We start from the raw sequence: 72,089 nt of genomic DNA on the forward strand, positions 1-72,089 counted from the left end.
GAGGATTGAAGATTTAGTATTGAGGATTGAAGATTGAGAATTGAGGATTGAGGATTGAACATTGAGGACTGAGTGTTGAGGGTTGAGTGATGGGTATTGATGATTGTGGGTAGAGATTTGAAGATTGCAGATTGAGTATTGAGTATTGAAAACTGTGAATTGGGAATATTATACTGAGGATTGAGGATTGACAGCTGATTGTTGAGGACTGAGGGCTGAAGATTGAGGACTCAGGATTGAGGATTCAGAATTGAGTTTTGAGGACTGAGGATTCACGATTGAAGATTGAGTATTGAGGATTGAAGGTTGAGGATTGAGGATTGAGGATGGAGGATTGAGGAGAGAGGACTGAGTGTTGAGGATTGAGTGTTGAGAATTGATGTTTGAGGGTTGATGTTTGATTATTGATTTTTGTGGATTGAGTATTGAACGATGAGAATTCAGGGCATTCTATTGAGTATTGAGAATTGAGGATTGATTGTTGAGTATTGAGGATTGATGGTTGAGGGTTTTGTGTTGAATATTGAGGATTGAGGATTGAGGATTGAGGATTGAGGATTGAGGATTGAGGAATGAAGATTGAGTATTGAGGATTGAAGGTTGAGGATTGAGGGTTGTGGATTGAGGATTGAGGATTGAAGATTGAGGATTGGGGATTGAGGATTGACGATTGAGGATTGAGTATTGACGATCGAGAATTGAGGATTGAGGATTGAAGATTGAGTATTGAGGATTGAAGATTGAGGATTGAGGGTTGAGGATTGAGGATTAACGACTGAGGATTGAGGATGATGGCTGAGGTTTGAGGTTTGATGTTTGAGTATTGAATCCTGAGAATTCAGGATGTTCTATTGAGTACTGAGAATTGAGGATTGATGATTTAGTATTGAGGATACAGGATTGAGGATTGAGGATTGAGTATTGAAGATTGAGTATTGAGGATTGAGGATTGATGATTGAGGATTTAGGATTGAGGATTCAGAATTGAGGTTTGAGGACTGAGGTTTGACGATTGAAGATTGATTATTGAGAATTGAAGATTGAGGATTGAGGATTGAGGATTGAGGATTGAGGATTGAGGATGAGAGCTGTCCGTCGAGGATTGAGGTTTGAGGACTGAGGACTGAGGATTGAGGATTGAGAATTGAGGATTGAGGATTGAGTACTCAAGATTGAGGATTGGGTATTGAGGATTGAAGGATGAGGCTTGAGGATTGAGGATGGAGGATTGAGGAGAGAGGACTGAGTGTTGAGGATTGAGTGTTGAGAATTGATGATTGAGGGTTGATGTTTGATTATTGATTTTTGTGGATTGAGTATTGAACGATGAGAATTCAGGGCATTCTATTGAGTATTGAGAATTGAGGATTGATAGTTGAGTATTGAGGATTGATGGTTGAGGGTTTTGTGTTGAATATTGAGGATTGAGGATTGAGCATTGAGGATTGAGGATTGAGGATTGAGGAATGAAGATTGAGTATTGAGGATTGAAGGTTGAGGATTGAGGGTTGTGGATTGAGGATTGAGGATTGAAGATTGAGGATTGGGGATTGAGGATTGACGATTGAGGATTGAGTATTGACGATCGAGAATTGAGGATTGAGGATTGAAGATTGAGTATTGAGGATTGAAGATTGAGGATTGAGGGTTGAGGATTGAGGATTAACGACTGAGGATTGAGGATGATGGCTGAGGTTTGAGGTTTGATGTTTGAGTATTGAATCCTCAGAATTCAGGATGTTCTATTAAGTACTGAGAATTGAGGGTTGATGATTTAGTATTGAGGATACAGGATTGAGGATTGAGGATTGAGTATTGAAGATTGAGTATTGAGGATTGAGGATTGATGATTGAGGATTTAGGATTGAGGATTCAGAATTGAGGTTTGAGGACTGAGGTTTGAGGATTGAAGATTGATTATTGAGAATTGAAGATTGAGGATTGAGGATTGAGGATTGAGGATTGAGGATTGAGGATGAGAGCTGTCCGTCGAGGATTGAGGTTTGAGGACTGAGGACTGAGGATTGAGGATTGAGAATTGAGGATTGAGGATTGAGTACTCAAGATTGAGGATTGGGTATTGAGGATTGAAGGATGAGGCTTGAGGATTGAGGATTGAGGATTGAGGATTGAGGATTGAGGATTGAGGATTGAAGATTGAGGATTGCGTATTGAGGACTGAAGAATGAGGATTGAGGATTGAGGATTGAGGATTGAGGATTGAGGATTGAAAGTTGAGTATTGAGGATTGAAGATTGAGGATTGAGGATTGAGGATTGATGATTGAGGATTGAGGATTGAAGATTGAGGATTGGGTATTGAGGATTGAAGAATGAGGATTGAGGATTGAGGATTGAGGATTGAGGATTGAAAGTTGAGTATTGAGGATTGAAGATTGAGGATTGAGGATTGAGGTTTGAGGATTGAGGATTGAGGATTGAGTATTGAAGGTTGAGGATTGCTGACTGAGGACTGAGAATTGAGGATTGAGGATTGAGGATTGATTATTGAGGATTGAAGATTGAGTGTTGAGGATGAGGTCTGAGGTTTGAGGTTTGAGGTTTGTGTATTGAACCCTGAGAATTCAGGATATTCTATTGAGTATTGAGAATTGAGGGTTGATGGTTGAGTATTGAGGATTCATAATTGAGGATTGAGGATTGAGTACTGAAGATTGAGTATTGAGGATTGAAGATTGAGGATTGAGAATTGACGATTGAGGATTGAGGATAGAGGTTTGAGGATTGACGATGAGGGCTGAGGGTTGAGGATTGAGGTTTGAGGTCTGAGGACTGAGGATTGAGGATTGAGAATTGAGTATTGAGGATTGAGGATTGAAGATTGAGGATTGGTTATTGGGGATTGAAGAATGAGGATTGAGGATTGAGGATTGAGGATTGGGGACTGAGGATTGAAGATTCAGGATTGAGGATTGAGGATTGAAGATTGAGTATTGAGGATTGAATGTTGAGGATTGACGATTGAGGCTTGAGGATTGAGGTTTGAGGATTGACGATGAGGGCTGAGGGTTGAGGATTGAGGTTTGAGGTCTGAGGATTGAGGATTGAGAATTGAGGACTGAGGATTGACGATTGAGTATTGAAGATTGAGGATTGATGACTGAGGATTGAGGATTGATGATTGATGATGGCGGATTGAGTATTGAAAATTGAGTATTGAGGATTGAATATTGAGTATTGAGGATTGAAGATTGAGTGTTGAGGATTGAGGATTGAGAATTGAGAATTGAGGATGAGGACTGAGGGTTGAGGATTGAGGTTTGAGGTACGAGGATTGAGGATTGAGAATTGAGGACAGAGGATTGACGATTGAGTATTGAAGATTGAGGATTGATGACTGAGGATTGAGGATTGAACATTGAGGACTGAGTGTTGAGGGTTGAGTGATGAGAATTGATGTTTGTGGATAGATATTTGAAGATTGCAGATTGAGCATTGAGTATTGAAAACTGTGAATTGATGATATTCTATTGAGGATTGAGAATTGACAACTGATTGTTGAGGACTAATGGCTGAAGATTGAGGATTCAGGATTGAGAATTCAGAATTGAGGATTGAGGACTGAGGACTGAGGATTGAAGATTGAGTATTGAGGATGGAAGACTGGGGATTAAGGATTGAGGATTGGGGATTGAGGATCTAGGATTGAAAATTGATTATTGAGGATTGAAGATTGAGAATTGAGAATTGAGGATAAGGACTGAGGGTTGAGGATTGAGGTTTGAGGAATGAGGATTGAGGATTGAGGATTGAGGATTGAAGATTGAGTATTGATGATTGAAGTTTGAGGATTGAGGATTGAGGGTTGAGGATTGAGGACGAGGACCGACAGTAGAGGATTGTGGTTTGCGGATTGAGGGTTGAGGATTGAGAATTGAGGATGAGGACTGAGGTTTGAGGATTGATGACTGAGGATTGAGGATTGAGGATTGATGATTGCGGATTGAGGATTGAAGATTGAGTATTGAGGATTGAATATTGAGGATTGAGGAATGAGTATTGAGGATTGAAGATTGAGTATTGAGGATTGAAGATTGAGGATTGAGGGTTGAGGATTGAGGATTGAGGATTGAGGATTGAGGATTGAAGATTGAGGATTGGGGACTGAGTGTTGAGGGTTGAGTGATGAGAATTAATGTTTGTGGATAGAGATTTGAAGATTGCAGGTTGAGTATCGAGTATTGAAAACTGTGAATTGAGCATATTCTATTGAGGATTGAGGATTGACAATTGATTGTCGAGGACTGAGGGCTGAAGATTGAGGATTCAGGATTGAGGATTCAGAATTGAGTTTTGTGGACTGAGGATTCACCATTGAAGATTGAGTATTGAGGATTGAAGGTTGAGGATTGAGGATTGAGGATGGAGGATTGAGGAGAGAGGACTGAGTGTTGAGGATTGAGTGTTGAGAATTGATGTTTGAGGGTTGATGTTTGATTATTGATTTTTGTGGATAGAGTATTGAACGATGAGAATTCAGGGTATTCTATTGAGTATTGAGAATTGAGGATTGATTGTTGAGTATTGAGGATTGATGGTTGAGGGTTTTGTGTTGAATATTGAGGATTGAGGATTGAGGATTGAGGATTGAGGATTGAGGATTGAGGAATGAAGATTGAGTATTGAGGATTGAAGGTTGAGGATTGAGGGTTGTGGATTGAGGATTGAGGATTGAAGATTGAGGATTGGGGATTGAGGATTGACGATTGAGGATTGAGTATTGACGATCGAGAATTGAGGATTGAGGATTGAAGATTGAGTATTGAGGATTGAAGATTGAGGATTGAGTGTTGAGGATTGAGGATTAAGGACTGAGGATTGAGGATGATGGCTGAGGTTTGAGGTTTGATGTTTGAGTATTGAATCCTGAGAATTCGGGATGTTCTATTGAGGATTGAGGATTGAGGATTGATGATTAAGGATTGAAGATTGAGTACTGTTGATTGAAGATTGAGGTTTGAGGATTGAGGATTGGGGATTGAGGATTGAAGATTGAGGATTGGGGATTGAGGATTGAGGATGATGGCTGAAGTTTGAGGTTTGATGTTTGAGTATTGAATCCTGAGAATTCGGGATGTTCTATTGAGGATTGAGGATTGAGGCCTGAGGATTGAGGATTGAGGATTGAGCATTGAGGATTGAAGATTGGGGACTGGGGATTGAGGATTGAAGATTGAGGATTAAGGATTGAGGATTGGGGATAGGGGATCTAGGATTGGAGATTGATTATTGAGGATTGAAGATTGAGGGATGAGGGTTGAGGATTGAGAATTGAGAATTGAGGATGAGGACTGAGGGTTGAGGATTGAGGTTTGAGGTACGAGGATCGAGGATTGAGGATTGAGGATTGAGGACTGAGGATTGACGATTGAGTATTGAAGATTGAGGATTGATGACTGAGGATTGAGGATTGATTATTGATGATTGCGCATTGAGTATTGAAAATTGAGTATTCAGGATTGAATATTGAGGATTGTGGATTGAGGATTGAGGTTTGAAGATTGAGTATTGAGGATTGAAGATTGAGGACTGAGGATTGGCGATTGAGGATTGAGGATTGAGGTTTGATAATTGACGATGAGGGCTGAGGGTTGAGGATTGAGGTTTGAGGTCTGAGGACTGAGGATTGAGGATTGAGAATTGAGGATTGAGGATTGAGGATTGAAGATTGAGGATTGGGTATTGGGGATTGAAGAATGAGGATTGAGGATTGAGGATTCAGGATTGAGGACTCAGAATTGAGGTTTGAGGACTGAGGATTCAGGATTGAAGATTGAGTATTGAGGATTGAAGATTGAGTATTGAGGATTGAAAAATTGAGGATTAAGGATTGAGGATTGGGGATTGAGGATCTAGGATTGGAAATTGATTATTGAGGATTGAAGATTGAGGATTGATGATTGAGGATTGAGGATTGAGGATTGAGGATTGAGGATGAGGGCTGAAGGTTGAGGGTTGAGGTTTTAGGACTGAGGACTGAGGACTGAGGATTGAGAATTGAGGATTGAGGATTAAGGATTGAAGATAGAGGATTGGGTATTGAGGATTGAAGAATGAGGATGGAGGATTGAGGATTGATGATTGGGGATTGAAGATTGAGTATTGGGGATTGAAGCTTGAGTATTGATGACTGAAGATTGAGGATTGAGTATTGAGGCTTGAGGGTTGAGGACGAGGACTGACGGTTGAGGATTGAGGTTTGAGGATTGAGGTTTGAGGACTGAGGACTGAGGATAGAGTATTGAGGATGGAGCATTGAGGATTGAAGATTGAGGACTGGGTATTGAGGATTGAAGATTGAGGATTAAGGATTGAGGATTGGGGATTGAGGATATAGGATTGATTACTGATTACTGAGGATTGAAGATTGAGGATTGAGGATTGAGGATTGAGAATTGAGAATTGAGGATAAGGGCTGAGGGTTTAGGATTGAGGTTTGAGGAATGAGGATTGAGTATTGAGGATTGAGGATTGAAGATTGAGTATTGATGATTGAAGATTGAGGATTGAGGATTGAGTGTTGAGGATTGAGGACGAGGACTGACGGTTGAGGATTGTGGTTTGAGGATTGAGGATTGAGGGTTGAGCATTGAGGATGAGGACTGAGGTTTGAGGATTGATGTTTGAGGAATGAGGATTGAGGATTGAGGATTGAGGATTGAGGATTGAGGATTGAGTATTGAAGGTCGAGTATTGATGACTGAGGATTGAGGATTGCGGATTAACGGTTGAGGATTGAGGATTGAGGGTTGAAGGTTGAGGATTGAAGGTTGAGGATTGACGATTGAGGATTGAGCATTGAGGATGATGGCTGAGGTTTGAGGTTTGAGGTTTGAGTATTGAATCCTGAGAATTCAGGATGTTCTATTGAGTATTGAGAATTGAGGATTGATGGTTTAGTATTGAGGATTCAGGATTGAGGATTGAGGATTAAGTATTGAAGATTGAGGATTGATGATTGAGGATTTAGGATTGAGTATTGAGGATTGAAGATTGAGGATTGAAAATTGAGTATTGAGGATTGAAGGTGGAGGACTGAGGAATAAGGGTTGAGGATTGATGATGAGGGCTGAGGGTTGAGGATTGAGGTTTGAGGAGTGAGGACCGACGATTGAGGATTGAGAATTGAGGATTGAGGATTGAGGATTGAAGATTGAGAATTGGGTATTGAGGATTGAACAATGAGGATTGAGGTCTGAGGATTGAGGATTGAGGATTGAATATTGAGTATTGAGGATTGAAGATTGAGGATTGAGGATTGAGGATTGAGGATTGAGGATTGAGGATTGAGGATTGAAGATTGAGGATTGGGGACTGAGTGTAGAGGGTTGAGTGATGAGAATTGATGTTTGTGAATAGAGGGTTCAAGATTGCAGATTGAGTATTGAGTATTGAAAACTGTGATTTGAGGATATTATATTGAGGATTCACGGTTGACAACTGATTGTTGAGGACTGAGGGCTGAAGATTGAGGATTCAGGATTGAGGATTCAGGATTGTGGACGAGGACTGAGGGTTGAGTATTGATGTTTGAAGTCTGAGGATTGAGGATTGAGGATTGAGAATTGGGGATTGGGGATTGAGGATTGAAGATTGAGGATTTGGTATTGAGGATTGAAGAATGAGGATTGAGGATTGTGGATTGAGGATTGAGGATTGAAGATTGAGTATTGAGGATTGAAGATTGACGATTGAGGAAGGTGGATTGAAGATTGAGCATTGAACATTGAGGACTGAGTGTTGAGGGTTCAGTGATGAGAATTGATGTTTGTGGATAGAGGTTTGAAGACTGCAGATTGAGTATTGAGTATTGAAAACTGTGAATTGAGGATATTCTATTGAGGATTGAGGATTGTCAAATGATTGTTGATGACTGAGGGCTGAAGATTGAGGATTCAGGATTGAGGATTCACAATTGAGGTTTGAGGACTGAGGATTGAGGATTGAAGATTGATTATTAAGGATTGAGTATTGAGAATTGAGGATTGAGGACTGAGGATTGAAGATTGAGGATTGGGTATTGGGGATTGAGGATTGAAGATTGAGGATTGGGGATTGAGGATTGACGATTGAGGATTGAGTATTGACGATCGAGAATTAAGGATTGAGGATTGAAGATTGAGTATTGAGGATTGAGGATTGAGGATTGAGGTTTGAGTATTGAGGATTGAGGGTTGAAGGTTGAGTATTGATGATTGAAGATTGAGGATTGGGTATTTAGGGTTGACGAATGATGATTGAGTATTGAGGATTGAGGATTGAGGATTGAGGATTGAGGATTGAGGATTGAGGATTGAGGATTGATGATTGTGTATTGAGGATTGAAGATTGAGGATTGAGGATTGAGGATTGAGGATTGAAGATTGAGGATTGCGGACTGAGTGTTGAGGGTTGAGTGATGAGAATTGATGTTTGTGGATAGTGATTTAAAGATTGCAGATTGAGTATTGAGTACTGAAAACTGTGAATTGATGATATTCTATTGAGGATTGAGAATTGACAACTGATTGTTGAGGACTGAGTGCTGAAGATTGAGGATTCAGGATTGAGGATTCAGGATTGAGGTTTGAGGACTGAGGGTTGAGGATTGAGGATTGAGGATTGAGGATTGACGACTGAGTATTGAAGATTGGGTATTGCGGATTGAACATTGGGGATTGGGTATTGAGGAATGAAGATTGAGGATTGAGGATTGAGGATTGAGGATTGAGGATTGAAAATTGAGTATTGAGGATTGAAGATTGAGGATTGAGGATTGAGGGTTGTGGACTGACGACGAGGACTCAGGGTTGAGTACTGATGTTTGAGGTCTGAGGATTGGGGATTGCTGATTGAGAATTGAGGATTGAGCATTGAGGATTGAAGATTGAGTATTGGGTATTGAGGATAGAAGAATGAGGATTGAGGATTGAGGATTGAGGATTGAGGATTGAGGGTTGAAGATTGAGTATTGGGGATTGAAGATTGAGAATTGAGTATTGAGGATTGAAGATTGAGGATTGAGGATTGAGGATTGAGGATTGAGGATTGAGGTTCGAAGGTTGAGGATTGGGGATTGGGGATTGACGATGGAGTATTGAGGATTGCGGATTGAGGATTGATGATTAAGTATTGAAGATTGAGTACTGTGGATTGAAGATTGAGGTTTGAGGATTGAGGATTGGGGATTGAGGATTGAAGATTGAGGATTGGGGATTGAGGATTGACGATTGAGGATTGAGTATTGAGGATTGAGGATTGATGATTGAGGATTGAGGATTGGGGATAGGGGATCTAGGATTGGAGATTGATTATTGAGGATTGAAGATTGAGGGATGAGGATTGAGGATTGAGAATTGAGAATTGAGGATGAGGACTGAGGGTTGAGGATTGAGGTTTGAGGTACGAGGATTGAGGATTGAGGATTGAGGATTGAGGACTGAGGATTGACGATTGAGTATTGAAGATTGAGGATTGATGACTGAGGATTGAGGATTGAGGATTGGGGATTGAGGATTGAAGATTGAGGATTGGGGATTGAGGATTGATGACTGAGGATTGAGGATTGATGATTGATGATGGCGGATTGAGTATTGAAAATTGAGTATTGAGGATTGAATATTGAGGATTGATGATTGAGGATTGAGGATTGAAGATTGAGTATTGAGGATTGAAGATGAGGACTGAGGGTTGAGGATTGAGGTTTGAGGTACGAGGATTGAGGATTGAGAATTGAGGACAGAGGATTGACGATTGAGTATTGAAGATTGAGGATTGATGACTGAGGATTGAGGATTGATGATTGATGATGGCGGATTGAGTATTGAAAATTGAGTATTGAGGATTGAATATTGAGGATTGATGATTGAGGATTGAGGATTGAAGATTGAGTATTGAGGATTGAAGATGAGGACTGAGGGTTGAGGATTGAGGTTTGAGGTACGAGGATTGAGGATTGAGAATTGAGGACAGAGGATTGACGATTGAGTATTGAAGATTGAGGATTGATGACTGAGGATTGAGGATTGAACATTGAGGACTGAGTGTTGAGGGTTGAGTGATGAGAATTGATGTTTGTGGATAGATATTTGAAGATTGCAGATTGAGCATTGAGTATTGAAAACTGTGAATTGATGATATTCTATTGAGGATTGAGAATTGACAACTGATTGTTGAGGACTGATGGCTGAAGATTGAGGATTCAGGATTGAGAATTCAGAATTGAGGATTGAGGACTGAGGACTGAGGATTGAAGATTGAGTATTGAGGATGGAAGACTGGGGATTAAGGATTGAGGATTGGGGAGTGAGGATCTAGGATTGAAAATTGATTATTGAGGATTGAAGATTGAGAATTGAGAATTGAGGATAAGGACTGAGGGTTGAGGATTGAGGTTTGAGGAATGAGGATTGAGGATTGAGGATTGAGGATTGAAGATTGAGTATTGATGATTGAAGTTTGAGGATTGAGGATTGAGGGTTGAGGATTGAGGACGAGGACCGACAGTAGAGGATTGTGGTTTGCGGATTGAGGGTTGAGGATTGAGAATTGAGGATGAGGACTGAGGTTTGAGGATTGATGACTGAGGATTGAGGATTGAGGATTGATGATTGCGGATTGAGGATTGAAGATTGAGTATTGAGGATTGAATATTGAGGATTGAGGAATGAGTATTGAGGATTGAAGATTGAGTATTGAGGATTGAAGATTGAGGATTGAGGGTTGAGGATTGAGGATTGAGGATTGAGGATTGAGGATTGAAGATTGAGGATTGGGGACTGAGTGTTGAGGGTTGAGTGATGAGAATTAATGTTTGTGGATAGAGATTTGAAGATTGCAGGTTGAGTATCGAGTATTCAAAACTGTGAATTGAGGATATTCTATTGAGGATTGAGGATTGACAATTGATTGTCGAGGACTGAGGGCTGAAGATTGAGGATTCAGGATTGAGGATTCAGAATTGAGGTTTGAGGACTGAGGATTCACCATTGAAGATTGAGTATTGAGGATTGAAGGTTGAGGATTGAGGATTGAGGATGGAGGATTGAGGAGAGAGGACTGAGTGTTGAGGATTGAGTGTTGAGAATTGATGTTTGAGGGTTGATGTTTGATTATTGATTTTTGTGGATTGAGTATTGAACGATGAGAATTCAGGGTATTCTATTGAGTATTGAGAATTGAGGATTGATTGTTGAGTATTGAGGATTGATGGTTGAGGGTTTTGTGTTGAATATTGAGGATTGAGGATTGAGGATTGAGGATTGAGGATTGAGGATTGAGGAATGAAGATTGAGTATTGAGGATTGAAGGTTGAGGATTGAGGGTTGTGGATTGAGGATTGAGGATTGAATATTGAGGATTGGGGATTGAGGATTGACGATTGAGGATTGAGTATTGACGATCGAGAATTGAGGATTGAGGATTGAAGATTGAGTATTGAGGATTGAAGATTGAGGATTGAGTGTTGAGGATTGAGGATTAAGGACTGAGGATTGAGGATGATGGCTGAGGTTTGAGGTTTGATGTTTGAGTATTGAATCCTGAGAATTCGGGATGTTCTATTGAGGATTGAGGATTGAGGATTGATGATTAAGGATTGAAGATTGAGTACTGTTGATTGAAGATTGAGGTTTGAGGATTGAGGATTGGGGATTGAGGATTGAAGATTGAGGATTGGGGATTGAGGATTGAGGATAATGGCTGAAGTTTGAGGTTTGATGTTTGAGTATTGAATCCTGAGAATTCGGGATGTTCTATTGAGGATTGAGGATTGAGGCCTGAGGATTGAGGATTGAGGATTGAGCATTGAGGGTTGAAGATTGGGGACTGGGGATTGAGGATTGAAGATTGAGGATTAAGGATTGAGGATTGGGGATAGGGGATCTAGGATTGGAGATTGATTATTGAGGATTGAAGATTGAGGGATGAGGGTTGAGGATTGAGAATTGAGAATTGAGGATGAGGACTGAGGGTTGAGGATTGAGGTTTGAGGTACGAGGATCGAGGATTGAGGATTGAGGATTGAGGACTGAGGATTGACGATTGAGTATTGAAGATTGAGGATTGATGACTGAGGATTGAGGATTGATTATTGATGATTGCGCATTGAGTATTGAAAATTGAGTATTCAGGATTGAATATTGAGGATTGTGGATTGAGGATTGAGGTTTGAAGATTGAGTATTGAGGATTGAAGATTGAGGAGTGAGGATTGGCGATTGAGGATTGAGGATTGAGGTTTGATAATTGACGATGAGGGCTGAGGGTTGAGGATTGAGGTTTGAGGTCTGAGGACTGAGGATTGAGGATTGAGAATTGAGGATTGAGGATTGAGGATTGAAGATTGAGGATTGGGTATTGGGGATTGAAGAATGAGGATTGAGGATTGAGGATTCAGGATTGAGGACTCAGAATTGAGGTTTGAGGACTGAGGATTCAGGATTGAAGATTGAGTATTGAGGATTGAAGATTGAGTATTGAGGATTGAAAAATTGAGGATTAAGGATTGAGGATTGGGGATTGAGGATCTAGGATTGGAAATTGATTATTGAGGATTGAAGATTGAGGATTGAGGACTGAGGATTGAGAATTGAGAATTGAGGATAAGGACTGAGGGTTGAGGATTGAGGTTTGAGGAATGAGGATTGAGGATTGAGCATTGAGGATTGAAGATTGAGCATTGATGATTGAAGATTGAGGATTGAGTATTGAGGGTTGAGGATTGAGGACGAGGACTGACAGTTGAGGATTGTGGTTTGAGGATTAAGGGTTGAGTACTGAGAATTGAGGATGTGGACTGAGGTTTGAGGATTGAGGTTTGAGGAATGAGGATTGAGGATTGAGGATTGAGGATTGAGGATTGAGGATTGAGGGTTGAGTATTGAAGTTTGAGGATTGATGACTGAGGATTGAGGATTGAGGATTGAAGATTGAGGATTGATGATTGAGGATTGAGGATTGAGGATTGAGGATTGAGGACTGAGGATTGAGGATTAAGGATTGTGGATTGAGGATTGCGGATTGAGGATTGAGGATTGAAGATTGAGGATTGGGTATTGCGAATTGAACGTTGAGGATTGAGGATTGAGGATTGAGGATTGAGGATTGAGGATTGAGGATTGAGAATTGAGGATTGAAGATTGAGGATTGGGGACTGAGTGTTGAGGGTTGAGTTATGAGAATTGATGTTTGTGGATAGAGGTTTAAAGATTGCAGATTGAGTATTGAGTATTGAAAACTGTGAATTGATGATATTCTATTGAGGATTGTGAATTGACAACTGATTGTTGAGGACTTAGGTCTGAAGATTGAGGATTCAGGATTGAGGATTCAGGATTGAGGATTGAGGACTAAGGATTGAGGATTGAGGATTAAGGATTGAGGATTGAGGATTGAGGATTCAGGATTGAGGATTGAAGATTGATGATTGGGTATTGCGAATTGAACGTTGAGGATTGAGGATTGAGGATTGAGAATTGCGGATGATGGCTGAGGTTTGAGGTTTGAGGTCTGAGTATTGAATCCTGAGGATTCAGGATGTTCTATTGAGGATTGAGGATTGAGGATTGATGATTGAGGATTGAAGATTGAGTATTGAGGATTGAAGATTGAGGATTGAGGATTGAGGATTGAGGATTGAGGATTGAAGGTTGAGGATTGGGGATTGAGGATTGACGATTGAGGACTGAGTATTTAGGAATCGGAATTGAGGATTGAGGATTGAAGATTGAGTATTGAGGATTGAAGGTTGAGGATTGAGGGTTGAGGATTGAAGATTGAGGACTTAGTGTTGAGGTTTGAGTGATGGGAATTGATGTTTGTGGATTGAGATTTGAAGATTGAAGAATGGGGATTGAGTTTTGAAAACTGTGAATTGAGGATATTCTAATGAGGATTGAGGATTGACAATTGATTGTTGAGGACTGAGGGCTAAAGATTGAGGATTCAGGATTGAGGATTCGGGATTGAGGTTTGAGGACTGAGCATTGAGTGTTGAGGATTGAGGATTGAGGATTGACGCTTGAGGATTGTGGGTTGAGGATGGAGGATTGAAGACAGAGGACTGAGTGTTGAGGATTGAGTGTTGAGAATTGATGTTTGAGGATTGAGATTTGATTATCGAATATTGTGGATTGAGAATTGAACCATGAGAATTCAGGATACTCTATTGAGTATTGGGAATTGAGGATTGATGGTTGAGTATTGAGGATTGGTGGTTGAGGGTTGTGTGTTGAATATTGAGGATTGAGGATTGAGGATTGAGGATTGAGTATTGAAGATTGAGGATTGAATATTGAGTATTGAAAACTGTGAACTGAGGATATTCTATTGAGGATTGAGGATTGTCAACTGACTGTTGAGGACTGAGGGCTGAAGATTGAGGATTCAGGATTGAGGATTCAGAATTGAGGTTTGAGGACTGAGGATTGAGGATTGAAGGTTGATTATTGAGGATTGAGGATTGAGAATTGAGGATTGCGGATTGAGGATTGAGGATTGAGTATCGAGGGCTGAGGATTGAAGATTGAGGGTTGAGGATTGAGGATTAAAGATTGAGTATTGAGGATTGAAGATTGAGGATTGAGGATTGAGGATTGAGGATTGAGGATTGAGGATGAGGGCTGAGGGTTGAGGATTGAGGTTTAAGCACTGAGGACTGAGGATTGAGGATTGAGAATTGAGGATTGAGGATTGAGGATTGAAGATTGAGCATTGGGTATTTAGGATTGACGAAGGAGGATTGAGGATTGAGGATTGAGGATTGAGGATTGAAGATTGAGTATTGAGGATTGAAGATTGACGATTGAGGATTGTGCATTGAAGATTGAGGATTGAACATTGAGGACTGAGTGTCGAGGGTTGTGTGATGAGAATTGATGTTTGTGGATAGAGGTTTGAAGATTGCAGATTGAGTATTGAGTATTGAAAGCTGTGAATTGAGGATATTCTATTGAGGATTGAGGATTGTCAACTGATTGTTGAGGACTAAGGGCTGAAGGTTAAGGATTCAGGATTGAGGATTCAGGATTGAGGATTGAAGATTGAGGATTCGGGACTGAGTGTTGAGGGTTGAGTGATGAGAATTGATGTTTGTGGATAGTGATTTAAAGATTGCAGATTGAGTATTGCGTATTGAAAACTCTGAACTGAGGATATTCTATTGAGGATTGAGGATTGACAACTGATTGTTGAGGACTGAGTGCTGAAGATTGAGGATTCAGGATTCAGGATTCAGGATTGAGGTTTGAGGACTGAGGGTTGAGGATTGAGTATTGAGGATTGAGGATTGACGTCTGAGTATTGAAGATTGAGGATTGGGTATTGTGGATTGAACATTGAGGATTGGGTATTGAGGAATGAAGATTCAGGATTGAGGATTGAGGATTGAGGATTGAGGATTGAAGATTGAGTATTGAGGATTGAAGATTGAGGATTGAGGATTGAGGGTTGTGGACTGAGGACGAGGACTGAGGGTTGAGTATTGATGTTCGAGGTCTGAGGATTGGGGATTGCTGATTGAGAATTGAGGATTGAGCATTGAGGATTGAAGATTGAGGATTGGGTATTGAGGATTGAAGAATGAGGATTGAGGATTGAGGATTGAGGATTGAGGGTTGAATATTGAGTATAGGGGATTGAAGATTGAGAATTGAGGATTGAGGATTGAGGATTGAGGATTGAGGATTGAAGGTTGAGAATTGGGGATTGGGGATGACGATTGAGTATTGAGGATTGAGGATCGAGAATTGTGGATTGAGGATTGAAGGTTGAGTATTGAGTATTGAAGATTGAGGATTGAATATTGAGGATTGAAGATTGAGGACTGTGCGTTGAGGGTTCAGAGATGAGAATTGATGTTTGTGGATGGAGATTTGAAGATTGGTGATTGAGGACTGAGTATTGAAAACCGAGAATTCAGGATATTCTACTGAGTATTGAGAATTGAGGATTGATGATTGAGTATTGAGGATTGATGGTTGAGGGTTGTGTGCTGTATATTGAGGACTGGCGGATCGAGTATTGAAGATTGAGGACTGAGGACTGTGGATTGAGTATTGAGGATTGAGGATTGAGAATTGAGGATTGGGGATTGAAGATTGAGTATTGATGATTGAATATTGCGGACTGATTATTGAGGGTTGAGGATTGAGGACGAGGTCTGAGGGTTGAGGATTGAGGACTGAGGACTGAGGATTGAGGATTGGGCATTGAGGATTGAAGATTGAGGACTGGGGATTGAGGATTGAAGATTGAGGATTAAGGATTGAGGATTGAGAATTGAGGATTGAGGATTGATGATTAAGTATTGAGGATCGAAGATTGAGGATTGAGGATTGAGGATTGAGGATTGAGGATCGAAGGTTGTGGATTGGGGATTGGGGATTGACGATTGAGTATTGAGGATTGAGGATTGAGAATTGAGGTTTGAGGATTGAATGTTGAGTATTGTGGATTGAAGATTGAGGATTGAGGATTGAGGATTGAAGGTTGAGGACTGAGCGTTGAGGGTTGAGTGATGAGAATTGATGTTTGTGGATAGAGATTTGAAGATTCCAGATTGAGTATTGTGTATTGAAAACTGTGAATTGAGGATATTCTATTGAGGATTGAGGATTGTCACCTGACTGTTGAGGACTGAGGGCTGAAGATTGAGGATTCAGGATTGGGGATTGAGAATTGAGGTTTGAGGACTGAGGAATGAGGATTGAGGATTGAAGGCTGAGTATTGAGGATTGAAGATTGAGGATTGAGGATTGAGGATTGAGGATGAGGGCTGAGGGTTGAGGATTGAGGTTTAAGGACTGAGGACTGAGGATTGAGGATTGAGAATTGAGGATTGAGGATTGGGGATTGAAGATTGAGGATTTGGTATTGAGGATTGAAGAATGAGGATTGAGGATTGAGGATTGAAGATTGAGTATTGAGGATTGAAGATTGACGATTGAGGATTGTGGATAGAAGATTGAGGATTGAACATTGAGGACTGAGTGTTGAGGGTTGAGTGATGAGAACTGATGTTTGTGGATAGAGGTTTGAAGATTGCAGATTGAGTATTGAGTATTGAAAACTGTGAATTGAGCATATTCTATTGAGGATTGAGGATTGTCAGCTGATTGTTGAGGACTGAGGGCTGAAGATTGAGGATTCAGGATTGAGGATTCAAAATTGAGGTTTGAGGACTGAGGATTGAGGATTGAAGATTGATTATTGAGGATTGAAGATTGAGGATTGAGGATTGAGGATTGAGGATTGAGGATTGAGGATGAGAGCTGTGCGTTGAGGATTTAGGATTGAGGACTGAGGATTGAGGATTGAGGGTTGAGAATTGAGGATTGAGGATTGAGTATTGAAGATTGAGGATTGGGTATTGAGGATTGAAGGATGAGGCTTGAGGATTGAGGATTGAGGATTGAGGATTGAAGGTTGAGTTTTGAGGTTTGAAGACTGACGATTGAGGGTTGAGGATTGAGGATTGTGGATTGAGGATTGAGGATTGATGATTGAGTATTGAGGATTGAAGATTGAGGATTCAGGATTGAGGATTGAGGATTGAGGATTGAGGATTGAAGATTGAGGATTGGGGACTGAGTGTTGAGGGTTGAGTTATGAGAATTGATGTTTGTGGATAGAGGTTTAAAGATTGCAGATTGAGTATTGAGTATTGAAAACTGTGAATTGATGATATTCTATTGAGGATTGTGAATTGACAACTGATTGTTGAGGACTTAGGTCTGAAGATTGAGGATTCAGGATTGAGGATTCAGGATTGAGGATTCAGAATTTAGGTTTGAGGACTGAGGATAGAGAATTGAATATTGAGTATTGAGGATTGAAGATTGAGGATTGACGTTGAGGATTGAGGATTGAGGATGAGGGCTGAGTGTTGAGGATTGATGATAGAGCATTGAGAATTGAAGATTGAGGATTGAGGATGAGGATTGAGGATTGAGGATTGTGGACTGAAGATTGAGGATTGGGGACTGAGTGTTGAGGGTTGTGTGATGAGAATTGATGTTTGTGGATAGATATTTGAAGATTGCAGATTGAGCATTGAGTATTGAAAGTTGTGAATTAATGATATTCTATTGAGGATTGAGAATTGACAACTGATTGTTGAGGACTGAGGGCTGAAGATTGAGGATTCAGGATTGAGAATTCAGAATTGATGATTGAGGACGGAGGACTGAGGATTGAAGATTGAGTATTGAGGATTGAAGATTGAGGATTAAGGATTGACGATTGGGGATTGAGGGTCTAGGATTGAAAATTGATTATTGAGGATTGAAGATTGAGGATTGAGGATTGAGGATTGAGAATTGAGAATTGAGGATAAGGACTGAGGGTTGAGGATTGAGGTTTGAGAATGAGGATTGAGGATTGAGGATTGAGGATTGAAGATTGAGTATTGATGATTGAAGATTGAGGATTGAGGATTGTGGGTTGAGGATTGAGGACGAGGACTGACAGCTGAGGATTGTGGTTTGAGGATTGAGGGTTGAGGATTGAGAATTGAGGATGAGGACTGACTTTTGAGGATTGAGGTTTGGGGAATGAGGATTGAGGATTGAGGATTGAGGATTGAGGTTTGAAGATTGAGGATTGAGGATTGAGGATTGAAGGTTGAGTGTTGAGGATTGAAGGTTGAGGATTGAGGATTGAGGATTGAGCATGATGGCTGAGGTTTGAGGTTTGAGGTTTGAGGTTTGAGTATTGAATCCTGAGAATTCAGGATGTTCTATTGGGGATTGAGGATTGAGGATTGATGATTGAGGATTGAAGATTGAGTATTGAGGATTGAAGACTGAGGATTGAGGATTGAGGATTGAGGATTGAGGATTGAAGATTGAGGATTGGGGATTGAGGATTGCCGATTGAGGACTGAGGATTGAGGAATCAGAATTGAGGATTGAGGATTGAAGATTGAGTGTTGAGGATTGAAGGTTGAGGATTGAGGGTTGAGGATTGAAGATTGAGGACTTAGTGTTGAGGTTTGAGCGATGGGAATTGATGTTTGTGGATTGAGATTTGAAGATTGAAGAATGGGGATTGAGTTTTGAAAACTGTGAATTGAGGATATTCTAATGAGGATTGAGGATTGACAATTGATTGTTGAGGACTGAGGGCTAAAGATTGAGGATTCAGGATTGAGGATTCGGGATTGAGGTTTGAGGACTGAGCATTGAGTGTTGAGGATTGAGGATTGAGGATTGACGCTTGAGGATTGTGGGTTGAGGATGGAGGATTGAAGACAGAGGACTGAGTGTTGAGGATTGAGTGTTGCGAATTGATGTTTGAGGATTGAGATATGATTATTGAATATTGTGGATTGAGAATTGAACCATGAGAATTCAGGATACTCTATTGAGTATTGTCAATTGAGGATTGATGGTTGAGTATTGAGGATTGGTGGTTGAGGGTTGTGTGTTGAATATTGTGGATTGAGGATTGAGGATTGAACATTGAGGACTGTGTGTTGAGGGTTGAGTGAAGAGAATTGATGTTTGTGGATAGAGGTTTGAAGATTGCAGATTGAGTATTGAGTATTGAAAACTGTGAACTGTGCATATTCTATTGAGGATTGAGGATTGTCAACTGACTGTTTCGGACTGAGGGCTGAAGATTGAGGATTCAGGATTGAGGATTCAGAATTGAGGTTTGAGGACTGAGGATTGAGGATTGAAGACTGATTATTGAGGATTGAGGATTGAGAATTGCGGATTGCGGATTGAGGATTGAGGATTGAGTATTGAGGGCTGAGGATTGAAGATTGAGGGTTGAGGATTGAGGATTAAAGATTGAGTATTGAGGATTGAAGATTGAGGATTGAGGATTGAGGATTGAGGATTGAGATTTGAGGACTGAGCATTGAGGGTTGAGGATTGAGGATTGAGGATTGACGCTTGAGGACTGAGGGTTGAGAATGGACGATTGAAGAGAGAGGACTGAGTGTTGAGGAGTGAGTGTTGAGAATTGATGTTTGAGGATTGAGATTTGATTATTGAATATTGTGGATTGAGAATTGAACCATGAGAATTCAGGATACTCTATTGAGTATTGAGAATTGAGGATTGATGGTTGAGTATTGAGGATTGGTGGTTGAGGGTTGTGTGTTAAATATTGAGGATTGAGGATTGAGGATTGAGGATTGAGGACTGAAGATTGAGGATTGAATATTGAGTATTGATGATTGAAGATTGAGGATTGAGGATTGAGTGTTGAGGATTGAGGACGAGGACTGTCGGTTGAGGTTTGAGGTTTGAGGATTGAGGATTGAGGATTGATGACTGAGGATTGAGGATTGAGGATTGAGCACTGAGGATTGAAGATTGAGGACTGGAGATTGAGGATTGAAAATTGGCGATTGAGGATTGTGGATTGAGGATTGAGGATTGAGCATTGAGGACTGAGTGTTGAGTGTTGAGTGATGAGAATTGATGTTTGTGGATAGAGGTTTGAAGATTGCAGATTGAGTATTGGGTATTGAAAACTGTGAATTGAGGATATTCTATTGAGGATTCAGTGTTGACAACTGATTGTTGCTGACTGAGGGCTGAAGATTGAGGATTCAGGATTGAGGATTCAGGATTGAGGTTTGAGGACTGAGGACTGAGGATTGAAGATTGAGGATTGAGGATTGAGGATTGAAGGTTGAGGATTGAGGATTGAGGATTGAGGATTGAGGATGAGGGCTGAGGGTTGAGGATTGAGGTTTAAGGACTGAGGACTGAGGATTGAGGATTGAGAATTGAGGATTGAGGATTGAGAATTGAAGATTGAGGATTGGGTATTGAGGATTGAAGAATGAGGGTTGAGGTTTGAGTATTGAGGATTGATGATTGAGTATTGAGGATTGAAGATTGAGGATTGAGGATTGAGGATTGAGGATTGAGTATTGAGGATTGAAGATTGAGGATTGGGGACTGAGTGTTGAGGGTTGAGTTATGAGAATTGATGTTTGTGGATAGAGGTTTAAAGATTGCAGTTTGAGTATTGAGTATTGAAAACTGTGAACTGATGATATTCTATTGAGGATTGTGAATTGACAACTGATTGTTGAGGACTTAGGTCTGAAGATTGAGGATTCAGGATTGAGGATTCAGGATTGAGGATTCAGAATTGAGGTTTGAGGACTGAGGATTGAGGATTGAATATTGAGTATTGAGGATTGAAGATTGAGGATTAAGGATTGAAGATTGGGGATTCGAGGATCTAGGATTGAAAATTGATTATTGAGGATTGAAGATTGAGGATTGAGGATTGAGGATTGAGAATTGAGAATTGAGGATAAGGACTGAGGGTTGAGGATTGAGGTTTGAGAATGAGGATTGAGGATTGAGGATTGAGGATTGAGGATTGAAGATTGAGTATTGATGATTGAAGATTGAGGATTGAGGATTGTGGGTTGAGGATTGAGGACGAGGACTGACAGCTGAGGATTGTGGTTTGAGGATTGAGGGTTGAGGATTGAGAATTGAGGATGAGGACTGAGGTTTGAGGATTGAGGTTTGGGGAATGAGGATTGAGGATTGAGGATTGAGGATTGAGGTTTGAAGATTGAGGATTGAGGATTGAGGATTGAAGGTTGAGTGTTGAAGATTGAAGGTTGAGGATTGAGGATTGAGGATTGAGGATGATGGCTGAGGTTTGAGGTTTGAGGTTTGAGGTTTGAGTATTGAATCCTGAGAATTCAGGATGTTCTATTGGGGATTGAGGATTGAGGTCTGATGATTGAGGATTGAAGATTGAGTATTGAGGATTGAAGATTGAGGATTGAGGATTGAGGATTGAGGATTGAGGATTGAAGATAGGGGATTGGGGATTGAGGATTGCCGATTGAGGACTGAGGATTGAGGAATCAGAATTGAGGATTGAGGATTGAAGATTGAGTATTGAGGATTGAAGGTTGAGGATTGAGGATTGAGGATTGAAGATTGAGGACTTAGTGTTGAGGTTTGAGCGATGGGAACTGATGTTTGTGGATTGAGATTTGATTATTGAATATTGTGGATTGAGTATTGAACCATGAGAATTCAGGATATTCTGTTGAGTATTGTGAATTGAGTATTGATGATTGAGTATTGAGGATTGATGGTCGAGGGTTGTGTGTTGAATATTGAGGATTGAGGATTGAGGATTGAGGACTGAAGATTCGGGATTGAAGATTTAGTATTGACGATTGACGATTGAGGATTGAGGTTTGAGTGTTGAGGATTGAGGACGAGGACTGACGGTTGAGGATTGAGGTTTGTGGATTGAGGATTGAGGATTGAGGACTGAGGATTGAGGATTGAGGACTGAGCATTGAGGATTGAAGATTGAGGACTGGCGATTGAGGATTGAAGATTCAGGATTAAGGATTGAGGATTGGGGATTGGGTATCTAGGATTGGAGATTGAGTATTGAGGATTGAAGATTGAGGGTTGAGGATTCAGCATTGAGCATTGAGAATTGAGGATGGGGACTGAGGGCTGAGGACTGAGGTTTGAGAAACGAGGATTGAGGATTGAGTGTTGAGGACAGAGGACAGAGGATTGACGATTGAGTATTGAAGATTGAGGATTGATGACTGACGATTGAGAATTGAGGACTGACGCTTGAGGATTGAGGATTGAGGATTGAGCATTGAGGAATGAGTATTGAGGATTGAGGATTGAGGATTGAGGATTGAGGATTGAAGATTGATTATTGAGGATTGAAGGCTGAGAATTCAGTATTGAGGATTGAGAATTGAGGACTGAAGATTGAGTATTGATGATTGAAGATTGAGGATTGAGGATTGAGGGTTGAGGATTGAGGACGAGGACTGACGGTAGAGGATTGAAGATTGAGGATTGAGGATTGAGGATTGAGGAATGAGGATTGAGAATTGAGGATTGAAGATTGAGTATTAAGGATTGAAGATTGAGGATTGAGGATTGAGGGTTGAGGATTGAGGATTGAAGATTCAGGATTGGGGATTGAGGATTGACGATTGAGGATTGACTATTGAGGATTGAGTATTGAGGATTGAGAATTGAGGATTGAGGATTGAAGATTGAGTATTGAGGATTGAGGACTGGGGATTGAGGATTGAAGATTGAGGATTAACGATTGAGGATTGCGGATTGAGGATCTAGGATTGGAGATTGATTATTGAGGATTGAAGATTGAGAATTGAGGATTGAGGATTGAGAATTGAGAATTCAGGATAAGGAGTGAGGGTTGAGGATTGAGGTTTGAGGAATGAGGATTGAGGATTGAGGATTGAGGATTGAGGATTGAGGATTGAGGATTGAGTATTGAAGATTGAGTATTCGTGACTGAGGATTGAGGATTGCGGATTGAGGATTGAGGATTGAGGATTGAAGATTGAGTATTGGGGATTGAGGATTGAGGATTGAGGATTGAGGATTGGGTATTGAGGATTGAAGAATGAGGATTGACGATTCAGGATTGAGGATTCAGGATTGAAGATAGAGTATTGAGGATAGAAGATTGATGATTGAGGATTGAGGATTGTGGATTGAGGATTGAGGGTTGAGGATTGAAGATTGAGTATTGAGGATTGAAGATTGAGTATTCAGGATTGAAGATTGAGGATTGAGGACTGAGGCTTGAGGATTGAGGATTGAGGATTGAAGATTGAGGATTGGGGATTGAGGATTGAGGATTGAGGATTGAGTATTGAGGATTGAGAATTGAGGATTGAGGATTGAAGATTGAGGATTAAGGATTGAGGATTGGGGATTGAGGATCTAGGCTTGGAGATTGACTATTGAGTATTGAGGATTGAAGATTGAGGATTGAGGATTGAAGATTGAGGATTGGGGACTGAGTCTTGAGGGTTGTGTGATGAGAATTGGTGTTTTTGGATAGAGATTTAAAGATATCAGATTGAGTATTGAGTATTGAAAACTGTGAATTGATGATATTCTATTGAGGATTGAGAATTGACAACTGATTGTTGAGGACTGAGGTCTGAAGATTGAGGATTCAGGATTGAGGATTCAGGATTGAGGTTTGAGGACTGAGGATTGAGGATTGAATATTGAGGATTGAGGATTGATGATTGAGGATTGAAGATTGACGACTGGGTATTGAGGATGGAACATTGAGGATTGAGGATTGAGGATTGAGGATTGAGGATTGAGGATTGAAGATTGAATATTGATGATTGAAGATTGAGGATTGAGGATTGAGGGTTGTGGATTGAGGACGAGTTCTGATGGTTGAGTATTGATGTTTGATGTCTGAGGATTGAGGATTGAGGATTGAGAATTGAGGATTGAGGAATGAGGATTGACGCTTGAGGATTGATGGTTGAGGATGGAGGAATGAAGAGAGAGGACTGAGTGTTGACGATTGAGTGTTGAGAATTGATGTTTGAGGATTGAGATTTGATTATTGAATATTGTGGATTGAGTATTGAACCATGAGAATTCAGGATATTCTGTTGAGTATTGTGAATTGAGTATTGATGATTGAGTATTGAGGATTGATGGTCGAGGGTTGTGTGTTGAATATTGAGGATTGAGGATTGAGGATTGAGGACTGAAGATTCGGGATTGAAGATTTAGTATTGACGATTGACGATTGAGGATTGAGGTTTGAGTGTTGAGGATTGAGGACGAGGACTGACGGTTGAGGATTGATGTTTGTGGATTGAGGATTGAGGATTGAGGACTGAGGATTGAGGATTGAGGACTGAGCATTGAGGATTGAAGATTGAGGACTGGCGATTGAGGATTGAAGATTCAGGATTAAGGATTGAGGATTGGGGATTGGGTATCTAGGATTGGAGATTGAGTATTGAGGATTGAAGATTGAGGGTTGAGGATTCAGGATTGAGCATTGAGAATTGAGGATGGGGACTGAGGGCTGAGGATTGAGGTTTGAGAAACGAGGATTGAGGGTTGAGGATTGAGGACAGAGGACAGATGATTGACGATTGAGTATTGAAGATTGAGGATTGATGACTGACGATTGAGAATTGAGGACTGAGGCTTGAGGATTGAGGATTGAGGATTGAAGATTGAGGATTGGGGATTGAGGATTGAGGATTGAGGATTGAGGACTGAAGATTGAGTATTGATGGTTGAAGATTGAGGATTGAGGATTGAGGGTTGAGGATTGAGGACGAGGACTGACGGTAGAGGATTGAAGATTGAGGATTGAGGATTGAGGATTGAGGAATGAGGATTGAGAATTGAGGATTGAAGATTGAGTATTAAGGATTGAAGACTGAGGATTGAGGATTGAGGATTGAGGGTTGAGGATTGAGGATTGAAGATTCAGGATTGAGGAATGAGGATTGACGCTTGAGGATTGATGGTTGAGGATGGAGGATTGAAGAGAGAGGACTGAGTGTTGACGATTGAGTGTTGAGAATTGATGTTTGAGGATTGAGATTTGATTATTGAATGTTGTGGATTGAGTATTGAACCATGAGAATTCAGGATATTCTGTTGAGTATTGTGAATTGAGTATTGATGATTGAGTATTGAGGATTGATGGTCGAGGGTTGTGTGTTGAATATTGAGGATTGAGGATTGAGGATTGAGGACTGAAGATTCGGGATTGAAGATTTAGTATTGACGATTGACGATTGAGGATTGAGGTTTGAGTGTTGAGGATTGAGGACGAGGACTGACGGTTGAGGATTGAGGTTTGTGGATTGAGGATTGAGGATTGAGGACTGAGGATTGAGGATTGAGGACTGAGCATTGAGGATTGAAGATTGAGGACTGGCGATTGAGGATTGAAGATTCAGGATTAAGGATTGAGGATTGGGGACTGGGTATCTAGGATTGGAGATTGAGTATTGAGGATTGAAGATTGAGGGTTGAGGATTCAGCATTGAGCATTGAGAATTGAGGATGGGGACTGAGGGCTGAGGACTGAGGTTTGAGAAACGAGGATTGAGGATTGAGGGTTGAGGACAGAGGACAGAGGATTGACGATTGAGTATTGAAGATTGAGGATTGATGACTGACGATTGAGAATTGAGGACTGACGCTTGAGGATTGAGGATTGAGGATTGAGCATTGAGGAATGAGTATTGAGGATTGAGGATTGAGGATTGAGGATTGAGGATTGAAGATTGATTATTGAGGATTGAAGGCTGAGAATTCAGTATTGAGGATTGAGAATTGAGGACTGAAGATTGAGTATTGATGATTGAAGATTGAGGATTGAGGATTGAGGGTTGAGGATTGAGGACGAGGACTGACGGTAGAGGATTGAAGATTGAGGATTGAGGATTGAGGATTGAGGAATGAGGATTGAGAATTGAGGATTGAAGATTGAGTATTAAGGATTGAAGATTGAGGATTGAGGATTGAGGGTTGAGGATTGAGGATTGAAGATTCAGGATTGGGGATTGAGGATTGACGATTGAGGATTGACTATTGAGGATTGAGTATTGAGGATTGAGAATTGAGGATTGAGGATTGAAGATTGAGTATTGAGGATTGAGGACTGGGGATTGAGGATTGAAGATTGAGGATTAACGATTGAGGATTGCGGATTGAGGATCTAGGATTCGAGATTGATTATTGAGGATTGAAGATTGAGAATTGAGGATTGAGGATTGAGAATTGAGAATTCAGGATAAGGAGTGAGGGTTGAGGATTGAGGTTTGAGGAATGAGGATTGAGGATTGAGGATTGAGGATTGAGGATTGAGGATTGAGGATTGAGTATTGAAGATTGAGTATTCGTGACTGAGGATTGAGGATTGCGGATTGAGGATTGAGGATTGAGGATTGAAGATTGAGTATTGGGGATTGAGGATTGAGGATTGAGGATTGAGGATTGGGTATTGAGGATTGAAGAATGAGGATTGACGATTCAGGATTGAGGATTCAGGATTGAAGATAGAGTATTGAGGATAGAAGATTGATGATTGAGGATTGAGGATTGTGGATTGAGGATTGAGGGTTGAGGATTGAAGATTGAGTATTGAGGATTGAAGATTGAGTATTCAGGATTGAAGATTGAGGATTGAGGACTGAGGCTTGAGGATTGAGGATTGAGGATTGAAGATTGAGGATTGGGGATTGAGGATTGAGGATTGAGGATTGAGTATTGAGGATTGAGAATTGAGGATTGAGGATTGAAGATTGAGGATTAAGGATTGAGGATTGGGGATTGAGGATCTAGGCTTGGAGATTGACTATTGAGTATTGAGGATTGAAGATTGAGGATTGAGGATTGAAGATTGAGGATTGGGGACTGAGTGTTTGAGTGTTGTGTGATGAGAATTGGTGTTTTTGGATAGAGATTTAAAGATATCAGATTGAGTATTGAGTATTGAAAACTGTGAATTGATGATATTCTATTGAGGATTGAGAATTGACAACTGATTGTTGAGCACTGAGGTCTGAAGATTGAGGATTCAGGATTGAGGATTCAGGATTGAGGTTTGAGGACTGAGGATTGAGGATTGAATATTGAGGATTGAGGATTGATGATTGAGGATTGAAGATTGACGACTGGGTATTGAGGATGGAACATTGAGGATTGAGGATTGAGGATTGAGGATTGAGGATTGAGGATTGAAGATTGAATATTGATGATTGAAGATTGAGGATTGAGGATTGAGCGTTGTGGATTGAGGACGAGTTCTGATGGTTGAGTATTGATGTTTGATGTCTGAGGATTGAGGATTGAGGATTGAGAATTGAGGATTGAGGAATGAGGATTGACGCTTGAGGATTGATGGTTGAGGATGGAGGAATGAAGAGAGAGGACTGAGTGTTGACGATTGAGTGTTGAGAATTGATGTTTGAGGATTGAGATTTGATTATTGAATATTGTGGATTGAGTATTGAACCATGAGAATTCAGGATATTCTGTTGAGTATTGTGAATTGAGTATTGATGATTGAGTATTGAGGATTGATGGTCGAGGGTTGTGTGTTGAATATTGAGGATTGAGGATTGAGGACTGAGGACTGAAGATTCGGGATTGAAGATTTAGTATTGACGATTGACGATTGAGGATTGAGGTTTGAGTGTTGAGGATTGAGGACGAGGACTGACGGTTGAGGATTGAGGTTTGTGGATTGAGGATTGAGGACTGAGGATTGAGGATTGAGGACTGAGCATTGAGGATTGAAGATTGAGGACTGGCGATTGAGGATTGAAGATTCAGGATTAAGGATTGAGGATTGGGGATTGGGTATCTAGGATTGGAGATTGAGTATTGAGGATTGAAGATTGAGGGTTGAGGATTCAGGATTGAGCATTGAGAATTGAGGATGGGGACTGAGGGCTGAGGATTGAGGTTTGAGAAACGAGGATTGAGGATTGAGGATTGAGGACAGAGGACAGATGATTGACGATTGAGTATTGAAGATTGAGGATTGATGACTGACGATTGAGAATTGAGGACTGAGGCTTGAGGATTGAGGATTGAGGATTGAAGATTGAGGATTGGGGATTGAGGATTGAGGATTGAGGATTGAGGACTGAAGATTGAGTATTGATGGTTGAAGATTGAGGATTGAGGATTGAGGGTTGAGGATTGAGGACGAGGACTGACGGTAGAGGATTGAAGATTGAGGATTGAGGATTGAGGATTGAGGATTGAGGATTGAGGACTGAAGATTGAGTATTGATGGTTGAAGATTGAGGATTGAGGATTGAGTATTGAAGATTGAGGATTGATGACTGACGATTGAGAATTGAGGACTGAGGCTTGAGGATTGAGGATTGAGGATTGAAGATTGAGGATTGAGGATTGAAGATTGAGGATTAAGGATTGAGGATTGGGGATTGAGGATCTAGGCTTGGAGATTGACTATTGAGTATTGAGGATTGAAGATTGAGGATTGAGGATTGAAGATTGAGGATTGGGGACTGAGTGTTGAGGGTTGTGTGATAAGAATTGGTGTTTTTGGATAGAGATTTAAAGATATCAGATTGAGTATTGAGTATTGAAAACTGTGAATTGATGATATTCTATTGAGGATTGAGAATTGACAACTGATTGTTGAGGACTGAGGTCTGAAGATTGAGGATTCAGGATTGAGGATTCAGGATTGAGGTTTGAGGACTGAGGATTGAGGATTGAATATTGAGGATTGAGGATTGATGATTGAGGATTGAAGATTGACGACTGGGTATTGAGGATGGAACATTGAGGATTGAGGATTGAGGATTGAGGATTGAGGATTGAGGATTGAAGATTGAATATTGATGATTGAAGATTGAGGATTGAGGATTGAGGGTTGTGGATTGAGGACGAGTTCTGATGGTTGAGTATTGATGTTTGATGTCTGAGGATTGAGGATTGAGGATTGAGAATTGAGGATTGAGGAATGAGGATTGACGCTTGAGGATTGATGGTTGAGGATGGAGGAATGAAGAGAGAGGACTGAGTGTTGACGATTGAGTGTTGAGAATTGATGTTTGAGGATTGAGATTTGATTATTGAATATTGTGGATTGAGTATTGAACCATGAGAATTCAGGATATTCTGTTGAGTATTGTGAATTGAGTATTGATGATTGAGTATTGAGGATTGATGGTCGAGGGTTGTGTGTTGAATATTGAGGATTGAGGATTGAGGACTGAGGACTGAAGATTCGGGATTGAAGATTTAGTATTGACGATTGACGATTGACGATTGAGGATTGAGGTTTGAGTGTTGAGGATTGAGGACGAGGACTGACGGTTGAGGATTGAGGTTTGTGGATTGAGGATTGAGGATTGAGGACTGAGGATTGAGGATTGAGGACCGAGCATTGAGGATTGAAGATTGAGGACTGGCGATTGAGGATTGAAGATTCAGGATTAAGGATTGAGGATTGGGGATTGGGTATCTAGGATTGGAGATTGAGTATTGAGGATTGAAGATTGAGGGTTGAGGATTCAGGATTGAGCATTGAGAATTGAGGATGGGGACCGAGGGCTGAGGATTGAGGTTTGAGAAACGAGGATTGAGGATTGAGGATTGAGGACAGAGGACAGAGGATTGAGGACAGAGGACAGAGGATTGGCGATTGATTATTGAAGATTGAGGATTGATGACTGACGATTGAGAATTGAGGATTGATGATTGCGGATTGAGGATTGATGATTGAGTATTGAGGATTGAGTATTGAGGATTGAGGATTGAGGATTGTGGATTGAGGATTGAAGATTGATTATTGAGGATTGAAGGCTGAGAATTCAGTATTGAGGATTGAGAATTGAGGACTGAAGATTGAGTATTGATGATTGAAGATTGAGGATTGAGCATTGAGGGTTGAGGATTGAGGACGAGGACTGACGTTAGAGGATTGAAGATTGAGGATTGAGGATTGGGGATTGAGGAATGAGGATTGAGAATTGAGGATTGAAGATTGAGTATTAAGGATTGAAGATTGAGGATTGAGGATTGAGGATTGAGGACTGAGTATTGAAGATTGAGGATTGGGTATTGCGGATTGAACATTGAGGATTGGGTATTGAGGAATGAAGATTGAGGATTGAGGATTGCGGATTGAGGGTTGAGGATTGAGGATTGAAGATTGAGTATTGGGGATTGAGGATTGAGGATTGAGGATTGAGGATTGGGTATTGAGGATTGAAGAATGAGGATTGACGATTCAGGATTGAGGATTCAGGATTGAAGATAGAGTATTGAGGATAGAAGGTTGATGATTGAGGATTGAGGATTGTGGATTGAGGATTGAGGGTTGAGGATTGAAGATTGAGTATTGAGGATTGAAGATTGAGTATTCAGGATTGAAGATTGAGGATTGAGGGCTGAGGCTTGAGGATTGAGGATTGAGGATTGAAGATTGAGGATTGGGGATTGAGGATTGAGGATTGAGGATTGAGTATTGAGGATTGATAATTGAGGACTGAGGATTGAGGATTGGGTATTGAGGATTGAAGAATGAGGATTGACGATTCAGGATTGAGGATTCAGGATTGAAGATAGAGTATTGAGGATAGAAGGTTGATGATTGAGGATTGAGAATTGGGGACTGAGTGTTGAGGGTTGAGTGATGAGAATTGATGTTTGTGGATAGTGATTTAAAGATTGCAGATTGAGTATTGCGTATTCAAAACTCTGAACTTAGGATATTCTATTGAGGATTGAAGATTGACTACTGATTGTTGAGGACTGAGAGCTGAAGATTGAGGATTCAGGATTGAGCATTCAGGATTGAGGTTTGAGGACTGAGGATTGAGGATTGAGGATTGAGGATTGAGGATTGAGGACTGAGTATTGAAGATTGAGGATTGGGTATTGCGGATTGAACATTGAGGATTGGGTATTGAGGAATGAAGATTGAGGATTGAGGATTGAGGATTGAGGATTGAGGATTGAGGATTGAAGATTGAGGACTGAGCGTTGAGGGTTGAGTGATGAGAATTGATGTTTGTGGATGGAGATTTGAATATCGAAGATTGAGGATTGAGTATTGGAAACTGAGAATTCAGGATATTCTATTGAGTATTGAGAATTTTGGATTGATGGTTGAGGGTTGTGTGTTGAACATTGAGGACTGGAGGATTGAGTATTGAAGACTGAGGACTGAGGACTGAGGATTGAGTATTGAGGATTGAGGATTGTGTATTGAGGATTGAGGGTTGAAGATTGTGTATTGATGATTGAACATTGCGGATTGATTATTGAGGGTTGAGGATTGAGGACGAGGACTGAGGCTTGAGGATTGAGGTTTGAGGACAGAGGATTGAGGATTGAGGATTGAGGATTGAAGATTGAGGATTTGGTATTGAGGATTGAGGATTGGGCATTGAGGGTCTAGTATTTGGGATTGATTATTTAGGATTGAAGATTGAGTGTTGAGGATTGAGGATTGAGGATTGAGAATTGAGAATTGAGGATGAGGACTGAGGTTTGAGGATTGAGGTTTGAGGAATGAGGATTGAGGATTGAGGATTGAGGATTGAGGATTGAGGATTGAGTATTGAAGGTTGAGGATTGATGTCTGAGGATTGAGGATTGAGGATTGAGGATTGAGGATTGAGGATTGAAGATTGATTATTGAGGATTGAAGGCTGAGAATTCAGTATTGAGGATTGAGAATTGAGGATTGAAGATTGAGTATTGATGATTGAAGATTGAGGATTGAGGATTGAGGGTTGAGGATTGAGGACGAGGACTGACGGTAGAGGATTGAAGATTGAGGATTGAGGATTGAGGATTGAGGATTGAGGATTGAGAATTGAGGATTGAAGATTGAGTATTAAGGATTGAAGATTGAGGATTGAGGATTGAGGGTTGAGGATTGAGGATTGAAGATTCAGGATTGGGGACTGAGCGTTGAGGGTTGAGTGATGAGAATTGATGTTTGTGGATGGAGATTTGAAGATCGAAGATTGAGGATTGAGTATTGAAAACTGAGAATTCAGGATATTCTATTGAGTATTGAGAATTTTGGATTGGTGGTTGAGGGTTGTGTGTTGAATATTGAGGATTGGTGGATTGAGTATTGAAGACTGAGGACTGAGGACTGAGGATTGAGTATTGAGGATTGAGGATTGAGTATTGAGGATTGAGGGTTGAAGATTGAGTATTGATGATTGAAGATTGCGGATTGATTATTGAGGGTAGAGGATTGAGGACGAGGACTGAGGGTTGAGGATTGAGGTTTGAGGACAGAGGATTGAGGATTGAGGATTGAGAATTGATAATTGAGGGTTGAGGATTGAAGATTGAGGATTTGGTATTGAGGATTGAGGATTGGGCATTGAGGGTCTAGTATTTGGGATTGATTATTTAGGATTGAAGATTGAGGGTTGAGGATTGAGGATTGAGGATTGAGGATTGAGGATTGACGATTGAGGATTGAAGATTGAGTATTGAGGATTGAAGATTGAGGATTGTGGATTGAGGATTGAGGATTGAGGATTGAGGATTGAATATTAAGGATTGGGGATTGAGGATTGACGATTGAGGATTGAGTATTGAGGATTAAGAATTGAGGATCGAGGATTGAGTATTGAAGATACAGTATTGAGGATTGAAGATTGAGGATTGAGGATTGAGAATTGAGGATTGACTATGAGGGCTGAGGGTTGAGGATTGAGGTTTGAGGACTGAGGACTGAGGATTGAGGATTGAGAATTGAGGATTCAGGATTGAGGATTGAAGATTGAGGATTGGGTATTGCGGATTGAACATTGAGGATTGGGTATTGAGGAATGTAGATTGAGGATTGAGGATTGAGGATTGAGGATTGAGGATTGAGGATTGAAGATTGAGGACTGAGCGTTGAGGGTTGAGTGATGCGAATTGATGTTTGTGGATGGAGATTTGAATATCGAAGATTGAGGTTTGAGTATTGAAAGCTGAGAATTCAGGATATTCTATTGAGTATTGAGAATTTTGGATTGATGGTTGAGGGTTGTGTGTTGAACATTGAGGACTGGAGGATTGAGTATTGAAGACTGAGGACTGAGGACTGAGGATTGAGTATTGAGGATTGAGGATTGAGTATTGAGGATTGAGGGTTGAAGATTGAGTATTGATGATTGAACATGGCGGATTGATTATTGAGTGTTGAGGATTGAGGACGAGGACTGAGGCTTGAGGATTGAGGTTTGAGGACAGAGGATTGATGATTGAAGATTGAGGATTTGGTATTGAGGATTGAGGATTGGGCATTGAGGGTCTAGTATTTGGGATTGATTATTTAGGTTTGAAGATTGAGGGTTGAGGATTGAGGATTGAGGATTGAGAATTGAGAATTGAGGATGAGGACTGAGGTTTGAGGGTTGAGGTTTGAGGAATGAGGATTGAGGATTGAGGATTGAGGGTTGAGGATTGAGGATTGAGTATTGAAGGTTGAGGATTGATGTCTGAGGATTGAGGATTGAGGATTGAGGATTGAGGATTGAGGATTGAAGATTGATTATTGAGGATTGAAGGCTGAGAATTCAGTATTGAGGATTGAGAATTGAGGATTGAAGATTGAGTATTGATGATTGAAGATTGAGGATTGAGGATTGAGGGTTGAGGATTGAGGACGAGGACTGACGGTAGAGGATTGAAGATTGAGGATTGAGGATTGAGGATTGAGGATTGAGGATTGAGAATTGGGGATTGAAGATTGAGTATTAAGGATTGAAGATTGAGGATTGAGGATTGAGGGTTGAGGATTGAGGATTGAAGATTCAGGATTGGGGATTGAGGATTGACGATTGAGGATTGACTATTGAGGATTGAGTATTGAGGATTGAGAATTGAGGATTGAGGATTGAAGATTGAGTATTGAGGATTGAGGACTGGGGATTGAGGATTGAAGATTGAGGATTCACGATTGAGGATTGGGGATTGAGGATCTAGGATTGGAGATTGATTATTGAGGATTGAAGATTGAGAATTGAGGATTGAGGATTGAGAATTGAGAATTGAGGATAAGGAGTGAGGGTTGAGGATTGAGGTTTGAGGAATGAGGATTGAGGATTGAGGATTGAGGATTGAGGATTGAGGATTGAGGATTGAGGATTGAGTATTGAAGATTGAGTATTCGTGACTGAGGGTTGAGGTTTGCGGATTGAGGGTTGAGGATTGAGGATTGAAGATTGAGTATTGGGGATTGAGGATTGAGGATTGAGGATTGAGGATTGGGTATTGAGGATTGAAGAATGAGGATTGACGATTCAGGATTGAGGATTCAGGATTGAAGATAGAGTATTGAGGATAGAAGGTTGATGATTGAGGATTGAGGATTGTGGATTGAGGATTGAGGGTTGAGGATTGAAGATTGAGTATTGAGGATTGAAGATTGAGTATTCAGGATTGAAGATTGAGGATTGAGGACAGAGGCTTGAGGATTGAGGATTGAGGATTGAAGATTGAGGATTGGGGATTGAGGATTGAGGATTGAGGATTGAGTATTGAGGATTGATAATTGAGGATTGAGGATTGAGGATTGGGTATTGAGGATTGAAGAATGAGGATTGACGATTCAGGATTGAGGATTCAGGATTGAAGATAGAGTATTGAGGATAGAAGGTTGATGATTGAGGATTGAGAATTGGGGACTGAGTGTTGAGGGTTGAGTGATGAGAATTGATGTTTGTGGATAGTGATTTAAAGATTGCAGATTGAGTATTGCGTATTCAAAACTCTGAACTGAGGATATTCTATTGAGGATTGAGGATTGACTACTGATTGTTGTGGACTGAGTGCTGAAGATTGAGGATTCAGGATTGAGCATTCAGGATTGAGGTTTGAGGACTGAGGATTGAGGATTGAGGATTGAGGATTGAGGATTGAGGACTGAGTATTGAAGATTGAGGATTGGGTATTGCGGATTGAACATTGGGGATTGGGTATTGAGGGATGAAGATTGAGGATTGAGGATTGAGGATTGAGGATTGAGGATTGAAGTTTAAGGGTTGGGGATTGAGGATTGACGATTGAGGATTGAGTATTGAGGATTCAGGATTGAGGATTGAAGATTGAGGATTGGGGACTGAGTGTTGAGGGTTGAGTGATGAGAATTGATGTTTGTGGATAGTGATTTAAAGATTGCAGATTGAGTATTGAGTACTGAAAACTGTGAATTGATGATATTCTATTGAGGATTGAGAATTGACAACTGATTGTTGAGAACGTAGGTCTGAAGATTGAGGATTCCGGATTGAGGATTCAGGATTGAGGTTTGAGGACTGAGGATTGAGGATTGGGTATTGCGGATTGAACATTGAGGATTGAGGATTGAGGATTGAGGACTGAGGATTGAGGACAGAAGATTGAATATTGATGATTGAAGATTGAGGATTGAGGATTGAGGGCTGTGGATTGAGGACCAGGACTGAGGGTTGAGTATTGATGTTTGAGGAATGAGGATTGAGGATTGAAGATTGAGGATTGAGGATTGAGGATTGAGGAATGAGGATTGAGAATTGAGGATTGAAGATTGAGTATTAAGGATTGAAGATTGAGGATTGAAGATTGAGGGTTGAGGATTGAGGATTGAAGATTCAGGATTGGGGATTGAGGATTGACGATTGAGGATTGACTATTGAGGATTGAGTATTGAGGATTGAGAATTGAGGATTGAGGATTGAAGATTGAGTATTGAGGATTGAGGACTGGGGATTGAGGATTGAAGATTGAGGATTAACGATTGAGGATTGGGTATTGAGGATCTAGGATTGGAGATTGATTATTGAGGATTGAAGATTGAGAATTGAGGATTGAGGATTGAGAATTGAGAATTCAGGATAAGGAGTGAGGGTTGAGGATTGAGGTTTGAGGAATGAGGATTGAGGATTGAGGATTGAGGATTGAGGATTGAGGATTGAGAATTGAGTATTGAAGATTGAGTATTCGTGACTGAGGATTGAGGATTGCGGATTGAGGATTGAGGATTGAGGATTGAAGATTGAGTATTGGGGATTGAGGATTGAGGATTGAGGATTGAGGATTGGGTATTGAGGATTGAAGAATGAGGATTGACGATTCAGGATTGAGGATTCAGGATTGAAGATAGAGTATTGAGGATAGAAGGTTGATGATTGAGGATTGAGGATTGTGGATTGAGGATTGAGGGTTGTGGAATGAAGATTGAGTATTGAGGATTGAAGATTGAGTATTCAGGATTGAAGATTGAGGATTGAGGACTGAGGCTTGAGGATTGAGGATTGAGGATTGAAGATTGAGGATTGGGGATTGAGGATTGAGGATTGAGGTTTGAGTATTGAGGATTGAGAATTGAGGATTGAGGATTGAAGATTGAGGATTAAGGATTGAGGATTGGGGATTGAGGATCTAGGCTTGGAGATTGACTATTGTGTATTGAGGATTGAAGATTGAGGATTGAGGATTGAAGATTGAGGATTGGGGACTGAGTGTTGAGGGTTGTGTGATGAGAATTGGTGTTTTTGGATATAGATTTAAAGATATCAGATTGAGTATTGAGTATTGAAAACTGTGAATTGATGATATTCTATTGAGGATTGAGAATTGACAACTGATTGTTGAGGACTGAGGTCTGAAGATTGAGGATTCAGGATTGAGGATTCAGGATTGAGGTTTGAGGACTGAGGATTGAGGATTGAATATTGGGGATTGAGGATTGAGGATTGAGGATTGAAGATTGACGACTGGGTATTGAGGATTGAACATTGAGGATTGAGGATTGAGGGTTGAGGATTGAGGATTGAGGATTGAAGATTGAATATTGATGATTGAAGATTGAGGATTGAGGATTGAGGGTTGTGGATTGAGGACGAGGTCTGATGGTTGAGTATTGATGTTTGATGTCTGAGGATTGAGGATTGAGTATTGAGAATTGAGGATTGAGGAATGAGGATTGACGCTTGAGGATTGATGGTTGAGGATGGAGGATTGAAGAGAGAGGACTGAGTGTTGACGACTGAGTGTTGAGTATTGATGTTTGAGGATTGAGATTTGATTATTGAATATTGTGGAATGAGTATTGAACCATGAGAATTCAGGATATTCTGTTGAGTATTGAGAATTGAGTATTGATGATTGAGAATTGAGGATTGATGGTCGAGGGTTGTGTGTTGAATATTGAGGATTGAGGATTGAGGATTGAGGACTGAAGATTCGGGATTGAAGATTTAGTATTGACGATTGAAGATTGAGGATTGAGGATTGAGTGTTGAGGATTGAGGACGAGGACTGACGGTTGAGGATTGAGGTTTGTGGATTGAGGATTGAGGATTGAGGACTGAGGATTGAGGATTGAGGACTGAGCATTGAGGATTGAAGATTGAGGACTGGGGATTGAGGATTGAAGATTCAGGATTAAGGATTGAGGATTGGGGATTGGGTATCTAGGATTGGAGATTGAGTATTGAGGATTGAAGATTGAGGGTTGAGGATTCAGGATTGAGCATTGAGAATTGAGGATGGGGACTGAGGGCTGAGGATTGAGGTTTGAGAAACGAGGATTGAGGATTGAGGATTGAGGACAGAGGACAGAGGATTGAGGACAGAGGACAGAGGATTGACGATTGAGTATTGAAGATTGAGGATTGATGACTGACGATTGAGAATTGAGGATTGATGATTGCGGATTGAGGATTGATGATTGAGTATTGAGGATTGAGTATTGAGGATTGAGGATTGAGGATTGTGGATTGAGGATTGAAGATTGATTATTGAGGATTGAAGGCTGAGAATTCAGTATTGAGGATTGAGAATTGAGGACTGAAGATTGAGTATTGATGATTGAAGATTGAGGATTGAGGATTGAGGGTTGAGGATTGAGGACGAGGACTGACGTTAGAGGATTGAATATTGAGGATTGAGGATTGAGGATTGAGGAATGAGGATTGAGAATTGAGGATTGAAGATTGAGTATTAAGGATTGAAGATTGAGGATTGAGGATTGAGGATTGAGGACTGAGTATTGAAGATTCAGGATTGGGTATTGCGGATTGAACATTGAGGATTGGGTATTGAGGAATGAAGATTGAGGATTGAGGATTGCGGATTGAGGGTTGAGGATTGAGGATTGAAGATTGAGTATTGGGGATTGAGGATTGAGGATTGAGGATTGAGGATTGGGTATTGAGGATTGAAGAATGAGGATTGACGATTCAGGATTGAGGATTCAGGATTGAAGATAGAGTATTGTGGATAGAAGGTTGATGATTGAGGATTGAGGATTGTGGATTGAGGATTGAGGGTTGAGGATTGGAGATTGAGTATTGAGGATTGAAGATTGAGTATTCAGGATTGAAGATTGAGGATTGATGACTGAGGCTTGAGGATTGAGGATTGAGGATTGAAGATTGAGGATTGGGGATTGAGGATTGAGGATTGAGGATTGAGTATTGAGGATTGATAATTGAGGATTGAGGATTGAGGATTGGGTATTGAGGATTGAAGAATGAGGATTGACGATTCAGGATTGAGGATTCAGGATTGAAGATAGAGTATTGAGGATAGAAGGTTGATGATAGAGGATTGAGAATTGGGGACTGAGTGTTGAGGGTTGAGTGATGAGAATTGATGTTTGTGGATAGTGATTTAAAGATTGCAGATTGAGTATTGCGTATTCAAAACTCTGAACTGAGGATATTCTATTGAGGATTGAGGATTGACTACTGATTGTTGAGGACTGAGAGCTGAAGATTGAGGATTCAGGATTGAGCATTCAGGATTGAGGTTTGAGGACTGAGGATTGAGGATTGAGGATTGAGGATTGAGGATTGAGGACTGAGTATTGAAGATTGAGGATTGGGTATTGCGGATTGAACATTGAGGATTGGGTATTGAGGAATGAAGATTGAGGATTGAGGATTGAGGATTGAGGATTGAGGATTGAGGATTGAAGATTGAGGACTGAGTGTTGAGGGTTGAGTGATGAGAATTGATGTTTGTGGATGGAGATTTGAATATCGAAGATTGAGGATTGAGTATTGGAAACTGAGAATTCAGGATATTCTATTGAGTATTGAGAATTTTGGATTGATGGTTGAGGGTTGTGTGTTGAACATTGAGGACTGGAGGATTGAGTATTGAAGACTGAGGACTGAGGACTGAGGATTGAGTATTGAGGATTGAGGATTGTGTATTGAGGATTGAGGGTTGAAGATTGTGTATTGATGATTGAACATTGCGGATTGATTATTGAGGGTTGAGGATTGAGGACGAGGACTGAGGCTTGAGGATTGAGGTTTGAGGACAGAGGATTGAGGATTGAGGATTGAGGATTGAAGATAGAGGATTTGGTATTGAGGATTGAGGATTGGGCATTGAGGGTCTAGTATTTGGGATTGATTATTTAGGATTGAAGATTGAGTGTTGAGGATTGAGGATTGAGGATTGAGAATTGAGAATTGAGGATGAGGACTGAGGTTTGAGGATTGAGGTTTGAGGAATGAGGATTGAGGATTGAGGATTGAGGATTGAGGATTGAGGATTGAGTATTGAAGGTTGAGGATTGATGTCTGAGGATTGAGGATTGAGGATTGAGGATTGAGGATTGAGGATTGAAGATTGATTATTGAGGATTGAAGGCTGAGAATTCAGTATTGAGGATTGAGAATTGAGGATTGAAGATTGAGTATTGATGATTGAAGATTGAGGATTGAGGATTGAGGGTTGAGGATTGAGGACGAGGACTGACGGTAGAGGATTGAAGATTGAGGATTGAGGATTGAGGATTGAGGATTGAGGATTGAGAATTGAGGATTGAAGATTGAGTATTAAGGATTGAAGATTGAGGATTGAGGATTGAGGGTTGAGGATTGAGGATTGAAGATTCAGGATTGGGGACTGAGTGTTGAGGGTTGAGTGATGAGAATTGATGTTTGTGGATAGTGATTTAAAGATTGCAGATTGAGTATTGCGTATTCAAAACTCTGAACTGTGGATATTCTATTGAGGATTGAGGATTGACAACTGATTGTTGAGGACTGAGTGCTGAAGATTGAGGATTCAGGATTGAGGACTCAGGATTGAGGTTTGAGGACTGAGGATTGAGGATTGAGGATTGAGGATTGAGGATTGAGGACTGAGTATTGAAGATTGAGGATTGGGAATTGCGGATTGAACATTGAGGATTGGGTATTGTGGAATGAAGATTGAGGATTGAGGATTGAGGATTGAGGATTGAGGATTGAAGATTGAGTATTGAGGATTGAAGATTGAGGATTGAGGACTGAGCGTTGAGGGTTGAGTGATGAGAATTGATGTTTGTGGATGGAGATTTGAAGATCGAAGATTGAGGATTGAGTATTGAAAACTGAGAATTCAGGATATTCTATTGAGTATTGAGAATTTTGGATTGGTGGTTGAGGGTTGTGTGTTGAATATTGAGGATTGGTGGATTGAGTATTGAAGAATGAGGACTGAGGACTGAGGATTGAGTATTGAGGATTGAGGATTGAGTATTGAGGATTGAGGGTTGAAGATTGAGTATTGATGATTGAAGATTGCGGATTGATTATTGAGGGTTGAGGATTGAGGACGAGGACTGAGGGTTGAGGATTGAGGTTTGAGGACAGAGGATTGAGGATTGAGGATTGAGAATTGATAATTGAGGGTTGAGGATTGAAGATTGAGGATTTGGTATTGAGGATTGAGGATTGGGCATTGAGGGTCTAGTATTTGGGATTGATTATTTAGGATTGAAGATTGAGGGTTGAGGATTGAGGATTGAGGATTGAGGATTGAGGATTGACGATTGAGGATTGAAGATTGAGTATTGAGGATTGAAGATTGAGGATTGTGGATTGAGGATTGAGGATTGAGGATTGAGGATTGAATATTAAGGATTGGGGATTGAGGATTGACGATTGAGGATTGAGTATTGAGGATTAAGAATTGAGGATCGAGGATTGAGTATTGAAGATACAGTATTGAGGATTGAAGATTGAGGATTGAGGATTGAGGATTGAGGATTGACTATGAGGGCTGAGGGTTGAGGATTGAGGTTTGAGGACTGAGGACTGAGGATTGAGGATTGAGAATTGAGGATTCAGGATTGAGGATTGAAGATTGAGGATTGGGGACTGAGTGTTGAGGGTTGAGTGATGAGGCTTGATGTTTGTGGATAGTGATTTAAAGTTTGCAGATTGAGTATTGCGTATTCAAAACTCTGAACTGAGGATATTCTATTGAGGATTGAGGATTGACTACAGATTGTTGAGGACTGAGTGCTGAAGATTGAGGATTCAGGATTGAGGACTGAGGATTGAGGTTTGAGGACTGAGGATTGAGTATTGAGGATTGAGGATTGAGTATTGAGGATTGAGGGTTGAAGATTGAGTATTGATGATTGAAGATTGCGGATTGACTATTGAGGGTTGAGGATTGAGGACGAGGACTGAGGGTTGAGGATTGAGGTTTGAGGACAGAGGATTGAGGATTGAGGATTGAGAATTGATAATTGAGGGTTGAGGATTGAAGATTGAGGATTTGGTATTGAGGATTGAGGATTGGGCATTGAGGGTCTAGTATTTGGGATTGATTATTTAGGATTGAAGATTGAGGGTTGAGGATTGAGGATTGAGGATTGAGGATTGAGGATTGACGATTGAGGATTGAAGATTGAGTATTGAGGATTAAAGATTGAGGATTGTGGATTGAGGATTGAGGATTGAGGATTGAGGATTGAATATTAAGGATTGGGGATTGAGGATTGACGATTGAGGATTGAGTATTGAGGATTAAGAATTGAGGATCGAGGATTGAGTATTGAAGATACAGTATTGAGGATTGAAGATTGAGGATTGAGGATTGAGGATTGAGGATTGACTATGAGGGCTGAGGGTTGAGGATTGAGGTTTGAGGACTGAGGACTGAGGATTGAGGATTGAGAATTGAGGATTCAGGATTGAGGATTGAAGATTGAGGATTGGGGACTGAGTGTTGAGGGTTGAGTGATGAGGCTTGATGTTTGTGGATAGTGATTTAAAGTTTGCAGATTGAGTATTGCGTATTCAAAACTCTGAACTGAGGATATTCTATTGAGGATTGAGGATTGACTACTGATTGTTGAGGACTGAGTGCTGAAGATTGAGGATTCAGGATTGAGCATTCAGGATTGAGGTTTGAGCACTGAGGATTGAGGATTGAGGATTGAGGATTGAGGATTGAGGACTGAGTATTGAAGATTGAGGATTGGGTATTGCGGATTGAACATTGAGGATTGGGTATTGAGGAATGTAGATTGAGGATTGAGGATTGAGGATTGAGGATTGAGGATTGAGGATTGAAGATTGAGGACTGAGCGTTGAGGGTTGAGTGATGAGAATTGATGTTTGTGGATGGAGATTTGAATATCGAAGATTGAGGTTTGAGTATTGAAAACTGAGAATTCAGGATATTCTATTGAGTATTGAGAATTTTGGATTGATGGTTGAGGGTTGTGTGTTGAACATTGAGGACTGGAGGATTGAGTATTGAAGACTGAGGACTGAGGACTGAGGATTGAGTATTGCGGAATGAGGATTGAGTATTGAGGATTGAGGGTTGAAGGTTGAGTATTGATGATTGAACATGGCGGATTGATTATTGAGTGTTGAGGATTGAGGACGAGGACTGAGGCTTGAGGATTGAGGTTTGAGGACAGAGGATTGAGGATTGAGGATTGATGATTGAAGATTGAGGATTTGGTATTGAGGATTGAGGATTGGGCATTGAGGGTCTAGTATTTGGGATTGATTATTTAGGTTTGAAGATTGAGGGTTGAGGATTGAGGATTGAGAATTGAGAATTGTGGATGAGGACTGAGGTTTGAGGATTGAGGTTTGAGGAATGAGGATTGAGGATTGAGGATTGAGGGTTGAGGATTGAGGATTGAGTATTGAAGGTTGAGGATTGATGTCTGAGGATTGAGGATTGAGGATTGAGGATTGAGGATTGAGGATTGAAGATTGATTATTGAGGATTGAAGGCTGAGAATTCAGTATTGAGGATTGAGAATTGAGGATTGAAGATTGAGTATTGATGATTGAAGATTGAGGATTGAGGATTGAGGGTTGAGGATTGGGGACGAGGACTGACGGTAGAGGATTGAAGATTGAGGATTGAGGATTGAGGATTGAGGATTGAGGATTGAGAATTGGGGATTGAAGATTGAGTATTAAGGATTGAAGGTTGAGGATTGAGGATTGAGGGTTGAGGATTGAGGATTGAAGATTCAGGATTGGGGATTGAGGATTGACGATTGAGGATTGACTATTGAGGATTGAGTATTGAGGATTGAGAATTGAGGATTGAGGATTGAAGATTGAGTATTGAGGATTGAGGACTGGGGATTGAGGATTGAAGATTGATGATTCACGGTTGAGGATTGGGGATTGAGGATCTAGGATTGGAGATTGATTATTGAGGATTGAAGATTGAGAATTGAGGATTGAGGATTGAGAATTGAGAATTGAGGATAAGGAGTGAGGGTTGAGGATTGAGGTTTGAGGAATGAGGATTGAGGATTGAGGATTGAGGATTGAGGATTGAGGATTGAGGATTGAGGATTGAGTATTGAAGATTGAGTATTCGTGACTGAGGATTGAAGATTAACGATTGGGTATTGAGGATTGAACATTGAGGATTGAGGATTGAGGATTGAGGATTGAGGATTGAGGATTGAGGATTGAAGATTGAATATTGATGATTGCAGATTGAGGATTGAGGATTGAGGGTTGTGGATTAAGGACGAGGTCTGATGGTTGAGTATTGATGTTTGATGTCTGAGGATTGAGGATTGAGGATTGAGAATTGAGGATTGAGGATTGAGGATTGACGCTTGAGGATTGATGGTTGAGGATGGTGGATTGAAGAGAGAGGACTGAGTGTTGACGATTGAGAGTTGAGAATTGATGTTTGAGGATTGAGATTTGATTATTGAATATTGTGGATTGAGTATTGAACCATGAGAATTCAGGATATTCTGTTGAGTATTGAGAATTGAGTATTGATGATTGAGTATTGAGGATTGATGGTCGAGGGTTGTGTGTTGAATATTGAGGATTGAGGATTGAGGATTGAGGACTGAAGATTGGGGATTGAAGATTTAGTATTGACGATTGAAGATTGAGGATTGAGGATTGAGTGTTGAGGATTGAGGACGAGGACTGACGGTTGAGGATTGAGGTTTGTGGATTGAGGATTGAGGATTGAGGACTGAGGATTGAGGATTGAGGACTGAGCATTGAGGATTGAAGATTGAGGATCGAGGATTGAGGATTGAGGATTGAAGATTGAGGATTGGGGACTGAAAACTGCGAATTGATGATATTCTATTGAGGATTGAGAATTGGCAACTGATTGTTGAGGACTTAGGTCTGAAGATTGAGGATTCAGGATTGAGGATTCAGGATTGTGGTTTGAGGACTGAGGATTGAGGATTGGGTATTGCGGATTGAACATTGAGGATTGAGGATTGAGGATTGAGGACTGAGGATTGAGGACAGAAGATTGAATATTGATGATTGAAGATTGAGGGTTGAGGATTGAGGGCTGTGGATTGAGGACGAGGACTGGGGGCTGAGTATTGATGTTTGAGGTCTGAGGATTGAGGATTGAGGATTGAGAATTGAGGATTGAGGATTGAGGATTGAGTATTGAGGATTGGAGATTGAGTATTGAGGATTGAAGATTGAGGATTGAGGATTGAGGATTGAGGATTGAGGATTGAGGATTGAGGATTGAAGTTTAAGGGTTGGGGATTGAGGATTGACGATTGAGGATTGAGTATTGTGGATTCAGGATTGAGGATTGAATATTGAGGATTGGGGACTGAGTGTTGAGGGTTGAGTGATGAGAATTGATGTTTGTGGATAGTGATTTAAAGATTGCAGATTGAGTATTGAGTACTGAAAACTGTGAATTGATGATATTCTATTGAGGATTGAGAATTGACAACTGATTGTTGAGGACGTAGGTCTGAAGATTGAGGATTGCGGATTGAGGATTCAGGATTGAGGTTTGAGGACTGAGGATTGAGGATTGGGTATTGCGGATTGAACATTGAGGATTGAGGATTGAGGATTGCGGACTGAGGATTGAGGACAGAAGATTGAATATTGATCATTGAAGATTGAGGATTGAGGATTGAGGGCTGTGGATTGAGGACCAGGACTGAGGGTTGAGTATTGATGTTTGATGTCTGAGGATTGAGGATTGAGGACTGAGAATTGAGGATTGAGGATTGAGGATTGAAGATTGAGGATTGGGTACTGAGGATTGAAGAATGAGAATTGAGGATTGAGGATTGAGGATTGAGGATTGAAGATTGAGTATTGAGTATTGAAGATTGAGGGTTGAGGATTGAGGAATGAGGATTGAGGATTGAGGATTGAGAATTGAGGATTGAAGATTGAGTATTGAGGATTGAAGATTGAGGATTGTGCATTGAGGATTGAGGATTGAGGATTGAAGGTTAAGAGTTGGGGATTGAGGATTGACGATTGAGGATTGAGTATTGAGGATAAAGAATTGAGGATTGAGGATTGAGGATTGAAGGTACAGTATTGAGGATTGAAGACTGAGGATTGAGGATTGATTATTGAGGATTGAATATTGAGGATTGAGGATTGAGGATTGAGGATTGAGGATTGAAGATTGAGGATTGAGGATTGAGTGTTGAGGATTGAGGACGAGGACTGACGGTTGAGGATTGAGGTTTGTGGATTGAGAATTGAGGATTGAGGATTGAGGATTGAGGGTTGAAGATTGAGTATTGAGGATTGAAGATTGAGGATTGAGGATTGAGGATTGACGATTGAGGATTGAGGACTGAGGATTGATGATTGAGGACTGAAGATTGAGTATTGAGGATTGAAGATTGTCTATTGAGGATTGAGGATTGAGGATTGAGGATTGAAGATTGAGGATTGGGGATTGAGGATTGACGATTGAGGATTGAGTAATGACGATTGCGGATTGAGGATTGAGGATTGAGGATTGAAGATTCAGTATTGAGGATTGAAGATTGAGTATTGAGAATTGAGGATTGAGGATTGACTATGAGGGCTGAGGGTTGAGGATTGCGGTTTGAGGACTGAAGACTGAGGATTGAGGATTGAGAATTGAGGATTGAGGATTTAGGATCGAAGATTGAGGACTGGGTATTGAGGATTGAAGAATGAGGATTGAGGATTGAGGACTGAGGATTGAGGATTGAAGATTGAGGATTGAGGATTGAAGATTGAGCATTGAAGTTTGAGTATTAAGGATTCAAGATTGAGGATTGGGGATTGAGGATTGAGGATTGAGGATTGATGATTGAAGATTGGGGACTGAGTGTTGAGGGTTGAGTGATGAGAATTGATGTTTGTGGATAGAGATTTCAAGATTGCAGATTGAGTATTGCGTATGGAAAACTCTGAACTGAGGATATTCTATTGAGCATTGAGGATTGACAACTGATTGTTGAGGACTGAGGGCTGAAGATTGAGGTTTGAGGATTGAGGATTCAGGATTGTGGTTTGAGGACTGAGGATTGAGGTTTGAGGATTGAGGATTGAGGACTGAGGGTTGAGGATTGAAGATTGAGGATTGAGGATTGAGGATTGAACATTGAGGATTGAGGATTGAGGATTGAGGATTGAGGATTGAGGATTGAAGATTGAATATTGATGATTGAAGGTTGAGGATTGAGGATTGAGGATTGAAGATTGATGATTGGGGATTGAGGATTGACGATTGAGGATTGAGTAATGACGATTGAGGATTGAGGATTGAGGATTGAAGATTGAGGATTGACGATTGTGGATTGAATATTGAGGACTGAGTGTTGAGGGTTGAGTGATGGGAATTGATGTTTGTGGATTGAGGTTTGAAGATTGAAGAATGGGGATTGAGTATTGAAAACTGCGAATTGAGGATATTCTATTGAGGATTGAGGATTGTCACCTGATTGTTGAGGACTGAGGGCTGAAGATTGAGGATTCAGGATTGAGGTTTCAGAATTGAGGTTTGATGTCTGAGGATTGAGGATTGAGGATTGAATATTGAGTATTGAGGATTGAAGACTGAGGATTGAGGATTGAGGATTGAGGATGAGGACTGAGGATTGACGCTGGAAGATTGAGTATTGAGGATTGAATGTTGAGGATTGAGCTTTGAGGATTGAAGATTGAGTATTGAGGATTGAAGATTGATGATTGAGTGTTGATGATTGAAGATTGAGGACTGAGGATCGCGGATTGAGAATTGAGGACTGAGGATTGAGGATTGAGGATTGAGCATTGAGGATTGAGGATTGATGATTGCGGATTGAGGATTGAAGATTGAGTATTGAGGATTGAATATTGATGATTGAGGATTGAGGGTTGAGGATTGAAGATTGAGAATTGAGGATTGAGGATTGAAGATTGAGTATTGAGGATTGAAGATTGAGGATTGAGGATTGAGGATTGAAGATTGAGGACTGTGTGTTGAGGGTTTAGAGATGAGAATTGATGTTTGTGGATGGAGATTCGAAGACTGAAGATTGAGGATTGAGTATTCAAAACTGAGAACTCAGTATATTCCACTGAGTATTGAGAATTGAGGATTGATGGTTGAGTATTGAGGATTGATGGTTGAGGGTTGTGTGCTGAATATTGAGGATTGGCGGATTGAGTATTGAAGATTGAGGACTGAGGACTGGGGATTGAGTATTGAGGATTGAGGATTGAAGATTGAGGATTAAGGATTGAGGATTGGGGATAGGGGATCTAGGATTGGAGATTGATTATTGAGGATTGAAGATTGAGGGTTGAGGATTCAGAATTGAGAATTGAGAATTGAGGATGGGGACTGACGGTTGAGGATTGAGGTTTGAGGAACGAGGATTGAGGATTGAGGGTTGAGTACAGAGGATTGACGATTGAGTATTGAAGATTGAGGATTGATGATTGACGATTGAGGATTGTGGATTGAGGATTGAGGATTGAGGATTGAAGATTAAGGATTGGGGATTGAGGATTGACGATTGAAGATTGAGTATTGAGGATTAATAATTGAGGATTGAGGATCGAGGATTGAAGATTCAGTATTGAGGATTGAGGATTGAGCATTGAGGATTGAAGATTGAGGATGGGGATTGAGGATTGAAGATTGAGGGTTGATGATTGAGGGTTGAGAATTGAGAATTGAGGATGGGGACTGAGGGTTGAGGACCGAGGTTTGAGGAACGAGGATTGAGGGTTGAGGATTGAGGACTGTGGATTGACGATTGAGTATTGAAGATTGAGGATTAAGGATTGAGGATTGAGAATTGAGGATTGAGGATTGATGACTGAGTATTGAGGATTGAAGATTGAGGATTGAGGATTGAGGATTGAGAATTGAGGATTGAAAATTGAGGATTGATGATTGAGGATTGAGGATTGAGGATTGAGGATGGAGGATTGAATAGAGAGGACTGAGTGTTGAGGATTGACTTTTGTGGGTTGAGATTTGATAATTGATTTTTGTGGATTGAGTATTGAACGATGAGAATTCAGGGTATTCTGATGAGTATTGAGTCTTGAGGGTTGATGGTTGAGTAGTTGAGGATTTATGGTTGACGGTTGTGTGTTGAATATTGAGGATTGAGGATTGAGGATTGAGGATTGAGGATTGAGGATTGAGGATTGAAGATTGAGTATTCAGGATTGAAGATTGAGGATTGAGGATTGAGGATTGAGGATTGAGGATTGAGGATTGAAGATTGACGATTGGGGATTGAGGATTGACGATTGAGGATTGAGTATGGACGAATGAGAATTGAGGATTGAGGATTGAAGATTGAGTATTGATGATTGAAGATTGAGGATTGAGGATTGAGGATTGAGGATTGAGGACTGAGGATTGAGGATTGAAGATTGAGGATTGAGGATTGAAGATTGAGCATTGAAGATTGAGTATTAAGGATTGAAGATTGAGGATTGGGGATTGAGGATTGAGGATTGAGGATTGATGATTGCGGATTGGGGACTGAGTGTTGAGGGTTGAGTGATGAGAATTGATGTTTGTGGATAGAGATTTGAAGATTGCAGATTGAGTATTGCGTATGGAAACTCTGAACTGAGGATATTCTATTGAGCATTGAGGATTGACAACTGATTGTTGAGGACTGAGGGCTGAAGATTGAGGTTTCAGGATTGAGGATTCAGGATTGTGGTTTGAGGACTGAGGATTGAGGTTTGAGGATTGAGGATTGAGGATTGAGGGTTGAGGATTGAAGATTGAAGATTGAGGATTGAGGATTGAGGATTGAACATTGAGGATTGAGGATTGAGGATTGAGGAATGAGGATTGAGGATTGAAGATTGAATATTGATGATTGAAGGTTGAGGATTGAGGATTGAGTGTTGTGGATTGAGGACGAGGTCTGATGGTTGAGTATTGATGTTTGAGGTCTGAGGATTGAGGATTGAGGATTGAGAATTGAGGATTGAGGATTGAGGATTGACGATTGAGGATTGAGGACTGAGGATTGATGATTGAGGACTGAAGATTGAGTATTGAGGATTGAAGATTGTCTATTGAGGATTGAGGATTGAGGATTGAGGATTGAAGATTGAGGATTGGGGATTGAGGATTGACGATTGAGGATTGAGTAATGACGATTGCGGATTGAGGATTGAGGATTGAGGATTGAAGATTCAGTATTGAGGATTGAAGATTGAGTATTGAGAATTGAGGATTGAGGATTGACTATGAGGGCTGAGGGTTGAGGATTGCGGTTTGAGGACTGAAGACTGAGGATTGAGGATTGAGAATTGAGGATTGAGGATTTAGGATCGAAGATTGAGGACTGGGTATTGAGGATTGAAGAATGAGGATTGAGGATTGAGGACTGAGGATTGAGGATTGAAGATTGAGGATTGAGGATTGAAGATTGAGCATTGAAGTTTGAGTATTAAGGATTCAAGATTGAGGATTGGGGATTGAGGATTGAGGATTGAGGATTGATGATTGAAGATTGGGGACTGAGTGTTGAGGGTTCAGTGATGAGAATTGATGTTTGTGGATAGAGATTTGAAGATTGCAGATTGAGTATTGCGTATGGAAAACTCTGAACTGAGGATATTCTATTGAGCATTGAGGATTGACAACTGATTGTTGAGGACTGAGGGCTGAAGATTGAGGTTTGAGGATTGAGGATTCAGGATTGTGGTTTGAGGACTGAGGATTGAGGTTTGAGGATTGAGGATTGAGGACTGAGGGTTGAGGATTGAAGATTGAGGATTGAGGATTGAGGATTGAACATTGAGGATTGAGGATTGAGGATTGAGGATTGAGGATTGAGGATTGAAGATTGAATATTGATGATTGAAGGTTGAGGATTGAGGATTGAGGATTGAAGATTGAGGATTGGGGATTGAGGATTGACGATTGAGGATTGAGTAATGACGATTGAGGATTGAGGATTGAGGATTGAAGATTGAGGATTGACGATTGTGGATTGAATATTGAGGACTGAGTGTTGAGGGTTGAGTGATGGGAATTGATGTTTGTGGATTGAGATTTGAAGATTGAAGAATGGGGATTGAGTATTGAAAACTGCGAATTGAGGATATTCTATTGAGGATTGAGGATTGTCACCTGATTGTTGAGGACTGAGGGCTGAAGATTGAGGATTCAGGATTGAGGTTTCAGAATTGAGGTTTGATGTCTGAGGATTGAGGATTGAGGATTGAATATTGAGTATTGAGGATTGAAGACTGAGGATTGAGGATTGAGGATTGAGGATGAGGACTGAGGATTGACGCTGGAAGATTGAGTATTGAGGATTGAATGTTGAGGATTGAGCTTTGAGGATTGAAGATTGAGTATTGAGGATTGAAGATTGATGATTGAGTGTTGATGATTGAAGATTGAGGACTGAGGATCGCGGATTGAGAATTGAGGACTGAGGATTGAGGATTGAGGATTGAGCATTGAGGATTGAGGATTGATGATTGCGGATTGAGGATTGAAGATTGAGTATTGAGGATTGAATACTGATGATTGAGGATTGAGGGTTGAGGATTGAAGATTGAGAATTGAGGATTGAGGATTGAAGATTGAGTATTGAGGATTGAAGATTGAGGATTGAGGATTGAGGATTGAAGATTGAGGACTGTGTGTTGAGGGTTTAGAGATGAGAATTGATGTTTGTGGATGGAGATTCGAAGACTGAAGATTGAGGATTGAGTATTGAAAACTGAGAACTCAGTATATTCCACTGAGTATTGAGAATTGAGGATTGATGGTTGAGTATTGAGGATTGATGGTTGAGGGTTGTGTGCTGAATATTGAGGATTGGCGGATTGAGTATTGAAGATTGAGGACTGAGGACTGGGGATTGAGTATTGAGGATTGAGGATTGAAGATTGAGGATTAAGGATTGAGGATTGGGGATAGGGTATCTAGGATTGGAGATTGATTATTGAGGATTGAAGATTGAGGGTTGAGGATTCAGAATTGAGAATTGAGAATTGAGGATGGGGACTGACGGTTGAGGATTGAGGTTTGAGGAACGAGGATTGAGGATTGAGGGTTGAGTACAGAGGATTGACGATTGAGTATTGAAGATTGAGGATTGATGACTGACGATTGAGGATTGTGGATTGAGGATTGAGGATTGAGGATTGAAGATTAAGGATTGGGGATTGAGGATTGACGATTGAAGATTGAGTATTGAGGATTAATAATTGAGGATTGAGGATTGAGGATTGAAGATTCAGTATTGAGGATTGAGGATTGAGCATTGAGGATTGAAGATTGAGGATGGGGATTGAGGATTGAAGATTGAGGGTTGATGATTGAGGGTTGAGAATTGAGAATTGAGGATGGGGACTGAGGGTTGAGGACCGAGGTTTGAGGAACGAGGATTGAGGGTTGAGGATTGAGGACTGTGGATTGACGATTGAGTATTGAAGATTGAGGATTAAGGATTGAGGATTGAGAATTGAGGATTGAGGATTGATGACTGAGTATTGAGGATTGAAGATTGAGGATTGAGGATTGAGGATTGAGAATTGAGGATTGAAAATTGAGGATTGATGATTGAGGATTGAGGATTGAGGATTGAGGATGGAGGATTGAATAGAGAGGACTGAGTGTTGAGGATTGACTTTTGTGGGTTGAGATTTGATAATTGATTTTTGTGGATTGAGTATTGAACGATGAGAATTCAGGGTATTCTGATGAGTATTGAGTCTTGAGGGTTGATGGTTGAGTAGTTGAGGATTTATGGTTGACGGTTGTGTGTTGAATATTGAGGATTGAGGATTGAGGATTGAGGATTGAGGATTGAGGATTGAGGATTGAAGATTGAGTATTCAGGATTGAAGGTTGAGGATTGAGGATTGAGGATTGAGGATTGAGGATTGAAGATTGACGATTGGGGATTGAGGATTGACGATTGAGGATTGAGTATGGACGAATGAGAATTGAGGATTGAGGATTGAAGATTGAGTATTGATGATTGAAGATTGAGGATTGAGGATTGAGGATTGAGGATTGAGGACTGAGGATTGAGGATTGAGGATTGAGGATTGAGCATTGAGGATTGAAGATTGAGGCCTGGGGATTGAGGATTGAAGATTGAGGGTTGAGGATTGAGGGTTGAGAATTGAGAATTGAGGATGGGGACTGTGTGTTGAGGATTGAGGTTTGAGGGACGAGGATTGAGCGTTGATGATTGAGGACTGTGGATTGACGATTGAGTATTGAAGATTGAGGATTGATGACTGAGGATTGAGGATTGAGGATTGATGATTGCGGATTGAGGATTGAAGATTGATTATTGAGGATTGAATGTTGAGGATTGAGGATTGAGTGTTGAGGATTGAAGATTGAGAATTGAGGATTGAGGATTGAAGATTGAGTATTGAGGATTGAAGATTGAGGATTGAAGATTGAGGATTGAAGGTTGAGGACTGTGTGTTCAGGGTTGAGTGATGAGAATTGATGTTTGTGGATGGAGATTTGAAGATTGAAGATTGAGGATTGAGTATTGAAAACTGAGAATTCAGTATATTCTACTGAGTATTGAGAATTGAGGATTGACGATTGAGGATTGAGGATTGATGGTTGAGGGTTGTGTGCTGAATATTGAGGATTGGCGGATTGAGTATTGAAGATTGAGGACTGAGGACTGGGGATTGAGTATTGAGGATTGAGGATTGAGAATTGAGGATTGAGGATTGAAGATTGAGTATTGATGATTGAAGATTGCGGATTGATTATTGAGGAATGAGGATTGAGGATTGAGAATTGAGAATTGAGGATAAGGAGTGAGGGTTGAGGATTGAGGTCTGAGGAGTGAGGATTGAGGATTGAGGATTGAGGATTGAGGATTGAGGATTGAGGATTGAGGATTGAGGATTGAGTATTGAAGATTGAGTATTCGTGACTGAGGATTGAGGATTGCGGATTGAGGTTTGAGGATTGAGGATTGAAGATTGAGTATTGGGGATTGAGGATTGTGGATTGAGGATTGAGGATTGGGTATTGAGGATTGAAGGATGAGGCTTGAGGATTGAGGATTGAGGATTGAGGATTGAAGATTGAGTATTGAGGTTCGAAGACTGACGATTGAGGGATGAGGATTGAGGATTGAGGATTGAGGATTGAGGATTGAGGATTGAGGATTGAGGATTGATGATTGAGTATTGAGGATTGAAGATTGAGGATCGAGGATTGAGGATTGAGGATTGAAGATTGAGGATTGGGGACTAGTGTTGAGGGTTGAGTGATGAGAATTGATGTTTGTGGATAGTGATTTAGAGATTGCAGATTGAGTATTGAGTACTGAAAACTGCGAATTGATGATATTCTATTGAGGATTGAGAATTGGCAACTGATTGTTGAGGACTTAGGTCTGAAGATTGAGGATTCAGGATTGAGGATTCAGGATTGTGGTTTGAGGACTGAGGATTGAGGATTGGGTATTGCGGATTGAACATTGAGGATTGAGGATTGAGGATTGAGGACTGAGGATTGAGTACAGAAGATTGAATATTGATGATTGAAGATTGAGGGTTGAGGATTGAGGGCTGTGGATTGAGGACGAGGACTGGGGGTTGAGTATTGATGTTTGAGGTCTGAGGATTGAGGATTGAGGATTGAGAATTGAGGATTGAGGACTGAGGATTGAAGATTGAGGATTGGGTACTGAGGATTGAAGAATGAGTATTGAGGATTGAGGATTGAGGATTGAGGATTGGAGATTGAGTATTGAGGATTGAAGATTGAGGATTGAGGATTGAGGATTGAGAATTGAGGATTGAGGATTGAGGATTGAGGATTGAAGTTTAAGGGTTGGGGATTGAGGATTGACGATTGAGGATTGAGTATTGAGGATTCAGGATTGAGGATTGAAGATTGAGGATTGGGGACTGAGTGTTGAGGGTTGAGTGATGAGAATTGATGTTTGTGGATAGTGATTTAAAGATTGCAGATTGAGTATTGAGTACTGAAAACTGTGAATTGATGATATTCTATTGAGGATTGAGAATTGACAACTGATTGTTGAGGACGTAGGTCTGAAGATTGAGGATTCCGGATTGAGGATTCAGGATTGAGGTTTGAGGACTGAGGATTGAGGATTGGGTATTGCGGATTGAACATTGAGGATTGAGGATTGAGGATTGAGGACTGAGTATTGAGGACAGAAGATTGAATATTGAACATTGAAGATTGAGGATTGAGGATTGAGGGCTGTGGATTGAGGACCAGGACTGAGGGTTGAGTATTGATGTTTGATGTCTGAGGATTGAGGATTGAGGACTGAGAATTGAGGATTGAGGATTGAGGATTGAAGATTGAGGATTGAGTATTGAGGGTTCAGGATTGAGGATTGAAGATTGAGTATTGAGTATTGAAGACTGAGGACTGACGACTGAGGATTGAGTATTGAGGATTGAGGATTGAGTATTGAGGATTGAGGACGAGGACTGAGGGTTGAGGATTGAGGTTTGAGGACAGAGGATTGAGGATTGAGGATTGAGAATTGATAATTGAGGGTTGAGGATTGAAGATTGAGGATTTGGTATTGAGGATTGAGGATTGGGCATTGAGGGTCTAGTATTTGGGATTGATTATTTTGGATTGAAGATTGAGGGTTGAGGATTGAGTATTGAGGATTGAGGACTGAGGATTGACGATTGAGGATTGAAGATTGAGTATTGAGAATTGAAGATTGAGGATTGTGGATTGAGGATTGAGGATTGAGGATTGAGGATTGAATATTAAGGATTGGGGATTGAGGATTAACGATTGAGGATTGAGTACTGAGGATTAAGAATTGAGGATCGAGGATTGAGTATTGAAGATACAGTATTGAGGATTGAAGATTGAGGATTGAGGATTGAGGATTGAGGATTGACTATGAGGGCTGAGGGTTGAGGACTGAGGTTTGAGGACTGAGGACTGAGGATTGAGGATTGAGAATTGAGGATTCAGGATTGAGGATTGAAGATTGAGGATTGGGGACAGAGTGTTGAGGGTTGAGTGATGAGAATTGATGTTTGTGGATAGTGATTTAAAGATTGCAGATTGAGTATTGCGTATTGAAAACTCTGAACTGAGGGTATTCTATTGAGGATTGAGGATTGACTACTGATTGTTGAGGACTGAGTGCTGAAGATTGAGGATTCAGGATTGAGCATTCAGGATTGAGGTTTGAGGACTGAGGATTGAGGATTGAGGATTGAGGATTGAGGATTGAGGACTGAGTATTGAAGATTGAGAATTGGGTATTGCGGATTGAACATTGAGGATTGGGTATTGAGGAATGAAGATTGAGGATTGAGGATTGAGGATTGAGGATTGAGGATTGAAGATTGAGGACTGAGCGTTGAGGGTTGAGAGATGAGAATTGATGTTTGTGGATGGAGATTTGAATATCGAAGATTGAGGATTGAGTATTGAAAACTGAGAATTCAGGATATTCTATTGAGTATTGAGAATTTTGGATTGATGGTTGAAGGTTGTGTGTTGAACATTGAGGACTGGAGGATTGAGTATTGAAGACTGAGGACTGAGGACTGAGGATTGAGTATTGAGGATTGAGGATTGAGTATTGAGGATTGAGGGTTGAAGATTGAGTATTGATGATTGAACATTGCGGATTGATTATTGAGGGTTGAGGATTGAGGACGAGGACTGAGGGTTGAGGGTTGAGGTTTGAGGACAGAGGATTGAGGATTGAGGATTGAGGATTGAAGATTGAGGATTTGGTATTGAGGATTGAGGATTGGGCATTGAGGGTCTAGTATTTGGGATTGATTATTTAGGATTGAAGATTGAGGGTAGAGCATTGAGGATTGAGGATTGAGAATTGAGAATTGACGATGAGGACTGAGGTTTGAGGATTGAGGTTTGAGGAATGAGGATTGAGGATTGAGGATTGAGGATTGAGGATTGAGGATTGAGTATTGAAGGTTGAGGATTGATGTCTGATGATTGAGGATTGAGGATTGAGGATTGAGGATTGAGGATTGAAGATTGATTATTGAGGATTGAAGGCTGAGAATTCAGTATTGAGGATTGAGAATTGAGGATTGAAGATTGAGTATTGATGATTGAAGATTGAGGATTGAGGATTGAGGGTTGAGGATTGAGGACGAGGACTGACGGTAGAGGATTGAAGATTGAGGATTGAGGATTGAGGATTGAGGATTGAGGATTGAGAATTGAGGATTGAAGATTGAGTATTAAGGATTGAAGATTGAGGATTGAGGATTGAGGGTTGAGGATTGAGGATTGAAGATTCAGGATTGGGGATTGAGGATTGACGATTGAGGATTGACTATTGAGGATTGAGTATTGAGTATTGAGAATTGAGGATTGAGGATTGAAGATTGAGTATTGAGGATTGAGGACTAGGGATTGAGGATTGAAGATTGAGGATTAACGATTGAGGATTGGGGATTGAGGATCTAGGATTGGAGATTGATTATTGAGGATTGAAGATTGAGAATTGAGGATTGAGGATTGAGAATTGAGAATTGAGGATAAGGAGTGAGGGTTGAGGATTGAGGTCTGAGGAGTGAGGATTGAGGATTGAGGATTGAGGATTGAGGATTGAGGATTGAGGATTGAGTATTGAAGATTGAGTATTCGTGACTGAGGATTGAGGATTGCGGATTGAGGGTTGAGGATTGAGGATTGAAGATTGAGTATTGGGGATTGAGGATTGTGGATTGAGGATTGAGGATTGGGTATTGAGGATTGAAGAATGAGGATTGACGATTCAGGATTGAGGATTCAGGATTGAAGATAGAGTATTGAGGATAGAAGGTTGATGATTGAGGATTGAGGATTGTGGATTGAGGATTGAGGGTTGAGGATTGAAGATTGAGTATTGAGGATTGAAGATTGAGTATTCAGGATTGAAGATTGAGGATTGAGGACTGAGGCTTGAGGATTGAGGATTGAGGATTGAAGATTGAGGATTGGGGATTGAGGATTGAGGATTGAGGATTGAGTGTTGAGGATTGATAATTGAGGATTGAGGATTGAAGATTGAGTATTAAGGATTGAGGATTGGGGATTGAGGATCTAGGATTGGAGATTGACAATTGAGTATTGAGGATTGAAGATTGAGGATTGAGGATTGAGGATTGAGGATTGGGGACTGAGTGTTGAGGGTTGTGTGATGAGAATTGGTGTTTGTGGATAGAGATTTAAAGATATCAGATTGAGTATTGAGTATTGAAAACTGTGAATTGATGATATTCTATTGAGGATTGAGAATTGACAACTGATTGTTGAGGACAGAGGTCTGAAGATTGAGGATTCAGGATTGAGGATTCAGGATTGAGGTTTGAGGACTGAGGATTGAGGATTGAATATTGAGGATTGAGGATTCAGGATTGAGGATTGAAGATTGACGATTGGGTATTGAGGATTGAACATTGAGGATTGAGGATTGAGGATTGAGGATTGAGGATTGAGGATTGAAGATTGAATATTGATGAATGAAGATTGAGGATTGAGGATTGAGGGTTGTGGATTGAGGACGAGGTCTGATGGTTGAGTATTGATGTTTGATGTCTGAGGATTGAGGACTGAGGATTGAGAATTGAGGATTGAGGATTGAGGATTGACGCTTGAGGATTGATGGTTGAGGATGGAGGATTGAAGAGAGAGGACTGAGTGTTGACGATTGAGTGTTGAGAATTGATGTTCGAGGATTGAGATTTGATTATTGAATATTGTGGATTGAGTATTGAACCATGAGAATTCAGGATATTCTGTTGAGTATTGAGAATTGAGTATTGATGATTGAGTATTGAGGATTGATGGTCGAGGGTTGTGTGTTGAATATTGAGGATTGAGGATTGAGGATTGAGGACTGAAGATTGGGGATTGAAGATTTAGTATTGACGATTGAAGATTGAGGATTGAGGATTGAGTGTTGAGGATTGAGGACGAGGACTGACGGTTGAGGATTGAGGTTTGTGGATTGAGGATTGAGGATTGAGGACTGAGGATTGAGGATTGAGGACTGAGCATTGAGGATTGAAGATTGGGGACTGGGGATTGAGGATTGAAGATTCAGGATTAAGGATTGAGGATTGGGGATTGGGTATCTAGGATTGGAGATTGAGTATTGAGGATTGAAGATTGAGGGTTGAGGATTCAGGATTGAGCATTGAGAATTGAGGATGGGGACTGAGGGCTGAGGATTGAGGTTTGAGAAACGAGGATTGAGGATTGAGGATTGAGGTCTGAGGAGTGAGGATTGAGGATTGAGGATTGAGGATTGAGGATTGAGGATTGAGGATTGAGGATTGAGGATTGAGTATTGAAGATTGAGTATTCGTGACTGAGGATTGAGGATTGCGGATTGAGGTTTGAGGATTGAGGATTGAAGATTGAGTATTGGGGATTGAGGATTGTGGATTGAGGATTGAGGATTGGGTATTGAGGATTGAAGGATGAGGCTTGAGGATTGAGGATTGAGGATTGAGGATTGAAGATTGAGTATTGAGGTTCGAAGACTGACGATTGAGGGATGAGGATTGAGGATTGAGGATTGAGGATTGAGGATTGAGGATTGAGGATTGAGGATTGAGGATTGAGGATTGAGGATTGAAGATTGACGATTGGGGATTGAGGATTGACGATTGAGGATTGAGTATGGACGAATGAGAATTGAGGATTGAGGATTGAAGATTGAGTATTGATGATTGAAGATTGAGGATTGAGGATTGAGGATTGAGGATTGAGGACTGAGGATTGAGGATTGAAGATTGAGGATTGAGGATTGAAGATTGAGCATTGAAGATTGAGTATTAAGGATTGAAGATTGAGGATTGGGGATTGAGGATTGAGGATTGAGGATTGATGATTGCGGATTGGGGACTGAGTGTTGAGGGTTGAGTGATGAGAATTGATGTTTGTGGATAGAGATTTGAAGATTGCAGATTGAGTATTGCGTATGGAAACTCTGAACTGAGGATATTCTATTGAGCATTGAGGATTGACAACTGATTGTTGAGGACTGAGGGCTGAAGATTGAGGTTTCAGGATTGAGGATTCAGGATTGTGGTTTGAGGACTGAGGATTGAGGTTTGAGGATTGAGGATTGAGGATTGAGGGTTGAGGATTGAAGATTGAGGATTGAGGATTGAGGATTGAACATTGAGGATTGAGGATTGAGGATTGAGGAATGAGGATTGAGGATTGAAGATTGAATATTGATGATTGAAGGTTGAGGATTGAGGATTGAGTGTTGTGGATTGAGGACGAGGTCTGATGGTTGAGTATTGATGTTTGAGGTCTGAGGATTGAGGATTGAGGATTGAGAATTGAGGATTGAGGATTGAGGATTGACGATTGAGGATTGAGGACTGAGGATTGATGATTGAGGACTGAAGATTGAGTATTGAGGATTGAAGATTGTCTATTGAGGATTGAGGATTGAGGATTGAGGATTGAAGATTGAGGATTGGGGATTGAGGATTGACGATTGAGGATTGAGTAATGACGATTGCGGATTGAGGATTGAGGATTGAGGATTGAAGATTCAGTATTGAGGATTGAAGATTGAGTATTGAGAATTGAGGATTGAGGATTGACTATGAGGGCTGAGGGTTGAGGATTGCGGTTTGAGGACTGAAGACTGAGGATTGAGGATTGAGAATTGAGGATTGAGGATTTAGGATCGAAGATTGAGGACTGGGTATTGAGGATTGAAGAATGAGGATTGAGGATTGAGGACTGAGGATTGAGGATTGAAGATTGAGGATTGAGGATTGAAGATTGAGCATTGAAGTTTGAGTATTAAGGATTCAAGATTGAGGATTGGGGATTGAGGATTGAGGATTGAGGATTGATGATTGAAGATTGGGGACTGAGTGTTGAGGGTTCAGTGATGAGAATTGATGTTTGTGGATAGAGATTTGAAGATTGCAGATTGAGTATTGCGTATGGAAAACTCTGAACTGAGGATATTCTATTGAGCATTGAGGATTGACAACTGATTGTTGAGGACTGAGGGCTGAAGATTGAGGTTTGAGGATTGAGGATTCAGGATTGTGGTTTGAGGACTGAGGATTGAGGTTTGAGGATTGAGGATTGAGGACTGAGGGTTGAGGATTGAAGATTGAGGATTGAGGATTGAGGATTGAACATTGAGGATTGAGGATTGAGGATTGAGGATTGAGGATTGAGGATTGAAGATTGAATATTGATGATTGAAGGTTGAGGATTGAGGATTGAGGATTGAAGATTGAGGATTGGGGATTGAGGATTGACGATTGAGGATTGAGTAATGACGATTGAGGATTGAGGATTGAGGATTGAAGATTGAGGATTGACGATTGTGGATTGAATATTGAGGACTGAGTGTTGAGGGTTGAGTGATGGGAATTGATGTTTGTGGATTGAGATTTGAAGATTGAAGAATGGGGATTGAGTATTGAAAACTGCGAATTGAGGATATTCTATTGAGGATTGAGGATTGTCACCTGATTGTTGAGGACTGAGGGCTGAAGATTGAGGATTCAGGATTGAGGTTTCAGAATTGAGGTTTGATGTCTGAGGATTGAGGATTGAGGATTGAATATTGAGTATTGAGGATTGAAGACTGAGGATTGAGGATTGAGGATTGAGGATGAGGACTGAGGATTGACGCTGGAAGATTGAGTATTGAGGATTGAATGTTGAGGATTGAGCTTTGAGGATTGAAGATTGAGTATTGAGGATTGAAGATTGATGATTGAGTGTTGATGATTGAAGATTGAGGACTGAGGATCGCGGATTGAGAATTGAGGACTGAGGATTGAGGATTGAGGATTGAGCATTGAGGATTGAGGATTGATGATTGCGGATTGAGGATTGAAGATTGAGTATTGAGGATTGAATACTGATGATTGAGGATTGAGGGTTGAGGATTGAAGATTGAGAATTGAGGATTGAGGATTGAAGATTGAGTATTGAGGATTGAAGATTGAGGATTGAGGATTGAGGATTGAAGATTGAGGACTGTGTGTTGAGGGTTTAGAGATGAGAATTGATGTTTGTGGATGGAGATTCGAAGACTGAAGATTGAGGATTGAGTATTGAAAACTGAGAACTCAGTATATTCCACTGAGTATTGAGAATTGAGGATTGATGGTTGAGTATTGAGGATTGATGGTTGAGGGTTGTGTGCTGAATATTGAGGATTGGCGGATTGAGTATTGAAGATTGAGGACTGAGGACTGGGGATTGAGTATTGAGGATTGAGGATTGAAGATTGAGGATTAAGGATTGAGGATTGGGGATAGGGGATCTAGGATTGGAGATTGATTATTGAGGATTGAAGATTGAGGGTTGAGGATTCAGAATTGAGAATTGAGAATTGAGGATGGGGACTGACGGTTGAGGATTGAGGTTTGAGGAACGAGGATTGAGGATTGAGGGTTGAGTACAGAGGATTGACGATTGAGTATTGAAGATTGAGGATTGATGACTGACGATTGAGGATTGTGGATTGAGGATTGAGGATTGAGGATTGAAGATTAAGGATTGGGGATTGAGGATTGACGATTGAAGATTGAGTATTGAGGATTAATAATTGAGGATTGAGGATTGAGGATTGAAGATTCAGTATTGAGGATTGAGGATTGAGCATTGAGGATTGAAGATTGAGGATGGGGATTGAGGATTGAAGATTGAGGGTTGATGATTGAGGGTTGAGAATTGAGAATTGAGGATGGGGACTGAGGGTTGAGGACCGAGGTTTGAGGAACGAGGATTGAGGGTTGAGGATTGAGGACTGTGGATTGACGATTGAGTATTGAAGATTGAGGATTAAGGATTGAGGATTGAGAATTGAGGATTGAGGATTGATGACTGAGTATTGAGGATTGAAGATTGAGGATTGAGGATTGAGGATTGAGAATTGAGGATTGAAAATTGAGGATTGATGATTGAGGATTGAGGATTGAGGATTGAGGATGGAGGATTGAATAGAGAGGACTGAGTGTTGAGGATTGACTTTTGTGGGTTGAGATTTGATAATTGATTTTTGTGGATTGAGTATTGAACGATGAGAATTCAGGGTATTCTGATGAGTATTGAGTCTTGAGGGTTGATGGTTGAGTAGTTGAGGATTTATGGTTGACGGTTGTGTGTTGAATATTGAGGATTGAGGATTGAGGATTGAGGATTGAGGATTGAGGATTGAGGATTGAAGATTGAGTATTCAGGATTGAAGGTTGAGGATTGAGGATTGAGGATTGAGGATTGAGGATTGAAGATTGACGATTGGGGATTGAGGATTGACGATTGAGGATTGAGTATGGACGAATGAGAATTGAGGATTGAGGATTGAAGATTGAGTATTGATGATTGAAGATTGAGGATTGAGGATTGAGGATTGAGGATTGAGGACTGAGGATTGAGGATTGAGGATTGAGGATTGAGCATTGAGGATTGAAGATTGAGGCCTGGGGATTGAGGATTGAAGATTGAGGGTTGAGGATTGAGGGTTGAGAATTGAGAATTGAGGATGGGGACTGTGTGTTGTGGATTGAGGTTTGAGGGACGAGGATTGAGCGTTGATGATTGAGGACTGTGGATTGACGATTGAGTATTGAAGATTGAGGATTGATGACTGAGGATTGAGGATTGAGGATTGATGATTGCGGATTGAGGATTGAAGATTGATTATTGAGGATTGAATGTTGAGGATTGAGGATTGAGTGTTGAGGATTGAAGATTGAGAATTGAGGATTGAGGATTGAAGATTGAGTATTGAGGATTGAAGATTGAGGATTGAAGATTGAGGATTGAAGGTTGAGGACTGTGTGTTCAGGGTTGAGTGATGAGAATTGATGTTTGTGGATGGAGATTTGAAGATTGAAGATTGAGGATTGAGTATTGAAAACTGAGAATTCAGTATATTCTACTGAGTATTGAGAATTGAGGATTGACGATTGAGGATTGAGGATTGATGGTTGAGGGTTGTGTGCTGAATATTGAGGATTGGCGGATTGAGTATTGAAGATTGAGGACTGAGGACTGGGGATTGAGTATTGAGGATTGAGGATTGAGAATTGAGGATTGAGGATTGAAGATTGAGTATTGATGATTGAAGATTGCGGATTGATTATTGAGGAATGAGGATTGAGGATTGAGAATTGAGAATTGAGGATAAGGAGTGAGGGTTGAGGATTGAGGTCTGAGGAGTGAGGATTGAGGATTGAGGATTGAGGATTGAGGATTGAGGATTGAGGATTGAGGATTGAGGATTGAGTATTGAAGATTGAGTATTCGTGACTGAGGATTGAGGATTGCGGATTGAGGTTTGAGGATTGAGGATTGAAGATTGAGTATTGGGGATTGAGGATTGTGGATTGAGGATTGAGGATTGGGTATTGAGGATTGAAGGATGAGGCTTGAGGATTGAGGATTGAGGATTGAGGATTGAAGATTGAGTATTGAGGTTCGAAGACTGACGATTGAGGGATGAGGATTGAGGATTGAGGATTGAGGATTGAGGATTGAGGATTGAGGATTGAGGATTGATGATTGAGTATTGAGGATTGAAGATTGAGGATCGAGGATTGAGGATTGAGGATTGAAGATTGAGGATTGGGGACTAGTGTTGAGGGTTGAGTGATGAGAATTGATGTTTGTGGATAGTGATTTAGAGATTGCAGATTGAGTATTGAGTACTGAAAACTGCGAATTGATGATATTCTATTGAGGATTGAGAATTGGCAACTGATTGTTGAGGACTTAGGTCTGAAGATTGAGGATTCAGGATTGAGGATTCAGGATTGTGGTTTGAGGACTGAGGATTGAGGATTGGGTATTGCGGATTGAACATTGAGGATTGAGGATTGAGGATTGAGGACTGAGGATTGAGTACAGAAGATTGAATATTGATGATTGAAGATTGAGGGTTGAGGATTGAGGGCTGTGGATTGAGGACGAGGACTGGGGGTTGAGTATTGATGTTTGAGGTCTGAGGATTGAGGATTGAGGATTGAGAATTGAGGATTGAGGACTGAGGATTGAAGATTGAGGATTGGGTACTGAGGATTGAAGAATGAGTATTGAGGATTGAGGATTGAGGATTGAGGATTGGAGATTGAGTATTGAGGATTGAAGATTGAGGATTGAGGATTGAGGATTGAGAATTGAGGATTGAGGATTGAGGATTGAGGATTGAAGTTTAAGGGTTGGGGATTGAGGATTGACGATTGAGGATTGAGTATTGAGGATTCAGGATTGAGGATTGAAGATTGAGGATTGGGGACTGAGTGTTGAGGGTTGAGTGATGAGAATTGATGTTTGTGGATAGTGATTTAAAGATTGCAGATTGAGTATTGAGTACTGAAAACTGTGAATTGATGATATTCTATTGAGGATTGAGAATTGACAACTGATTGTTGAGGACGTAGGTCTGAAGATTGAGGATTCCGGATTGAGGATTCAGGATTGAGGTTTGAGGACTGAGGATTGAGGATTGGGTATTGCGGATTGAACATTGAGGATTGAGGATTGAGGATTGAGGACTGAGTATTGAGGACAGAAGATTGAATATTGAACATTGAAGATTGAGGATTGAGGATTGAGGGCTGTGGATTGAGGACCAGGACTGAGGGTTGAGTATTGATGTTTGATGTCTGAGGATTGAGGATTGAGGACTGAGAATTGAGGATTGAGGATTGAGGATTGAAGATTGAGGATTGAGTATTGAGGGTTCAGGATTGAGGATTGAAGATTGAGTATTGAGTATTGAAGACTGAGGACTGACGACTGAGGATTGAGTATTGAGGATTGAGGATTGAGTATTGAGGATTGAGGACGAGGACTGAGGGTTGAGGATTGAGGTTTGAGGACAGAGGATTGAGGATTGAGGATTGAGAATTGATAATTGAGGGTTGAGGATTGAAGATTGAGGATTTGGTATTGAGGATTGAGGATTGGGCATTGAGGGTCTAGTATTTGGGATTGATTATTTTGGATTGAAGATTGAGGGTTGAGGATTGAGTATTGAGGATTGAGGACTGAGGATTGACGATTGAGGATTGAAGATTGAGTATTGAGAATTGAAGATTGAGGATTGTGGATTGAGGATTGAGGATTGAGGATTGAATATTAAGGATTGGGGATTGAGGATTAACGATTGAGGATTGAGTACTGAGGATTAAGAATTGAGGATCGAGGATTGAGTATTGAAGATACAGTATTGAGGATTGAAGATTGAGGATTGAGGATTGAGGATTGAGGATTGACTATGAGGGCTGAGGGTTGAGGACTGAGGTTTGAGGACTGAGGACTGAGGATTGAGGATTGAGAATTGAGGATTCAGGATTGAGGATTGAAGATTGAGGATTGGGGACAGAGTGTTGAGGGTTGAGTGATGAGAATTGATGTTTGTGGATAGTGATTTAAAGATTGCAGATTGAGTATTGCGTATTGAAAACTCTGAACTGAGGGTATTCTATTGAGGATTGAGGATTGACTACTGATTGTTGAGGACTGAGTGCTGAAGATTGAGGATTCAGGATTGAGCATTCAGGATTGAGGTTTGAGGACTGAGGATTGAGGATTGAGGATTGAGGATTGAGGATTGAGGACTGAGTATTGAAGATTGAGAATTGGGTATTGCGGATTGAACATTGAGGATTGGGTATTGAGGAATGAAGATTGAGGATTGAGGATTGAGGATTGAGGATTGAGGATTGAAGATTGAGGACTGAGCGTTGAGGGTTGAGAGATGAGAATTGATGTTTGTGGATGGAGATTTGAATATCGAAGATTGAGGATTGAGTATTGAAAACTGAGAATTCAGGATATTCTATTGAGTATTGAGAATTTTGGATTGATGGTTGAAGGTTGTGTGTTGAACATTGAGGACTGGAGGATTGAGTATTGAAGACTGAGGACTGAGGACTGAGGATTGAGTATTGAGGATTGAGGATTGAGTATTGAGGATTGAGGGTTGAAGATTGAGTATTGATGATTGAACATTGCGGATTGATTATTGAGGGTTGAGGATTGAGGACGAGGACTGAGGGTTGAGGGTTGAGGTTTGAGGACAGAGGATTGAGGATTGAGGATTGAGGATTGAAGATTGAGGATTTGGTATTGAGGATTGAGGATTGGGCATTGAGGGTCTAGTATTTGGGATTGATTATTTAGGATTGAAGATTGAGGGTAGAGCATTGAGGATTGAGGATTGAGAATTGAGAATTGACGATGAGGACTGAGGTTTGAGGATTGAGGTTTGAGGAATGAGGATTGAGGATTGAGGATTGAGGATTGAGGATTGAGGATTGAGTATTGAAGGTTGAGGATTGATGTCTGATGATTGAGGATTGAGGATTGAGGATTGAGGATTGAGGATTGAAGATTGATTATTGAGGATTGAAGGCTGAGAATTCAGTATTGAGGATTGAGAATTGAGGATTGAAGATTGAGTATTGATGATTGAAGATTGAGGATTGAGGATTGAGGGTTGAGGATTGAGGACGAGGACTGACGGTAGAGGATTGAAGATTGAGGATTGAGGATTGAGGATTGAGGATTGAGGATTGAGAATTGAGGATTGAAGATTGAGTATTAAGGATTGAAGATTGAGGATTGAGGATTGAGGGTTGAGGATTGAGGATTGAAGATTCAGGATTGGGGATTGAGGATTGACGATTGAGGATTGACTATTGAGGATTGAGTATTGAGTATTGAGAATTGAGGATTGAGGATTGAAGATTGAGTATTGAGGATTGAGGACTAGGGATTGAGGATTGAAGATTGAGGATTAACGATTGAGGATTGGGGATTGAGGATCTAGGATTGGAGATTGATTATTGAGGATTGAAGATTGAGAATTGAGGATTGAGGATTGAGAATTGAGAATTGAGGATAAGGAGTGAGGGTTGAGGATTGAGGTCTGAGGAGTGAGGATTGAGGATTGAGGATTGAGGATTGAGGATTGAGGATTGAGGATTGAGTATTGAAGATTGAGTATTCGTGACTGAGGATTGAGGATTGCGGATTGAGGGTTGAGGATTGAGGATTGAAGATTGAGTATTGGGGATTGAGGATTGTGGATTGAGGATTGAGGATTGGGTATTGAGGATTGAAGAATGAGGATTGACGATTCAGGATTGAGGATTCAGGATTGAAGATAGAGTATTGAGGATAGAAGGTTGATGATTGAGGATTGAGGATTGTGGATTGAGGATTGAGGGTTGAGGATTGAAGATTGAGTATTGAGGATTGAAGATTGAGTATTCAGGATTGAAGATTGAGGATTGAGGACTGAGGCTTGAGGATTGAGGATTGAGGATTGAAGATTGAGGATTGGGGATTGAGGATTGAGGATTGAGGATTGAGTGTTGAGGATTGATAATTGAGGATTGAGGATTGAAGATTGAGTATTAAGGATTGAGGATTGGGGATTGAGGATCTAGGATTGGAGATTGACAATTGAGTATTGAGGATTGAAGATTGAGGATTGAGGATTGAGGATTGAGGATTGGGGACTGAGTGTTGAGGGTTGTGTGATGAGAATTGGTGTTTGTGGATAGAGATTTAAAGATATCAGATTGAGTATTGAGTATTGAAAACTGTGAATTGATGATATTCTATTGAGGATTGAGAATTGACAACTGATTGTTGAGGACAGAGGTCTGAAGATTGAGGATTCAGGATTGAGGATTCAGGATTGAGGTTTGAGGACTGAGGATTGAGGATTGAATATTGAGGATTGAGGATTCAGGATTGAGGATTGAAGATTGACGATTGGGTATTGAGGATTGAACATTGAGGATTGAGGATTGAGGATTGAGGATTGAGGATTGAGGATTGAAGATTGAATATTGATGAATGAAGATTGAGGATTGAGGATTGAGGGTTGTGGATTGAGGACGAGGTCTGATGGTTGAGTATTGATGTTTGATGTCTGAGGATTGAGGACTGAGGATTGAGAATTGAGGATTGAGGATTGAGGATTGACGCTTGAGGATTGATGGTTGAGGATGGAGGATTGAAGAGAGAGGACTGAGTGTTGACGATTGAGTGTTGAGAATTGATGTTCGAGGATTGAGATTTGATTATTGAATATTGTGGATTGAGTATTGAACCATGAGAATTCAGGATATTCTGTTGAGTATTGAGAATTGAGTATTGATGATTGAGTATTGAGGATTGATGGTCGAGGGTTGTGTGTTGAATATTGAGGATTGAGGATTGAGGATTGAGGACTGAAGATTGGGGATTGAAGATTTAGTATTGACGATTGAAGATTGAGGATTGAGGATTGAGTGTTGAGGATTGAGGACGAGGACTGACGGTTGAGGATTGAGGTTTGTGGATTGAGGATTGAGGATTGAGGACTGAGGATTGAGGATTGAGGACTGAGCATTGAGGATTGAAGATTGGGGACTGGGGATTGAGGATTGAAGATTCAGGATTAAGGATTGAGGATTGGGGATTGGGTATCTAGGATTGGAGATTGAGTATTGAGGATTGAAGATTGAGGGTTGAGGATTCAGGATTGAGCATTGAGAATTGAGGATGGGGACTGAGGGCTGAGGATTGAGGTTTGAGAAACGAGGATTGAGGATTGAGGATTGAGGACAGAGGACAGAGGATTGACGATTGAGTATTGAAGATTGAGGATTGATGACTGACGATTGAGAATTGAGGATTGATGATTGCGGATTGAGGATTGATGATTGAGTATTGAGGATTGAGTATTGAGGATTGAGGATTGAGGGTTGAGGATTGAAGATTGAGAATTGAGGATTGAGGATTGAAAATTGAGTATTGATGATTGAAGATTGAGGATTGAGGATTGAGGGTTGTGGATTGAGGACGAGGTCTGATGGTTGAGTATTGATGTTTGAGGTCTGAGGATTGAGGATTGAGGATTGAGAATTGAGGATTGAGGATTGAGGATTGACGACTGAGGGTTGAGGACTGAGGATTGATGATTGAGGTTTGAAGATTGAGTATTGAGGATTGAAGATTGAGTATTGAGGATTGAGGATTGAGGATTGAGGATTGAGGATTGAGGATTGATGATTGAGTATTGAGGATTGAAGATTGAGGATCGAGGATTGAGGATTGAGGATTGAAGATTGAGGATTGGGGACTAGTGTTGAGGGTTGAGTGATGAGAATTGATGTTTGTGGATAGTGATTTAGAGATTGCAGATTGAGTATTGAGTACTGAAAACTGCGAATTGATGATATTCTATTGAGGGTTGAGAATTGGCAACTGATTGTTGAGGACTTAGGTCTGAAGATTGAGGATTCAGGATTGAGGATTCAGGATTGTGGTTTGAGGACTGAGGATTGAGGATTGGGTATTGCGGATTGAACATTGAGGATTGAAGATTGAGGATTGAGGACTGAGGATTGAGGACAGAAGATTGAATATTGATGATTGAAGATTGAGGGTTGAGGATTGAGGGCTGTGGATTGAGGACGAGGACTGGGGGTTGAGTATTGATGTTTGAGGTCTGAGGATTGAGGATTGAGGATTGAGAATTGAGGATTGAGGATTGAGGATTGAATATTGAGGATTGGGTACTGAGGATTGAAGAATGAGTATTGAGGATTGAGGATTGAGGATTGAGGATTGGAGATTGAGTATTGAGGATTGAAGATTGAGGATTGAGGATTGAGGATTGAGAATTGAGGATTGAGGATTGAGGATTGAGGATTGAAGTTTAAGGGTTGGGGATTGAGGATTGACGATTGAGGATTGAGTATTGAGGATTCAGGATTGAGGATTGAAGATTGAGGATTGGGGACTGAGTGTTGAGGGTTGAGTGATGAGAATTGATGTTTGTGGATAGTGATTTAGAGATTGCAGATTGAGTATTGAGTACTGAAAACTGTGAATTGATGATATTCCATTGAGGATTGAGAATTGACAACTGATTGTTGAGGACGTAGGTCTGAAGATTGAGGATTCCGGATTGAGGATTCAGGATTGAGGTTTGAGGACTGAGGATTGAGGATTGGGTATTGCGGATTGAACATTGAGGATTGAGGATTGAGGATTGAGGACTGAGGATTGAGGACAGAAGATTGAATATTGATCATTGAAGATTGAGGATTGAGGATTGGGGGCTGTGGATTGAGGACCAGGACTGAGGGTTGAGTATTGATGTTTGATGTCTGAGGATTGAGGATTGAGGACTGAGAATTGAGGATTGAGGATTGAGGATTGAAGATTGAGGATTGGGTACTGAGGATTGAAGAATGAGTATTGAGGATTGAGGATTGAGGATTGAGGATTGGAGATTGAGTATTGAGGATTGAAGATTGAGGATTGAGGATTGAGGATTGAGAATTGAGGATTGAGGATTGAGGATTGAGGATTGAAGTTTAAGGGTTGGGGATTGAGGATTGACGATTGAGGATTGAGTATTGAGGATTCAGGATTGAGGATTGAAGATTGAGGATTGGGGACTGAGTGTTGAGGGTTGAGTGATGAGAATTGATGTTTGTGGATAGTGATTTAAAGATTGCAGATTGAGTATTGAGTACTGAAAACTGTGAATTGATGATATTCTATTGAGGATTGAGAATTGACAACTGATTGTTGAGGACGTAGGTCTGAAGATTGAGGATTCCGGATTGAGGATTCAGGATTGAGGTTTGAGGACTGAGGATTGAGGATTGGGTATTGCGGATTGAACATTGAGGATTGAGGATTGAGGATTGAGGACTGAGGATTGAGGACAGAAGATTGAATATTGATCATTGAAGATTGAGGATTGAGGATTGAGGGCTGTGGATTGAGGACCAGGACTGAGGGTTGAGTATTGATGTTTGATGTCTGAGGATTGAGGATTGAGGACTGAGAATTGAGGATTGAGGATTGAGGATTGAAGATTGAGGATTGGGTACTGAGGATTGAAGAATGAGGATTGAGGATTGAGGATTGAGGATTGAGGATTGAAGATTGAGTGTTGAGGATTGAAGATTGAGGATTGAGGATTGAGGAATGAGGATTGAGGATTGAGGATTGAGAATTGAGGATTGAAGATTGAGTATTGAGGATTGAAGATTGAGGATTGTGCATTGAGGATTGAGGATTGAGGATTGAAGGTTAAGAGTTGGGGATTGAGGATTGACGATTGAGGATTGAGTATTGAGGATAAAGAATTGAGGATTGAGGATTGAGGATTGAAGGTACAGTATTGAGGATTGAAGACTGAGGATTGAGGATTGAGGATTGAGGATTGACTATGAGGGCTGAGGGTTGAGGATTGAGGT

The sequence above is a fragment of the Calliopsis andreniformis genome, unplaced genomic scaffold (genome assembly GCF_051401765.1).
Source record: "Calliopsis andreniformis isolate RMS-2024a unplaced genomic scaffold, iyCalAndr_principal scaffold0106, whole genome shotgun sequence".
NCBI lineage: Eukaryota > Metazoa > Arthropoda > Insecta > Hymenoptera > Andrenidae > Calliopsis > Calliopsis andreniformis.